The 65,353-nt window shown below is 41.0% G+C and overlaps 3 protein-coding genes and 1 long non-coding RNA gene across 5 annotated transcripts; 1 reads left to right on the top strand and 3 right to left on the bottom strand.

Annotated features, from left to right (window-relative positions):
• Window positions 1-10,334: 10,334 nt before the first annotated feature.
• On the bottom strand, window positions 10,335-11,428 carry LOC147603704 (uncharacterized). Its single transcript, XR_015265503.1, has 2 exons — window positions 11,359-11,428; window positions 10,335-11,067 (listed from the first exon to the last, which is right to left on the bottom strand). It is a non-coding gene; the product is annotated as an uncharacterized LOC147603704 (long non-coding RNA).
• A 17,724-nt stretch (window positions 11,429-29,152) lies between these two features.
• Window positions 29,153-48,859, top strand: LOC147603703 (fatty acid amide hydrolase-like). Of its 2 annotated transcripts, none has more exons than XM_086796493.1 (20): window positions 29,153-29,618; window positions 30,278-30,387; window positions 30,476-30,536; window positions 30,715-30,902; window positions 31,045-31,174; window positions 40,632-40,709; window positions 41,106-41,253; window positions 41,551-41,663; window positions 42,234-42,309; window positions 42,498-42,569; window positions 42,680-42,731; window positions 43,001-43,090; window positions 46,528-46,608; window positions 46,700-46,803; window positions 46,898-46,933; window positions 47,180-47,248; window positions 47,361-47,425; window positions 47,571-47,632; window positions 47,760-47,855; window positions 48,544-48,859. In XM_086796493.1, exons 1-20 carry the CDS (start codon window positions 29,528-29,530, stop codon window positions 48,598-48,600), a joined length of 1,779 nt encoding a protein of 592 aa, XP_086652619.1. In that variant the 5' UTR covers window positions 29,153-29,527; the 3' UTR covers window positions 48,601-48,859. The 2 variants fall into 2 exon arrangements, with proteins under 2 accessions (XP_086652619.1, XP_086652618.1); XM_086796492.1 differs by having other exon boundaries at window positions 46,898-46,990.
• A 12,952-nt stretch (window positions 48,860-61,811) lies between these two features.
• Window positions 61,812-63,711, bottom strand: LOC147603701 (uncharacterized). Its single transcript, XM_086796009.1, has 2 exons — window positions 62,139-63,711; window positions 61,812-62,007 (listed from the first exon to the last, which is right to left on the bottom strand). Exons 1-2 carry the CDS (start codon window positions 62,560-62,562, stop codon window positions 61,928-61,930), a joined length of 504 nt encoding a protein of 167 aa, XP_086652135.1. The 5' UTR covers window positions 62,563-63,711; the 3' UTR covers window positions 61,812-61,927.
• Window positions 62,872-63,603, bottom strand: LOC147603702 (pentatricopeptide repeat-containing protein At4g18520, chloroplastic-like). The gene has a single exon (XM_086796305.1). It carries the CDS (start codon window positions 63,601-63,603, stop codon window positions 62,872-62,874), a length of 732 nt encoding a protein of 243 aa, XP_086652431.1.
• Window positions 63,712-65,353: the final 1,642 nt, after the last annotated feature.

Below are 65,353 nucleotides of genomic sequence, written 5' to 3'. Positions count from 1 at the left end.
CATTCATCTCCTCATCCTTATCTACAATGGAGTGTGTGGAGGGAGGCGGCCAAGAAGAATTGAAGGGAAGAACTCCCTCTCTCTCCCTCTCTCTCTCTCTCTCTCTCTCTCTCTCTCTCTCTCTCTCTCTCTCTCTCCCCGTCACACACAGCAAGCAAAAACGCAGGTAAGCTATTTCGTTTTTTTTCCTTTCGAAATTGATGTGTGCGCCATTTTAATCTCAATGAGAGCAACACTGTGTGTGGGGGTGGGGGGGCGAAGACAGCCCCATGGAAAAGCTAGCTGCTGCTGCCACCAGCCAGGTCAGCCGACTTGCTTAGCAGTGCAAGCATTGTTGAGGTGGGGCGAAGAGCTTAGCAACGCAAGCATTATTGAGGGGGGGCGAAAACCAGCGAAAAGTCTGCGTGAACAAAATGGCTGGAAAAGTCTGCGTTGTGCGGGGGGGCGAAGACCAGCCCCACGGCGGCCAACCCAGGCGGCCAGCCCAGGCGGCGGCCAGGCAGGCGGGCGGCCCAGGCGACCAGCCCAACGGGCGGCCAGCCAGGCAGGGGCGGCCAGAATCGGGCCCGTTGTGGACACTCCCCACGGGCGGGCGGCCACGCCCGAAGCAGCGAGGGCCGGCCCGGCCCGTTATTTTTTTTTTTAAAACACAAAACAACAATACACCCCATGAAACAAACCCAACACGGCCGTCGTGCCGTGTGGCCGTAGTGCCCGTTTTCCACGAAAGAGACCCACCGCACACGGCCGTAGCGCCGCGTGCTAAGAGAGAGACAAATCCCACGGCCGTAGTGCCGAGTCCTTCGAGAGAGAGCCGTTGTATGGCCGTTGTGCCTAGTAAACACTTCTATGGCCGTAGCGCCTCGAGGGTAGCACATGTGGTGATCACACATTTGGTTCAGAGAGACTAAATTTAAGCTGAGCATAGACTTAGTATTAACCATCAAAGTCACGTAGTTTGGCTATAGTGTAAATCTAAAACTACGGTGTGTTTTACTTGGGCTAAGAGGACCGGAAATGGCGTCAGTTGTGCCCAAATTAAACGAAGTACTTATCACGAGAAATCAAGGTAAGCCTAATTGAGCCGTAGTGCTCATAACCCTTCACAATCTTTTAACAATTGCTAGAAGATTGTGATAAACTTTGGCAAATGAGAACCATGTACAAGCGTAGTCTTGATGTGGTTATGCCTTGTGTCCAAACAAGTTGCTTACTGTTTGTAGCAACAAGAGAGCCTTGGCCCGTAGAGGCAAGCTCGCCCTTGTTGTTGGTAGTAACAAAATAGTGTCACTACTTGGGCCTAGAGAGTAGTGACTAGTTTGATTTGGTCACGTAGATTGCCTTGTAAAAGTAATCCCTAAGTTAGTATTACTTGGGATAAAGAGGCTAGCAGTGCTGCTAGCAGTACTCAATTGAATGGTTTATCTAGGAGTACTAATCTGAGGGATTAGCATACGCCTAGATAATAATAGCAGATTTAGGATTGATTTGTAGAAATCAAAGGTAAATCTAAAGGGGTATAGTCTTGAGATGTAATGCTCAATGCCCTTATAGAAGTTGATCGACGAAGAGAACTGTTCTTAAACTTACTAGCATGGTTTTCTCTTCTTTTTATTGCCATGCGTCGACATCCCACTGCTCGAGAGTTTGTGGTGATCTTTCGAGGGGGGAAAGAGCCTTTTTATATGTCACATCAATTGGTTTGGTGGTAATTTGATGGTATGGGACATCAAATTCTCACGGAATCGATTGTAGTCTTGGTGGAATGGGATGCCAAGGCTTGTGCATGTAACTTGACTCTTTGGCAGGTCTGTATGTACACTTGTCTATAGTGATAAAGTGTGCAAGATAAAATTTGAACTTTGAAAATTACCAAATATAGCCATAAGTTGGGATAAAACCCAGTTATAGAGTTCGGAGAAGCTCTAGGTAGCAAGACCATGATGGTGTACTAGTGCTAACAGAGTGATTTAGTTTCGGAGTGATCTAAATCTAGAGGTTAGCAGTAAGACTAGTTTGGTTGGACAATTTCATGCATGGGGGACGCCCTATAGCATTTTGCAAGCGTAGTCTTACCTATGTTCAACATAAGTGTGCGATTGTGAGCACATTTTAGTTGCTACCATATGAATTTGGGAAATATATTACTTTCCTACATAAGCAATTGTAATATTGCATGACAGGGTATTTTGCTTACAAGCAAGATGTTTAAAAGTTTCTTGGAAGGACTCAAGAATATAAAATATGATATTAAACACGGTCTAGATTTGTTCTTGGACCTATGACACTAGCGCGTAGTCCGCTTGAGAGTAGAGTTTTTGAGGACAAAAACCTTTCTTGAGGGAAAGGAGGGATATCCTCAAATATCACATAAACTCGAATAGTTGTGTGAGTCCAGACAATACTTGAAGGGATGTGTCTGGTAATAGCAACAAAGAGTTGTAAGTGATTGGATGTAACTCCAGACACCCGTAGTAGTGGTGCAAGAATCTTTATCAAACATCTCCACATACTATATGGTCTGCCCGCAGATATAGTATGGCATAAGAGATAGGAAGTTTGATTGTTATATTTGAAGGGAAATTTTCAAAAAGTTGGATACTACTCTGAGTATGAGTACGGCAGATCATCCGGAGTCTGATGGTCAAACTGAAAGAGTTAACCAAATTCTAGAGGATATGTTGCGTTCTTATGTAGTAAGAAGCAATCTAATTGGGAAGAGTACTTGCCCTTATTGGAGTTTGCCTATAACAGCGACGACTGGATTTACACCATTCATGTTAATGTATGGATTCCAGCCGAGATCTCCGATGGCTGTAGGCCTAGAAAAGGAGAAGATTCAATCTGTCAAGGATTTCCTTGAAGATATGAATGATATGCTCAGAGCCGCATGAGAGAGCATTCGTAGCGCTCAGGATTGCGCTAAAACTTATGCGGATAAAGGACGAAGAAAGGTGACCTTTGCAGAAGGTGACTTTGTATTCCTCAAGGTTCCTGCGTAGTCAGAAACCATGAAAACGGGAAAGTGTGATAAACTTTCTCCGAGATATTATGGTCCTTTTAAAATCCTTAAGAAGATTGGGGACGTAGCCTACAAACTTGAGTTACCGGAGAGTTCTCAAGTTCATCCTGTCTTCCATGTTAGTAAACTGAAGAAATCAGTTCACGAGTTAGAGAATGCAGTTTCTCTAGATATTTTGGGTGGAATTGATCACTCCACCAAAGATACCACATGAACCAGAAAGGATTCTTGGGTATCGAGACAGACAAACCTGACATAAAGTGTACCAAGAGGTACTTGTTAAATGGACAAATAGGGATGAGGAGGTAGCTACCTGAGAACGCCGTAGTGCAATTTCCAAAAAGTTTCCCCAGTTTGTTTTCGAGGACGAAAACTCTTCTTAAGGGGGGGGTAATGTCACGTAGGCTGTAATGCCTGTGACCGACGGCAGACCGAATGGCCATGTCCGGGGTTCAATGGGAGAGGATGCCCATGCGGAGTCATGGGCGGCCAGGCTAGTGTGGACGGTAGGCCACACACTATATAGCCTGGGGGATGAGGGGCAATCCTCATTCTTCCTCTATGGCTGGGTGGTGAGCCAGAGGCTGTCCCCTCCTGTGGTAACGCCCGTAAATAGCGGCGTTACGGATATCTAACAGGCCCCATTGATGTAACAATTTGCCACACCACCAGCCACCATTAGGCTTATATGTATGAGTAGAGATAGGCTATGGGCACCCACTTAAGTTGGGAGGTTAGGCAAATCCCCTTGTATATATACAAATTTAGATAATGTGAATTGGGAAAACCAAATCATTTCTTTTGTGCAAAGCTTTCTTCCTCTTGTGCTCTTACCAAATCATTATGTATGGCATGGGCCCCATTGATGTAACAATTGGCCACACCACCAGTCATTAGGCTTATATGTATGAGTGGAGATAGGCTATGGGCACCCACCTAAATTCGGCGGTTGGGCAAATCCCCTTGTATATATACAACTTTAGATAATGTGAATTGGGAAAACCAAATCATTTCTTTTGTGCAAATCTTTTTTTCTTCTTGTGCTCTTACCCTCTTTGTTACTTGTAGTATGCATGCTTGTGTGATTGCTTGTAGTGTGTTGTTGAGTGTGGATGCTTGATAGGTTGAGTGAGGGAGTGACTACGCTAGAGTGGAGTAGTAGAGAGCAGTTGAAGATTTGTAGCTTAACCATTACCATTGGAAGGGTTACCTTAGAGGATTAAGACTAGAGGAAGAGTTCAAACAAGAGGGATTAACACTCCTCTTAGCCTCTTTTGCCTCTCCTAATGGGACTTTTATGATCTTAGATAAGTAGTTTGGCGACTATCATATGATTCATGGCATGAGAGCTAGAAGTTCCGTAACATGAACAAATGTCACCACCTATTGGGGAAGAACTAGTCTTGGATGAGGGAAGAAAGTAGGTCCATATTCTTCTAAAAAATCTTCCATTTTTCTCAAACAAGAGGGATTAACACTCCTCTAGCCTCTTTCTCATCTCCTAATGGGACTTCCATGATCCAAGATAAGTGGTTTAGCCATTCTACAATTCATGGCATGAGGGCAAGAAGATTCTTGACATGACCAAATGTCATTCAAATTTTGACCTTTATTTTTTTATTTTTTTATTTTGCTAAGAGGTGAAACACTGAGGCGTGAAAGTCATGACGTGAAAGTGCAAACATGAAAGTAATAACATGAAATAGCAGACGTGAAAGTCGTAATGTAAAATAGCAGATGTGAAAGTCATGACGTGACATTACAGACGTGAAAGTCATGACATGAAATTACAGACGTGAAACTCATGACGTGAAATTGCAGATGTGAAAGTCATGACGTGAAACTGCAGGGACTGACATGGGCCATAACTTTACAACTGTGTTTTTACTTGCTTAGGATGACGGATCATTTATCATTTCCAGAGAGGTGACAAGAGCATTGTTATTTTGTTCTTAATGTGCTCGTAAGTCTCTGTATTTGATCTTGAAGTTGTTGCTAAAATGATGTCGAGGAAGTAGCAAAGACTGCTGATTGTTCTTTTGTGGACGGTGTTGTGGAGTACTTTTGTTCTTCCTTAGCTTTCGAGTGCTACATCGTTGAGGAAGAGGTTTTAATTGTCAAAGCACCCAAATTTGATTGGCACCTTCATAGTAGCCTTCAGCTACAAGTAGTTTTTTCTCCACCCACATTTTGATACTATTAAGATATCGTGATTGTGGTAGTCTTGGTGACGTTTTTTTTAGGGTTGATGTGGAAGGTTTAGGATGAGCATGCTCATCTCTGACCCCGGCTCGAAAAACAAAACAAAACAAAAGTAAGAACTTGTCTCATCCTCACTTAGTGATGTACTAGAACTTGTTTCATTCTCTGACTTTCTTTGGTTTGTCAAATTTTCACTATGTTTACCCATACGACAAGATCGAATTTTCTTTTAGGTTTTTGTATCTTGTGTCGCACATATGGGTATTGAGATCGAATTTTCTTTTGGGTTTTTATATCTTGTGTCGCAGATATGGGTGGATGCATTTGCATCATGCATATAGCTTTTGGCTCTTTTATGTTTATGTCCTCTACAAACTCCTTTCCCTGTCTTTTACTTCGACCTTGGTTTTGATAGTTTTTTGTCCCTTGTCTTTCTTGGGTTTAGAAGGTTTTGCTTTCTCTTTTGGGTTCTGTTTTAAAGCATGTTCTTCTACCCATGTTGAGGTATTGTCTTTTACACTCTTCTTTTTTACTGTTTCTCGTGCCTTAGCTTGTAAGTGTGTAAGCACATTCAAGGGCACCGTGGCCAATTGCCCATTTTGTACACTTAAGATGTTAAGAGTTGTATTTTGTGAGACAAGTTGCATTGAAGCAACTCGTCTTGGGCAATCTTGGAACATGTGATTAATGCCACACTGTTCACACATTAGTCGTAAGGTGTTACTGACTATGGGCATGGAAGTATTCCAAACTATGCAGTCTGCCATCTTGTGAGGTCCACGACAATAGAAACACTGAAGCGTCCGATTAAATGCCTCCTGCGCAGTTTCTACCCTTTGGACTGTTTCTGTTTTGTGCACGAGAGATTTTGAGTCCGTCGGATGAAGCAGGACACTTTTTAGTATCATGGTCAAAGGTTTTACAATAGATATAGTATAGAAAAATAGGTGCCTTGTATGCACAATGAGGATTGGGATGGTCATAGTGATTGCATTCAGCACAAGGCATTTTGCTCGTCTCTTTTATTGGCATTAAGGATGTTTGGTTTTGAAGGTTTTCATCCTCTCTTCGAGATATGGCTGTAAGGTTTTAAGCAAGGCTGCATAAAATTCTGAAAATGTCAATTCCGAGATCGATATTTCTTTTGCCATTGCTTCATCTGCTGGTTTAGATGAGTGACATCTTGTAGCATGATCATCTTCTAGCATGTTGTCATCTAAACATATTGCTTCTTTTGTAACATTGATTGAATGTTTCCGGATTGGATACAATGATTAAGTTATGTAAGCTGTTATTCTTTAAGTCCATCATGAAACATCTCCTCAATTGAACATCGTTTAATTTTTTCCATGACTCACAACGTGAGTCCGGGAGTTTTATCTGAAGGATAAAATCTCTAATGGATTCATTTGGTTGACGTTCAATTGAATAGAGTTCTGTTGTTGCACTCCACCGATCACCTTGTCTGGAAAAGCCATGTATAAAGGCTAATTTCAAGGTTTTGAAGTTGGTCTTGATCGCTGGCATTAATGCAATGAACCATCGACTAGCTTTTCCCTCTAAGCATAAGTTCAACACATGTACCTTAGTGGGGCAGTTGGGATTTCCAAAGGCTTCACATCTCTGTTCAAAATAATTTAAATGAAAAAAACATGATCTATTGTTTCGTCATATTTACCCAAAACCTTAGAAATTTGTATGACCGTATTTCTGTATGAATCATTGAGGTCGTATGTGAGTGCTCTTATTGGAAGAGACTCAGTGAGTCCTTGGGCCACCCCCCTTCCTAGACTAGTCAGTATGTCCAAGGTGTGGGCATCCAGGAGAAGGGTTGGTACTTATAGAATATGCAAGAATGTTCGGTAAAAGGGACCAAAGCTTGGTGGAATCGAAGTGATAGGGGGTGTAAAACCTGATGACACGCTTGTTATAGGCATGGTCAATGGCATGGGGAGGTGAATTGGTGGCATGGTCAATGGCATGGGGAGGTGAATTGGTGGCATGGATCTCAATGGCTCGAAGATGTCAGCCATTGGGTTCAGTCCTTGTGTAATTGCAGAAAATCCCTCTATTGTGGCCATGTCAAAGTGCGTGAATGCTCCTTCATGAGCAATCACATTGGGTTCAGTCCTTGTGTAATTGCAGGAAATTCCTCTATTGTGGCCATGTCAAAGTACGTAAATGCTCCTTCATGAGCAATCACAGTATATAAAAAAAAAAACTTTCCCACAGCCTGTTTACAGCCTCAAGAGGCTTGGCATACTCTTCGTTGGATCAAACGGGTGTCCGTTTGCCCTAATTAGCTTAGGTGTTATATGCACGTGAACGACCTCAGATATTTTTTTGGAAAAAGCGTATGCTAGGAACTTCCAGATGGAAGAGGAGGTCCTAAAATGTATTTTCCATCACTGTCTCAAGACGATTTTTTAAAAGAAATTTTTCCCTGTTTTGCAGCACGTTTTTGAGGGTGTTCCAAAAGGAATTTTGAAAAACTTTGTATGAGGGAGTTGTAGTATTTTTGGAATACTACAATTTTGGTTCCCTTATTCATCTGTGATTTTATCGTTAGGCCCTCAAAAAGTAGCCTGAATATGGCTCATCGTCGTTTTCGTGGTGTTTTTTACGATTTTTCACGGTTTTTGGGCTGTTTTTTACCTTGATTTTCGGGTCGAATTTTAAGGCTGCTGGTCGAAGGCCAAAATGATCGATTTTGAGTTTGGACAATCAAGTCCATAGTCGAAGAGCTTGATGTCAGCTTTCCGATGAGCCCTACAGAGCCTTCAACGGATATATAGTTTAGGAGATACGGGTTTTTTTTGGTACGTGAACTGTTTCACATCGTAAAACTTTTCACGCATGAATCAGACTTCACGTGGAAATTAAATTTCAAAAAAAAATTTGGCCCGTGTCATGAATTGCTATTTCACATCGTGAAACATTCCATTCGTGAGTCGGACTTCACGTGGAAATTAAATTTTGAATTTTTTTTGGCCCGCGTGAACTGCTTTTTCACGCCGTGAAACACTCTTTAGGCGTGAACTGGACTTTACGTGGAAATTAATTTTTGATTTTTTTTTTGCCCACGTGAACTGCTGTTTCACACCGTGAAACACTCTTCACGCGTGAACCGAACTTTACGTGGAAATTAAATTTTAATTTTTTTTTCGCATCGCGGATAACCGTTCACGTGACTTTTTCATTCATGTGATTTTTTCGTTCACGTGAGATTTCTGTTCATGTGATTTTTTCGTTCACGTGAGTTTTTTTTTGGCCGCATGAACCGGACTTCATGTGAAAATTAAATTTCATTTTTTTTGGAATTTAGTGGGAAATACGAATTTTCCTTTTTGGGAGAATATTTTTTGAATTTAGAATGAAAGGGATATGAGCATTTTTCCAAAAAAGGTAAGTGGAATAAAAAAAGTCAACCCTTTAATGACACACCTTACACCCTTCATAAATGACCCCCAAAATGGACAAATTGACAACTCATGGGAGTATCTTCTCATTGAATGCTCATTAGCCTTAATAATGAGTTATGTAAAAAGGTGATCAATGAGGAATTGCCATAAATACTCCGTCACATCATTATTACGGGCGTCCGTCCAAGTTGTAGCTTTGGATACTATTGCTTGATATCTTGAATGTGCACGGATCCGACTGGACTTCTAGAAAGCAAAAAAATAAAAAAAGATAAAAATTCTTACTTACATTGTCTTGCACAATTCTATCCATTTGTTAGTTTGTTTACTATTTTTCTATTAAGAAATCTTGAAAAATATAAAAACACGAAAAACCATAAGAACCCATAAGAAGAGATCACAAAATACTCATAAAAAGAACCTCAACACAACAAGCAATTATGGCACTAGATCAGGTGCTTATGTTAGGCTGAATCATTGCTCACTTCTATTCTAACACGTTGACCTTTAAATATAAGAATTCGCCTCATGCACTAAAGTTAGGGAGTGGATTACATTTGAACATGGACAACAATTGGCCAAACACTCATAGTCATGCACTAGCATGTCTATGATTTTGGATTGTTGTAGGTGACAATTTTCCTTTCAAGGTTTTGTTGTAAGTGACAATTTTCCTTTCAAGGTTTTGATGTAGGTTACAATTTTCCTTTCAAGGTTTTGTTGTAAGTGAAAAATATTAAAGCATGAACTGATAATTTTCTATCTTTTTTTAAATATCACTAAAGTTTTTTGATTTTTGTAAGATTAATGGTTGTAGGAAATTGTAAATTTTATCCTTTGTAGCATTTCTAAGCATTGATAAGACACTAGTCTCTTAATTAAGGTCTTATGATTATACTTATTAATCACAAGACCTTAATTACTAGTCTTTTGATTAAGGTTTGTGATTATACTTATAATTAATTTGGACTCTTATATACAATGCATATGATTTGATTTGAAGGAATAAGTGCTAATATTACTTAGTCATCGCTTATCTTTACAAACATTCCAAGGTGGCAAGCCTACTAGTGTGGTTGAGAAGCTTCCAAAGGAGGTTGTTCCCTAGCTTGCAAGGTGGGAAAAATATGCAAGTACTAGGGAACGGGACATCATGCATAGTGAATCACCATTGGAGTTGAATATTGGGATTGATGCTGAAGGGTTGGGTGGAACATCGAAGCCCACAAGAAGGTTGTCATCACCACTCATGTTTCTTCTTGGGTGCTAGCCACATAGTGCTCACCTTCACAAGAGCCCCACTCTTCATTTAAGTCATGGGAGAGAGACCTTGAGAGCAAATGGACCATGAGAAGAAGCAAATGGCATAAGTGTTAAAACATATCATAAGGCATCCAGCACAAGAGGGAATCACAATAGGTTATGAGTCACCACATGAACAAAGCATTTTCAAATTGAATTCAGCTCGAAGCTTGCAAATCTCAATCATTGGCCCCTGTGATTGAGGGGGTGGTGTACAACAAGGCTCCTTGAGCATAGGATTTAATAATGATTCAATCAAAGTTTAAGATTAATGGTGAATGCTAACAAGGTGGTTAACTTCTTTTACTTAAAACCATAAATAGAGTCTCACTTGAATGTGCTCATGTATGCAGTTATTTTAATCCATAGGCAAATAGACTATCTGATAATAAGTTTATTATAGATACTAGTTGGGAACTCATGGTTCGCACGTCTTTTGAGGCTTCCAAAATCAAATTCTCTTCAAACCTTCTCCTCCCCTTCCCGAACCTCCAAATTCTTGCCACGTAGCAACTTTGTGAAACTCTTCCTTAAGGCCTGCTACACATACCCACCGCCCATGTATGGGCGAGGGAGATTGCCTGCCCATGAATTATGGGCGGTGGATATCCCCACCACATCAGCATGGGCAGGCAAGGGTATACCGAGACGATGAAGCTAATGACAAAAGCATTCCTCTGTTCGAGTCTCATGCTTGTCTCTGACCCCAGCTCGAAAAACAAAAACAAAAAAGCAGGGGTATAGCGATGTGTAATGGGCCTAATATAACATAGGGAAGAAGTTGATTAATCAGCAGGCAATTGGATTAACATGTGTTAACGGAGGTAATTGCAATTCAGAATCCTCTACGGATGTCATGAAGAAGGAGAAGGCCGGCCAACTGAAAGCAGAAGCTGCTGGGGATAGGAAGAATACAAGGGCGGGCTGGCGCTAGAGAGGGCGTCGGAAAGCCTGGAGGAGGTAGAGAGGCGGGAGGAGGCGGAGGACTACGCCTTCTTAGCGCCCTTGAAACACAATGCGCCGCCTCACCTTCTACACAGCTTACGTTGAGCGTCGGCTGCTTTGCTGCAGCATCCGGTCCCCTGGGCTCCTCTTCGCCACGCTGCAACCTAGGGTTCCCTGCACACGTGTAAAAATCAATGGTCTGCATTTGGAGAGAATAACCTCCTCTCATATATATATATATATACATATATACCTACATATACACATATATACATATATATGCTTTTTTTTCTTTGGTTTCATCTCACCCTCGCTCACTATTGCATCAGATCTTGGCATCTTTGTGAAAATGCTTACACCCCATATAATAATTACTAAGAATTTCCAATATTTCCACATCTAGTTATATATATATATATATATATATATATATATAAAGACACAGAGAGAGGGGGGGTGTAGTACGTCTTAATTTCCTGAACTAAACATGGTTATGTACTATAGCCCTTATAGGAGGAGATCTTGAGTTCCTCACCTACATATGGCTATTTATTATGCCCCTTATTGCCTTTATATAATACATGGGATCATTTGCTACACCATCATGATGGTCCACTAGCCTTATCACTTTTAAGCACATGGCTTGTCCCTTAACCACTACTTATCACTATACACTTCATTAGTAGTTACACAACAATGATCGTGCACCCACTAGCCTACTCACTTTTGAGCATATGCCTTGTCCCTTGACAACTATGTATCACTAGGCGAAAAGGAAGGCCACTTCACATTGAGCGAAAAGGAATCTCCCTATTTATTGCTTGATTCTTAAGTGATGAGGTTTGTTTTCTGTCCTCCTTTGAGTGTCAATAGATTCGATTTTCATTTGTCTGAGAATAGGTGATCACTATTACATTGAAGGTGGGAATTGTAACTACAATGATGTGACAATACTTTAACAAAGAGGTGGGAATTGTAAGGATAATAATTGAGAGAGAGAGAGAGAGAGAGAGTACGGATCCTAGATCTTATCAAGATTGATGCTTTATGAACATTAAGATATTTGACCATATCCTTATAAACTTTTATTCAATGCCACAAGCATTGAATAAAAGATTGATGCTTTATGAACATTAAGATATTTGACCATATCCTTATAAACTTTTATTCAATGCCACAAGCATCATATGACTCAAACTTCATACACTAAGCATCATTAGAAGAAGACAGGTGGCAAGACTAGCCTTGGTCACTTTATTCCTCCTTATTCTCAAGAATAGATCTTTAGCTTTGCAATATTGTTTTGGTCTCTATCATCATTTCCCTCGAGTTGGGGAGGGGGAAGGGGGGGCACCTTATGTATATGTAACATAGTACAGTACTTAATGGAGGGGGTTTTCGTAATTGAGGTACGGACTTACATGATGTACATATGTAGGAGGTAATTAAACAAATATTTGTTAAATATAACTCATGTATAGGGGGTTTGAAATGAAAAATCTAAACATGTATACATACAAGAGGGGATAAGCAATTGTATAAAAAAATGTTAAAAATTTAAAAATATGGGTTATTTTAAATATAAGTCTACTCATACATGGTTATATGGGTTTTATAGAGTTGGCACCTTGAGAGGGAGAGAGGGGGGGGGGGGGGGTGGGGGGCACCTTACATATATGTAACATAGCACGCTAGTTAATAGAGGGAGTGTTGTTTAATGTAATTCATGTATATAAATTTACATAAGGGGTTTGAAATTCAAAATTTACATGTGTACATACAAGAGGGAGTTAAGCAATTATGTTTAAAAAATGTAAAAATATAGAAATAGGGGTATTTAAATACAAGTCTACAATTCATACATGGTTCTATACTACCCTGAGAAGGGGTAGGGGGAGGGAACGGGGATGTGGGGAGGGGGGGTGTGGGAGGGCAGGGGGGATGGTGGAGAGGGGGATCATTTCATGAAGTTCTTTGGTAGTAGACCCTCATAGCTATTCTATATTCTACATGTATAGTTACTCTCTCTCTCTCTCTCTCTCTCTCTCTCTCTCTCTCTCTCTCATGTGTCTCTCTTAAACCTTCGTACTTTTTTATTGACATACATTTTCCTTCCCGTCATGGCTCCTAGAAGTCAGTCCTTTCTTAGAGGCTGAAATCATTGTGATTTTGTTAGCGTTCTTATGCATTTGAGATAACCAAGTATCATCAATTCAAGGAGTGTGAAGATAGTTATAGTCTACCAATCATGTTGTTCATGTGGTGAAATTCAATAAAATTTGGGTCCAATGGCTCTCCCTTTATAATCTAAATACCTTTAAGTAGGACCTAATAAGGTGTCTTAATTTGCATATCAATATATGATTGGTGTTCCCCCACTTGTCGAGTGTTCAACCTTCCTACTAGCTCCTTAAAATGGGAAAGTAGAGATAAGTAAAATCCTTTTTGGAAAGTAACCATAGTCAACTTACACTTTTGCATATCATAGATCTCTCTATTAATTAAAATGATGTAGTAGGACTTACAACCTAAGCACTTTTTTAAATTTACATTTGTTCTTAAAAAGACAAAAAACCCTTCTACCCCAAAATGACAACTCGCACTATTTTGCCTCCAAAATATTAACCCACAATTTGCTAAAATTTTCTATTTGTGGCCTCCCTCCACGTAACCTAGTAACAAGAATGGATTTTTTTATTAGCATAGCAATGAAATTGTGGAGATTTTTCATGTGAATATGCTAATAGACATCCATAAACATAATTTCAAGGCAAATACATGATCTATATATCTTCTGATTTGAAGAGTTAGTATCCTTACCCTTTGATCTGAAGAGTTAGTATCCTTACCCTTCTTCTTTGTGTTAGTAGTAAAGAAAGCCTGGTTGTTGCCACCATTGACTCTGTATCCACATCATTGCCGTTGTTGTGTTAGTAGTAAAGAAATCATATTCATTTCTAGGCGAGGCCAAAAGCTTTCTGAGCTCCTTGGCCTCCTTGGCCTTATCCACATAGACTTGCAAATCCCTTTCCAAACTTAGGATTTTTGCATTTAACTCTTCACGTGTCTTTGCAAATGCATCCTTGACACTTGGAAGCTCACTTTCAAACCTCCTTGGGATTTTTTTGGGCATGGGTTTACCTTTAGGCTTTAGATTTGGGCATATATGGATTTGGCATGAGTCTTTTTTTTCATTTGTAGTGCATCTATTGACTCATTGATCTCCCTATTTGCTGCCTATAATTCTTTCTCCAAATCTATTTTGGAATGGCCATGCTCACTTTTCATTGCTTCATTTACATCCAAAGCCTACACATGCCTATTTTGCCACTATTTTATCTTTTTTTAATGTTCATAGAGTTGTTCTTATAAAATTAGTTCCTTGGGCATTTTTATCTTTTGTAATCCTTTCATTTCTTTCATATTGCATCTATAGGGAAGCTTTCTCTTAGGAACATACCTCTCTATTTTCTCCTTGATGATCTTAATTATAGATCCACATCATCTTGCAACTCACTTAGCTATTTTTCTCTGACCAAGGCCTCTTATCACATCCTATCTTCATTCCCTAGATATGCCCTTCTATCTCAGGGCCATCACTTATTTGTGACTTGTGGTTTCAATTTGAGCGAAACGGGGCTGCTATTTATGATGAAGTTGATGAGGTCATTACAAAAAGGGCATTTAAAGAAATAACTTTGTATGAGACCTTGATGAAGATAGCAAGGAGAAACCTCCTTGCCATCTTGGGGCCACAAGAGACCAATTTTAGGGCCGAGCCTCCTCTTTAGCTCATACGCTCACATTTTCAGACACATATACATATGTGGCATTTCATAAGGGAGAAACTTTGGGACGATATTTATAAACTCTTTTAAGACAACAAGAACTATCGCACAAATGACATAATAATCTAGGGAAATATTGTTGAAATACCATTATAAATGCCTCTTAAAATCATTCTCTTCTCCATGTATAATCATGTGGGACCTAATATTTATGTGAATCATCTAAGTAAACAACTTGTGCACTTATGCTATATTCATGTGGGTTAGCTAGGCTTAGAAACTCCTCCTTGGTTTGATTAAAGGTTTGTAAAAAAAGTTAGTTTAAAGTTCTAGAAACTAATTGGAATTAAAAAGGTGCTTCTTCCATATTTGTAAAAGAATAGGAGGCTGCTTAGAGAATAAAAATCTCCAAGGTGAGAAGAAAGAATAAAAATGAGACCTTTATGACACATATATGTAAATTATCTAAATTTTTAGAATATCAACATGTCAAAATAGCAAATGGCTAAATAAAAATAACAATTTAAAATATTTATAAATACAATATTTAGCAAATTTCCATCTACAAAGAAAGAACTCACATTTTAAAATAACAAATTAACTCTTCCTATTGATATTACAAAACATTTTCCAACGCAACTAATTGACCAAGAAATAAATGTCAATGTTGCACTAAGCATAATCTTGAATTTTCTCCATTAGACTTATTCTCATTTGTATACTAGCAACGTTAAGGACTCATCTATAGGTTTTAAGTTAATTTTGAGTTGATGAGCAGCGTCTTAGTATTCCAAGAAACAAATGCCAGAGTCTTACCAAACACTAAGCAACCTTTTTCGAGCTATTTGAAAATTATAGCGAAACTTGGCAACAGACCCTAAAAAATTAGAAGTTACTTGATAAAATTTTACAACAAAAAACAATGTAAAGTGAGCAAAAGACATATTAGAAGATCACATCAATCACCATACAAAATTAAAACACCACTCCAACTATAATTTTTTGATTGCATGGAACAATACCCAACAATATCTGTATTAAAGACAGAATCATTGGTCGCAAGCAAACACAAAAACCATGTGTTGCATTGTCCACTACATACACCAAAACAAATCGAGTTGAGTCACACTCATCATCTATAAAAACATGACGAGCGTGACGTCGATTTGCATGGTCCTTCTCAAAACGTGCCTCTCAAGCCATGGTCCTTGCCATTGCTTCGGCATACTCTGGTAGAACACTTTGGATAGAAAATAAAGAATAAAAATTGTTTAGTTTTTGAGCAAATTCACATGTTTAAGTATATCTATGTATTGTAGATCAAACTTGAATGTTCCTGTCTTTAAACATATGCATGAAGGTAACCAAAAAAACAAACTAGGATCCTCAAGCATTGACCTAATGTAAAACACCACCAAATCCATAACAAAATAGAGTGACAGTAGGCCCAAGCATCAAAAAACAAAGCCAAATAAATAGTCATCAATGTAGCACTGAATAAGGTCTAGATGCTCACTTGTAAGATTCCTCCCTCCAGCTTTTGAGGTGTGCACGTATAAGAACCTCCCCCTGTTTTGGCCTGGAGAGAGAAAATTCTAGAGGGAGGTAATTCAAAATTGAGATATTTTTGGATATAAAAATCCTCCTAGTGCCTAAAATGGTTTTCCCTGAAACAAAAATTCAAAAATAACCTTCCAATGTGCAATTGAAATTAATTGAAAATAGGTAAAAAGGACCTTAGCCGAAGGGTCCAGATTTTCAGAAATTTTTGGATCATGGTCCAATTAAGGTTCCTAATGGACCAATAAGATTAATCCAAATGTAGGGAGGGGAGATAAATTGAAGAATAAAAGAAAAACCCCCAAAAATGAGTAAATGCTCACATAAGATGAAGAGTTGACTGAGTACAAGGTTTATTAGTTAAAAATTAAGAGATATTTAGAGGAAATGATGTATTTTTGACACCTCAGTGTGGGGATCTCCCCTCATGAAGGAGGCACCTATTTCACATGTGTGGAGGAGTTTTAAACTCAAAAATAATGAGATATTTTTATCTCTCCTCTCTCCTGTTTCAACTAGATCCAAAAAGTAAGCTAAACTGACCTAAAAATGGTCAAAAATTGACCAAACTGATCTGAAAAATTCTAGAACCAGTTTGCTTGGTTAGAGGTTCATTTCTCCTATAAATAGAAGCCTCCCCCTTTTGTAAAAGCTTAATGGTGTTTATGCACTGTTACTCTACTCCTACCCAGAGCCATTTATATTGAATTTTTTTGATAATTCAATTGTTTTTGACTTAATCCTCTCCAAAGTAATTGGTGGCCACTCTTGCTTCAAACAAGAGTAGAACCCTCAATCCCTCAAGCCAAAGGAAAGCTTACAACTCTATGTAAGCTAAATTTTTCTTACTTTTTAATTTTAAATCTATGGTTTTCTTGATTTTCCTGTTTTATAGTTGATTGAAGTAAATTCTAATGCTATGCCTTGATGAAAAGACCATCCCCCTTCTCTTCTTTACAATTCAGCCCTTCTTTATCCTAGAGAATGATTAACAAAAAGATAAATTAAAATTTTCTTATTGTTACTCTCTTGGAAATTAAGAATTGTGTAGATTAGAGTCCTTTACGTCTAATTGGGATTAATTTAAGTTGAAAATAGAATGATAAAAATGAGAAATGGTCAGCCATACAAAGGAGGTTATGGCAAAATTTTCTGGCATTGTAAATATGAGTCTTGTATATACAAAATTTTAACTAATGAGAAAGCACATAATCCCATTCTCACAATAGAGTTTGAGTCTTCTGGCTCTTCTAATTGATGCTTGCTTGTGTCTCCCCTTATCCCCCATGCTCTCACTCACCAAGGCATTGAGGTAGAGGTTGAGCTTAGCTCTCACTCTCTTTTCTCCCCATCCATTTGTAAGGCTTCTTTATGGTGACAATGAGGAAGGCAAGGTTGAGGACCCTAGCTTTCCACAAGAGAGGGTTTCTCTACCAAGAGTGGCTAGAGGTGCAAGCCAATAATACCCTTGCATTCTTCATCTTCTTCTCTCCCTCGTGTAAGGCTCAAGTGCTCAGAGTGGAGAGACGACATTTACTTGGACCACAAGCCTTGTCATGTGTCCGTATGGGGTGAGTAAGTACTTGCCATGCTTGCCTTGTCGTGTGCCTTGTGGTAAGTAATTGCCGTGCTTGACCATTGTTTGATGAGCCTTTGTGTATTAAACTAGGTATTAGCCCACTATCGTGTCTACCTTTTTATTCTTCATGTGTTATAAGAAGTCATAAGCCTTGGGCATTGAGGTATATATCATCCCATTATCGTGTTTACCTTTCTATCCTTCATGTCTTATAAGAAGTCGTCATAATCCTCAACCCCTTGTCCCAACTGGAAAGTCATGCCTTCCAATCTTATTGAGAGAGGATTTACGTGTGAGTGGGTTTCTTTTTTCTCTTAGGCAAGGTTTAGTCTCCTTTTTGCTTTAGACCTTTTCCTTTTGTTGGTGACTTCCCTTGTTGAACCACTTTTCTATCACTCCTTGAGCCACTTCTTTCAACAGTTCTCTTCTATATCACACAAGGATTCTCTATTGCAATTACACCTTGATTCTCATGATACTTGAAACATTCCATGTTTTGTAGTCCACCCTCACGTGGTTGGGGTGCCCCTGCTTGCATCAAGTGGAGCCCCCGCTAGAGCTTGAGATCAGAGAATATAGGCAACAATGTGTCCAAGGCCTTTTTTACATGATCACATGCACGATAGAAGAAGAAATAGCAATTGGAGAACTAGGAGTGGTACCATTTCCACCCCCAACTTAATGCATTATTCCTTGTATTATGTCAATTGCAAGAAAGGCCTCTTACATACTTTGTGGCCTATCTTTTTGGACCTTAAGGTAGAGCATTGGATCCAAATACTGCACAAAGGAATTCATCTTGATGAATTCCTTTTGTGAATTTATTGATGGTGCTTATGGTGCCACCCCTTGCTATGTTCTCCTCCCACAACCTAGACTAGTACTCTTGAATGTGCCACCCCTTGCTATGTTTCTTCTCCCACAACTTAGACTAGAATTGTGGAATGTGCCATCACATGGTCCCAGTTCTCCCATATTAGATCGAACCTCTCTATAGTACTCTTTCATTGATTCGTTCTTAGGCTTGGATATCTCCTCAAAGTCTTTCCACACCTCCATGGCTTTCGAGGTGGATTAAATTACAAGGAAAAAGAACTCAACTAGCATGAGAAATTTCCACTCATCTATCAACTCATTCTCAAACGTTGTTTGAGTGCTCATGTAGGGGGTCATACAAAATAGAGCACATATGTCACTGGCAACATGAGGATGGAGCATTGAGCAAATGCTTTTCCAACACATAGCTGATTATTTTAATGTTTATATGAAATGGTATTCACCAACCTATTGACACTATTAAACTACTCTTTGATAAACATTAGCCCTCTTAACTTTTTACCTATATGTATGTATGTATGTATGCATGCATGTATGTATGTAGTGATGGAGAATGGGAAACATCACATGAATGTAGCTAGGGAGATATGAAAAGAAGTTCCTATCATGGTAGCCATACCCTTCACACACTCATGGGTATAATACAAGGACCTTCTTCAAGCACAACCAATTTTCCTTGTATAAGAAAGAACGCTAACTTTGTGGGGTGAGACAAAACTACAAGGAGTCAATGTTGTTGCTAGATGTTGAGTACAATAGCTAAGTGCAAAGATAATGCTAGTTGTTAAGTCCCCAAATTAGGAATGATTTCAAGAGAAAAGAAAATGCCTTAGGTCACAATTAGAGATTGTTTGGTTCTATATTTATTTTGATGAAGAATGAAAAAAATCATTGTCTTTGACTTGATGGAGTAGTTAACGTGTTCATGTAGTTAGTTGATGTGTTCATATAGGTAGTTGATGTGTTCATATAGGTAGTTGAGTGACTTTATATAGGTCGTTGATATTAAAGGCACCTTATTACTTATGGTTGATATGCATCACATTCAAAACTAGAACATGATTACATATGGTAGGGTATGCAAGGTTGAAAGTATAACGGTAGGGTATACAAAGTTGAAAGTATAATGTGACTTTAGTTGTATGCATGCACAATGATGGGCTATATAATTGTCTTTCCTCTTATTTAGTTGCTGTACAGTTTGAATACCTTTATGATAGTGTCAATTTGAAAGTTGTTGAGGAAATTTATATCGAAAACAGTAGCACATCTTGCATGACAAGTATTTGCCCGAGGAATAGCCAAGGCACCTTTTTCTTGTCCTTTATACATGCCATGCTTCTCTCTCTCTCTCTCTCTCTCTCTCTCTCTCTCTCTCTCTCTTTCTACCATATACAATTCTAGAAAGGTTTAAAGTACAATGTGTTGTTAGTTGTATACTACACAATTGTCTTTCCTCTTATTTAGTTGTCTTGAAATTCAAATATCTTTATGATAGTGTCAATTTGAAAGTTGATGTGAGCAAGTCTATGTCAAAAACAATAGCACACCTTTCATGACAAGTGTACTTTTAAATTTGCCCAAGAAGGAATAGCCAAGGTATCTTCTCTCAATGGGACACACACACACATATACACACACACTCATGTTACATTTTGTCTTATAGATTATTAGAAACTTTACGTTGAGTAGTTTCTTGGTGCTTGAGAGAAGCAAGGATTGCTTTTGCAAGCGTGTTTATAAAATTATGCCACTTAAGAGGAATTTCAAGGATGGACAATGGCATTCCCTCTCATGGAAGTTGGGTTTTGATGTGATGTTGGGATTGATTCAAGCTTCTCTCTCTCCATATATATATACGTGTGTGTGTGTGTGTGTGTGTGTACACACACACACACACACACACACACATGTATGTACGTATGTTTATAAGCATATATATATATACATATATATAATTATACACACACACACACATGTATATACATACATATGTATGTATGTATGCATATACATATATATATGTATATATGTGTGTGCGTGTAATATTATATGCACACATACATACAAACATACATATATATACTTGCTTGTGGGATCCTCCTAGGCTTATGCTTGTCAGTTAAAAGGCTCTTCTTACTCTTCTTCTCCATATATACATGTATATATATGTATATGTATGTATGTATGTATGTATACTTGCTTGTGGCATGCTCCTAGGCTTATGCTTGTCAGTCAAAAGGCTCTTCTTACCCTTCTTATGCTTGTCAGTCAAAAGGCTCTTCTTACCCTTCTTCTCCATATATACATGTATATGTAATATGTATGTACGTATATCACACACACACACACACACACACGCATGTGTGTGTGTGTGTGTGTGTGTGTGTGTGAGAGAGAGAGAGAGAGAGAGAGAGAGAGAGAGAGAGAGAGAGAGAGACTTTGCTAAGTTTATGTGTGGGGCATATGGGCTTTACATATCCATAAGCACCTGCCAAAATCCCCCCCCCCCCCCCCCGCCTTTTGAGTGGATCCCCCTCCATTGCATACCCGATGATGGTCTTGGTGTGATGGATCTTCCTTGTCCATGTATGATCTCAAGCCATACAAAGTACAAACCTGTTTGATATGGCCATCATGGATTGTGAACTTAGAAACCCCTTCCTACTTGCGTTCACATTGAACAGCTACTTGAACCTGCTTAAGAATGTACGAAATGGCACGGGCACAAAATTAAGACACTACTAATTTTTGTTTTTGGCCATGCTTTTCCACCCTAAGGTGGAGGAGGGGTGAGTCAAGATTCGAACTCGAGACCTAGAGCTTTATTGTTGGGCTATTGTCCCCACACTCACTATTAAGTACTATAGTACACATCATTAATTTTCAAGCTTTTATTTAAAAAAAACCTCAAAATTAAATTGTATTCTTTTCTAAAAACATATAATCTATATTTGGCGGTGCATTTCGTACTCACCTAGATTCCCTTTTACTGTCAATAGTATACCAAGATTAAGTATTTTGCGAAAAATGGTAACAATAAATTGCGTGGATTTGGATTTTTATTTACAGTATTTTTAATTTTCCAGAAACTGCGCGGATTTGGATTTTAATTTGGTTTTTTTAAACCGTTTTTAGATGGTAAAAAGTTGAACGATCACAACGCAAAAACAAATTATACCAAAAATGCAATAATTTCACATTAACACAAAAAACAATCATTGGTTAAAATATTCCCTTTAATTTCAAGGAACAAAATCATAGATTTTATTTATAATCTTGGTATTTTCTCACATTTTCAGTACTAAATCTTCTTAACTTATTCAAGTATTGCCAAATTTGACATTCATGATTTCTAGTTTGAGGAACAAAATCATAAATTTTAGTTATAATCTTGGTATTTTCTCTAATTTTTAGTACTAAATCTTTCTTTAACTTTCAAGTATTGCCAAATTTGACATCCATGATTCCCTTTAGTTTCAAGGAATAAAATCATAAATTTTTAGTTATAATCTTTGTATTTTCTCTAATTTTTAGTACTAAATCTTTCAAGTATTGCCTTTATTTTGATTGCTTGAATAAAAACATTTTTTTTTCAGCCATTGATGCAAAGCACCACCTTCCAATCTCAAAGAAGAGTTGCAAGCATCACAGGGATGGGTACTAGCCCTTGGAGTAGGCTATAATCAGCAAAACACATGCATGAGAGACACAATAAAGAAAGGAGAGGACTCAGGGAGAGTGAGGCTATTAATTAAATATCTGTGTAATATTACTCATGGGCATCATGGACCTTGATGGCTTATCACTTTAATTCAAGCCTTTACTTTAATACAAGATATGTTTTTTTTTAAATTGGGCAATTTTATTACATGAGGATCCCGCATACCCTTTTACAAACACACACACACCTATAAGTTCAGGAGTTACAAGGTAGCACCATGCAATGTAGGCAGCCATGGATCGAACCTATTACCTCGGGTTACAAACCATCCACTTAAATCAACTGACCTACTCATGGGCATCATGGACCTTGATGGCTTACCGCTTTAATTCAAGCCTTTAATACAAGATACGTTTTTTTTTAATTGGGCAATTTTATTACATGAGGGTCCTACGTACCCTTTTACAAATACATGCACACACACACACATACACACACACACACACACACACACCTATGGGTTCAGGAGTTACAAGGTAGCACCATGCGATGTAGGCAACCATTACGTCGGGTTACAAGCCATAACTTTAATTCAAGCCTTTAATACAAGATATGTTTTGTATATTAATAACCTAAACCTTTCTTAAACATTAATAATACAAGCCTTTAATACAAGATATGTTTTGTATATTAATAACCTAGGGTTGGGGCATTGGGCTTTGATGGCTTACCGCTTTAATTAAAGCCTTTAATACAAGATATGTTTTGTAAATTGTATATTAATAACCCAAGACTTTCTTAGACATTCATAATTTGTATATTAATAACCTAGGGTTGGGGCATCGGGCATTTCGGATAGTGGCGTTCACTCTATCTGAATTGTTGTGAGTTCGATTCTCTCCTCCCCTTGCTCCACCAGATGGAGTGGAAATAAGGGTGCGTTGTGTTCCTTGCCAAAAAAAAGTAAAATAAAAAATAAAAAATGTATATTAATAACCCAAGCCTTTCTTACACGTTCATAGTGTTTAACGACTTAAAAGATTAATAATTGCTTATTTTCACTAAGGTGTAATGCCTTTGTACTATTCACTCAACAAGCTTGGCCTTTCGTTATCTTTGCTTCTGTTTGCAACATATGCTTGTCTAGCATTCATTTGAATCATGCCATGCTTTCTATAAGAACGTGCTAGCGATGGTGTACAAATTGCGCTAACAGTGTACAAATGATGTTTGCCTTCGTGTTGTCCCATTAAAAAGATAGCCTCTATTAGTGGAGGTGATGGCCATGGTTATGCCTATGTGGTTGGTATCGAGCTCCACATGCTAAGGATTATGGTCTCTATTGAGCAACATAGCTCAATCTAAGGTTTGACACCTTTATTTTTATATGTGTATTTTCTTAGTGCTTACTATTTTTCATATCTCTGTTGATGATCAACATGCATTTTTAAGATTAAAGTACAACATATGTGCTAAATTTAACCATTGCTATTTTGCTTAGAAGTGTGTTTTTGTGGGCCTCACATAAGCTCTTATATTTTTGGCCTTATGCAATTAGGGTGAAGAGCCTCTCCTCATTCTATTTACTTTGGTAAATGCTTCTTATCCCCTCACATAAGCTCTCTATCCTCATTTATGTTGACTTTGATCTTTTAATCATTATCCCCTTGTTCCCTTTACAATGTTGTGAAGAACCTATCCTCATTTATGTTGACTTTGGTAAATGCTTTTGGTTATTATCCCCTTGTTCCCTTTACAATGCTGTGCATAGTTGTTGTGACAAATTTGATTTTTTATATACTAAGTTATTGTGATAAAATTGGTTTTTTTCATTCACGCCTCTTCTTTGATGGCTTAAAAGTCTTTGTTCTAAATTTGGTAATGGCCTTTACTTTCAGTGCACTTAACAATGATATGTAAACCTATAAAATTGAACTTTTTCATTCACACCTCTTCCTTGATGGCTTATAAGTCTTTTTTCTAACTTTAGTAATGGCCTTTACTTTCAGCACACTTAACAATGACAAGTAAATCTATATTTGATGTTGTGTGCAATGGTTGTGATAGAATGTACTTCTCTCTCTCTCTCTCTCTCTCTCTCTCTCTCTCTCTCTCTCTCTCTCTCTATATATATATATATATATATATATATATATATATATATATATATTGGGGGGGATGGGGACTAGCCTTGATTTTTACTACCCTCTAAAAATGGGTTATGGTGGTGGTGGGTGATTGAAAAAACATGATCCTTGGTGGACCCATTTTCACATACTCATTATCCATTCACACCACATGTACTAGGCATTATAGACCTTGATGGCTTTTAAGCCCTAAGTAATAGAAGATTTTTTTTTGGATACTAATAACCCAAGCCTTTCTCAAACATTCATAATGTTTTTCAGCTTGAATCAATCAAGATAATCACTCTCTTATCCCTCACTTAAATGTACATTTTTTGTTTTAAAAAAATTACAACCTTAATGCTCCCATTATTTTTGACCTTAATGACCAGCTTGCACTACTAATATTACAACCTTAATGACCAACTTGCACTACTAATATTAATGGCAACCTAAATGCTGTCATTATTTCCAACCTTAATGACCAGCTTGAACTAAGCACTAATATTGATATCCAATGCTCATCAACTCTCATGAAGCTTCCCAACCATTAGTGTCTAGGGTTTCTCCCCTTCCTCGCATGATGCTAAAGTTGAGTTTCCTGCCTGCTGGGTTGCATGTTTCAATGCAACCCTATTCTGCATCCTGCTTAATGGAGTTTGACTCATCCTAGCTTATACATAGGCTTTGCTCTTCACCTTGTGCTCGTCACACAGCTAACCTACTCACTGCCATACTATAGTTAGTGCTCACCACCATTTTATAGTTCTAAGCATGGCTTTGTGATCCTTATATTATAGTCCATGGCACCCATATCCACCCAGTTGCCTTATTTTCGCACTAGTCCATCTTTCCCCTTTATAAGGGTTGGTAAACCTATATACTATGTTGTTGTGATAAAATTGTTTTTTTCCATTCACATCTCTTCCTTAATGGCTTAGAAGTCTTTGTTTTTTTCCATTCACGTCTCTTCCTTAATGGCTTAGAAGTCTTTGTTCTAACTTTTGTAATGGCCTTTACTTTTAATGCACTTAACAATGATAAGTAAACCTATACTTTTTGAGTGGTTGTGATAGAATGTACTTAATGGCTAAGAATACTTTGTTCTAACTTTGGTAATGGCACCTTTACTTTCGGCGCACTTAACAATGATAGGTAAACATATATTCTATGTGGTTGTGCATAGTGTGGCAATGGCCTTTAGTTTTGGTACACTTAACAATAATAGGTAAACATATATTCTACGTGGTTGTGCATATTTTTGGTACATTTAACACAATGATAGGTAAACCTATATTCTACGTTGTGCATACTGGTTGTGTGATAGAATGTACTTATAATTCTATTCGCGCATTCGGAATAATGTGTTATATTGTTTTTGGGTTACCTCCCTTTGGTCCACATACGTTGGTATGGGATAGGATATCACCCCTTGGACTTAGATGTTTTACCATGGTGTTTATTCTATTATATCCTTTGATGCCCTAGTGTGAGGGTATGTTGTTCATCGTTGTCATTTAGTCTATAAAGATGTGACACCCATAACAAGGGAGGTAGATTGACACCTGTCTTCCCATTAAATAATACTAATGTTAAAATACTAATTTTGGTTGTTTACTGGATGGTGGCAGGTAAAATCTCTCTCTCTCTCTCTCTCTCTCTCTCTCTCTCTCTCTCTCTCTCTCACCCACAAACACACACACATGTATGTGAGTTCCTAGGCTATTTGGATTGGATTCTCCTTCAAGCACATCTCCTCCCCCCCAAGCCTCTTTTATCCCTCATGTATCCATCTACGATGTTGTGTGACAAAAGGGTAAATCTAACTTGTCATCCCCTATGATATTCCATTACATACCCAGCATTGACAATGTTCTCCTATAGGGCTTTAGGTCATGAATTTAGACTATGGGCAGTGCCCACATGCGAAAGGGGGATCACCTTCGGGGGACACTTAAAGATCTAGCATACTAACCATGTGTATAATCTTGTTGAAGAGTCTAGATTTTCTGCACGGAAAGCAAGGTGGTGGGAAAAGAATTGGGATATATTTGCTAGATTTTGTTGAGTTCATGGGGCTGGGTGGATTAATAAAGAGAAAATCACTCTCTTTTTTTAAAGAAGTAATTATAGTTTTATATTATGATCATATGTCCCCTAAGCTACAGAATACACAAATATATGTTTCTTAATTGAGTGCCCTTCGGGACCCTATGTATGGTACAAGGACTATACGGATTGGTGAGCCTTTGGTTGGTACCACGTTGTATATTGTGCGCATTCCAAAAAAGCCCTTTTTGTATCAGAGGCAATGAAATATTGGTGAACTAACATGAATCCAACATGCGACCTTCTCATATAAGAGTTAGATACCTTGGTGGAACATCTTTGGTTTCCCATGTGAGCTTATTTCAAAGTGTCTTTCCTTTTAAAGAATCCATTGGGCTTACCCTGGCATTGAATTAAGGGTTTCTCCCTCATTTTAAATTTATTTGAGGTTGTCCATGCCCTTATTTTTTTGGCAAGAAAGGGCCTACACCTCTCAAGTTTTATGCAACTTCCCAAACTTTCTTAAACTCATCCACCACACTTATAGGCACGACTTCCTATTAACAGACTAGCTTATATCACTTGATCCTCTGGCGGGATTCTCCTTAGCCTATTGAGGACTTGCCACGTATTAATAGAAGCCTTGTTTCTAGGTTTTTCTTCACCATAAAATTTTAAAAGTTTCATATTTTTGTATACACCAATGGGTGTCAATACTGGCTATGGAGCTCCTTTACTAAATCTTTGAAAACTCAGGTTGAAGGTTTAGGAGTTTGAGAAGGTTGGGGTTGAGCTACGTGAAGATTCTATCAGTTTGTTGACAACTTCACTCAATGACTTCAAAGAAGTACTAACTTCTTGTAATTGATTCCCAGTGCAATTGTACGAGCTTGCAATTTATGATGCACCACATAACCTTCATCATTTTCTTCTTCTTGCTCTACATGGATTAATTCTTGTGAAATGTCCATTTCTTGATTTGCCTTCCCCATTTCTCCTAATTCATTTTCTTTTGTCATGTTTCATTAATTCTTTACCCTTCCTACTACTTCACTTGGATATATTTTAAGGTTCCATTTTTTTTAGTTTAACAACAATAAAAAGGAATTGTTGAGAATCAATAAAATTATCCCCCAATTATAGCTTTTGAGCAAGATATTTCGGTCAAAATTTTGAGCTTTGAATGACCTCTTCAAAGCTTTCCATCCTCAAAATTGAAATTTGAATAAGGTGTGGCAAAGCATGGACACAATCCACATGTGACCATTAGCTTGGGAGACGTTAATAGATTTTTAGAAGAGACTTTTTAATTCTATTTCTCTGAGCACGTAAACGTTTCTTAGGGAAAGGTACTGTTATATGCCTTGCATCTACATTAGGGACTCTATAAGGCTTTAGGTAGAGAATGTAGATTTGGGCATAATCCACAAGTGAAAGGATCAACTTGTTGAGCCTCGTGGAGATCCAGCTTACTACCATGTGTATAACCTTATTGATTACTACCATGTGTATAACCTTACTGATTGCGGTCGTAAAGAATCGAGATCTTCTACATGTGAAGGCAAGGCGGTGGGAAAATCATGTAGGTAGAGAGGACATGCTAGATCTTGTTGAGTGCATAGTTGGGTGAATTGATGAAGTTTTAAAAGCCCTTTCTATATCATAGGCAATGGATCATCTTTCCTCATAAGACTATAAGCATTGGGGAAGGATACTGCCCATATTTGCTTTACTACCCATATCAAGTAATTAGTGCCCACAACAAGCGGGTACTAATTAATTGATAAGGCTAAGGTTGACGACGCTTCGCTCACTCTCGATTAAATTTTCTTTTTTAAAAAAATTGCACAACTCTTTCTCTCTCTCTCTCTCGTGCAATTGTTCGCACACTCTCTCCCGTCAAGCATGCTTCTCAACGTTCGTAGGCGTACACCTACTTGATCGTACTCAACATTCGCATCTCTCTCTCAACGTTAGCATCTCTCAACGTTAGCATCTCTCAACGTCTTCACGTTCACGTCTCTCTCTCTCTCTCTCTCTCTCTCTTTTTTGCCCAGCGTTGAAATGTAAGGCAAGGGCCAAGTTAACGACTTCTTGGGAGACCTCTAGAACAAGATTCCTCTCGAAACATCCAGACCCAACTCCACCCACTTTAAATTAATTGGCCCTCCTTTCCTAAGGTTAAAAATACTCTATCCCATCCTCGTCTAATCAATTAATGTTAAAAGGAAATTTGGCACCCATATTTGAATCTGGGGAGGACTGTATAAGTGTTATTGTCATTGACCATCAATTACGGTTCAAAACTCTCTCTCTACACATAAGAACTTTCTCTCTCTGTAATTGAAAATTTACCTCTCTCTCTCATTGTGCAAGGCTGCCTGTTTTTCAAAAAACTCTCTCTCTCTCTCTCTCTCTCTCTCTCTCTCTCTCTTTTTAGAATCTTCATTGTTTTGCCATGTAGTCTGTTTTTCAAAACACAGTTATTTGGGTTGAAAAACCTCTCTCTCTCTCTCTCTCTCTGCGCGACAAAAAATGGGCTCTCTCTCTCTCTCTCTCTCTCGTGTTGCATTCTACGACGTTAATACGTCCCCCTCTCTCTGTCTCTCCAATTCAGCCAACCTCTTCTCATTGTCTTTTTTGCCTTCTCCCCCTTCTCTCTCTCTCTGTGTGTGTGTATGTATATATCACACAGAAAGCACTGTTTTTCCTACAAAACCAGGCTATCCACTCCATGCTCTAATTGGGTCATTGAACCTGTGTCATTGAATCGCCCACTCTATTTGGGTTAATTAATCTCTCCCTCTCGCTTAATTGGCATCCTCATTCCATGCTCTAATTGGGTTATTGAACCTGTGTCATTGCTCTATTTGGGTTAATTAATCTCTCTCTCTCTCTCTCTCTCTCTCTCTCTCTCTCTCTCGCTTAATCGCCTCACTTAATCGTCATCCTTTTAATCACCCTATAATCACCTCTTCCCATTGCGCTCTGATTGCCCACTACTCCTCCATTCACACACCACGAGTCTCCAATGGCCGAAAAAGAATTGCCCTTCAAGCCTGTGGAGCTTATTAGCACAGACCCGGACAGTGATGCCGAATACATCTACGTTAACGTCAAAGGTAACTTTAATTCTCCTTTTTTACTGTTTTGATTAATCCCACCACAATCACAGCTTTATGATCCTTAGCCTTTGGATTTAATTTTGTTTTTGTAATTCTTTTTTCTACCTTTCTAGCATAAAAATCCCAATCATGAAATTTATGTTTTCCTGAATTTCAATCTTCCCTACTTCAACTGTATCCAGTGGGAATTTTGTAATTTAGAATTACTTTAAAGTTAGTTTGCTATTAATATGTTCGTTAAACGCAAAAAATGTTTGCGAGAAGAGCCACTGTTACAGTTGCTAATTAATATGAAGAAGGCTTAATTTTTATAAGAAATAAAGAGATGTCAGAAGGCAAGAATTGTAAGGTGAAAAGCCTAATTAATATTAAGAAGGCTTTTATTTTCCAATTTTTTATTTAAAAATGTAAGAAGCCAATAATTTTAAGGTGAAAGGCCATCATTTTTTATTTAAAAATGTAAGCAGGCAAGTATTTCTATCTGAAGAGCAATTATACAGTTGCTAATTAATCTTAAGAAGAAATATAATCCATTCTTAAGTGCAGAATTCATCCTGTTTAGTCATATTTAAGTTGAGTACTACATCATTAGGTCATAAGTTTAAGTTGGCTTTTTACTTGACCATGGTTATGGTTCTGTATGCGTTGAATTACAGCGCCCATCATGTCAGGACTTGTACTCAAATGCTTTGCTTGGATGCTCGAAGCACGCATATTAGGTTCATTGCTTATACAGCATTTGAAGAATGCAAATTTGATAACCCAGGTAAAGTAGTGTATGCCAGCATCTCCATGGATACCTTCACTGTTTTGCGACATCAAAAACTCATGGATGGTTTCATGCATGGTGGCAGGTCTTCATGAAGTCCCGTTATCACGAACCCCCGATGCACATACCACAATATCCCATCAAAGGTGAGTAAGGTAGGGCTCCTGACAGCATGCAGAGCTTGTGTGAGGTTCATTTCTTAGTGTGCCATGCTATGCAAGGCACAAAACATTCCTTATCATTGTGGTCTTTTTCACAAAAGGAGTTAGGTTAAAGGGTCAATGCACTACCAGGGTTTCAATTCACTTATGCATATCTGGACAGCTTATGAGGAGCCTTCAGTGCTCCAGCTAGACCCGGAACTCTCCTCTTGTGAGCGGTTAGCATCTGCACTAGACTGTCTGGCTTTATCATCTCATGATGCCAGCAGAGACATGGTGGAACCGTTTCATCGTTGGACCATCTGGGACTACTCCAAGGCATATACCTCCGGGACAGTCACGCCTATAATGGTATGTTATATGCTTGTCGAAATTCTGAGTGCCATTTTGTGTTATGGAGTTTACACCCAGTGAAGGTGGGAGTGAGCCTGTGATTTGAGGTTACTCCGACCAACATTACACGTGCTGTTGCACATATGCTTTTTTGTCTCAGGTTGTAGAACGGTTTCTGGTTGCTCTCAAAGAGTCCCTTCAGCCTCTGCCTGGGATGGGCTTCTTCATTAATTGCTATGAAGAAGATGTCCTCAAACAGGCAGAGTTGTCTATGGCTCGCTACAAAAAAGGTCTTTCTATTTCTCTCATCTTTTTTTTTTGTCAGGTTGAACACATTGAATTTAGATATTTAGATGCTCAAGTCCTTGAGCTTTACTTAATTTTGACTCAAGACATCCAAACAGAGTGGTCGCCTCTGATCTATTCTCCTCTTACCTCTGCAGATGACAGTCTTTTCTCCCTGTGACATCTCTCTATGGGTCCTTGACTTTTGGGAGGACCTTCCTCCTAGTTCTCTACTCAATAGGACACAAAGACTGCCTAAACATCTCCCCAGATACCACAGAAGAGGACTTCAAAGCCCCCTCCTCATTCTAGAGAAACCGGATAGTTGGCTTCCACCATGGATGCATATGAAGCACCGTTTCTGCTCTGGACGTAGCAATGGATCTGGCTACACCGGTTAGGAGGGGTCCTCGCTCCAAGCAGCATTCGTCAGGGTATGATAGGTCCTAATCTTTTGAATACATGCCAACCCTTTGGAGCAACTTTTACCCCTGCAAGATCTCCAACTTTCTGTAGTCGGGCTACTCATCCTAGCCATCTAGGATCCCATTGTAAGGTAATCGTGTGATGCTAGCAGAAATGGAAACGGCAATGGCAACAGCTGGTGGGGGGAATGGCAATGGCAACAGTTGGCAGGAGAAACAGCAATGCCTCAAAACCAGGAAATGGAAAAAGACAATGCTCAAAACTAGGAAATGGAAACGGCAATTTTTTTTTCCAGAAAAGAGACTCCTATTATGTTAGACAAAATCATACAAAGGGAGATTTCAAACCAATAGGTAGGGAGATCTCAACCAATCAGGGGCACTATGCTGTCATAAAAGCCCGGTAGGAGTGGAGGAGAAGAAACTACCATGGTTCCACTCTCTCATAAATCTGCTGTGCTTGCTTTGTGCAGCTCTAGAAGATCCCTGTGTGCATGCCCATGTGGCCAAAAGAGTGTGGATGATGTCAACTGCAAATACACTGGGTGTCATAAACATGAATACCCTCGAAGGCCTCTGAGCATCTGGTCTTCTAGATATGCCACACTGTGATACTAGCAATAATCTCCAAGGTGGTGTCAATTCTCAGCGGATGTGGTGTGTATCTCCGTGGTGGCCTTCTCAGAGGATAGCATGCAGCTTCATGTCTTTTAGAGAAGACCAAAAGGGGTAGGTCATCTCAAGGCCAATGACCCACAAATGAATGCCGCTTTCGGAGAAAATTTCCAGCCACCATGGTGGGAATTGCGAATCAAGCAGGGCCAGCTGCTACCTAGGATTGGCTTTACGGATGGTGAAGATGTGATCCTGACTACTGTGCAACCTTTCAATGCAGTGCTAGTCTGTTGTGAGCTGAAAGGAGGAGGATCCAGGAGCCGCATGACTATGCTTGCGGGAGTGCATGCCCAGCTGGTGTCCCATGGGAATATGCACCCTACTGTTCTAGTTCAGGGTTTGCTGCAGCGACTTTGGGGAGAGCTCTGAAAAGAGCTGGCTGAAGTTTAGTTTAAGCTTGAAGATAATGGTGAATAGGAAGGGTTGGGGGGGAGGATATGATTGGCAATGCTTTGCGGATGTGAATAGGAAGGGTTGGGGGGGGGATACGATTGACGATGCTTTGCGGATGTGGAAATTCATCTGAAGCCTAGATTCCAAGGTCCAGTTGGCATCTTGCAACGTGGAACCCAGAAAGGTCTTCCAGGAGTAAGTTTGCAGAGCAGGGCCCTGCTCTGAAACCGAGGATCAACATGCCTGATCCCCCCTCATTGCTGACGCAAATTGATGGTGTCTTTAGAGACTATGGCTTGAACCTTGCAGTTTCCATCTCTTGAACTGGGGTAGTTTGGATCAGCAACTGGATCTAGAAAAGCACCTGGTTGGCTACCACAGTGTGGCCTGCCAAGGAAAGATGGGTCGTGATTGAGTACATTAGCTTCTTGCAAATGCTTGCAGAAGGGTTATATGGCTCAGCACTGACGAAAGACCAGGGGAGGATTGGCTACTCTAGATCTGAAGGAAGGCTTCACGATGCCCTGAGGGGACCTGAAGCGTGTCACAAGATTTGCCCATATAGCACTTATGGTCCTGGCTAGGTGGCCACTGCTTCATTGGCTACCTTGCACTATTCAAGGCGTGCCTTGTAAGAGGATACAACATGTAGTGTATACATAAGAACACTCATAAGAAGTAGGATCTTTCACAACACAACTTTAAAACACAAATTGCACAATAACAAAGATAGAGAAGAATGTTATATTACTGAAGTGATACAATAGATGGCAAAGCCCCAAACCCGTGTGCTCCTATGAAGGGAGCTTGATGGCTGATCTACTAAGATGGAGGCTCCCTAGTAGAAGCTATGGGAGTAAACTCACAGTGATGGATGATGCATTATGTGGAGAAGGGGCTAGCCATGTATCTATATAGTCTTGTATACGTGGGGCGGCCATGACATGACCATGTTGGTGGTCCTTGGTCATACTCACCGTACACACGGTAGAATCAGCCCATAAAGATGAACTACATACTGTGAAGCAATGTTCCCACCTCCCACGGCCATCTATGGTCATCTTGGGTCTCACTCGGCTCCACAATGTCATGACGTAGTGTCCAAGAGTAAGGTCTACCTAGTCCATGTGTGGACCATTATGAGGTTACCTTTATTGTAAGTAACATGGGTTAGTGTGTGTAGGCCGTAGTGTGATTCGAAGATTATGAGATCCTGTAGGGGGTTCGGAACCTAGGAGGGGGTTCGAAACCTAGGAGGAGCTCAATTTTGTGGTCCTCCGGTCTAGATGGGGGAAGTTTGGAAGGCAGGTTGTCCCGAAGAAAGATCTTCTGGAGCCGGTCATGCAGGGCCTAGTACTTCTCCGAAGCACTCGTCATTGTTAGGGTGGTCTGAACATAGATCACCACACACTGTGCACCTTTCCGGATCTCTCATTTAGCCTGTATATGGCTAATGATCAGAAAGTCAGGTATCCTTGGTTCACACTTCATGATTATGGGAGCCTTTGACACATTTCTAGTAATCCGGAACATGTGCTGGTCCCAATCAACGTCTGGGGTGAACTTGTGAAACCATTGGATCCCTAAGATTTTGTCCGCACCTACAAGAGGAGCAACCTTGGGTGACTAATTTAGCACGGCGAGCTTCAAACTTGATGATCGTTGTCATGCTCGTGCTAAATCCCTCGACTTTCTTATCTACCAAGGTTAATGAAAAACGGGCTTGCCGAGCGGCCTATTCCGTGACCACGTCCTCTGTAGTACTGCCGCCGTTGTTAGTCAAGACAATGACTCTCTGGACACCTATGTAGCTAAATGTCTTGATTCGTTTCATACTCCTAGTCATGGTTGCCCTTCTGCTTATCTTCGAGCTTCCGATTGATAGTGGCACCAACCAAAGGACTAGGGGGGCTGATGTGGGAGGTTGGCTCACCACGGAAGCTGTCGAGACTAGGGTGGTAGTCTGAGCAAGGGTGTTCTTAGGGCAAACCTTAGAAGTGTGTCCTTTTGTATGACAAAAGAAACACTGCTTCTTGTATTGTCCGTGCTCTTCGAGACTGAGCTTACCACATGTCTTGCCGGCTAGAGCCTTCTGGTTTGGAGTAAGGCGAGTTCCATTGTTCGAGTTCTTGGAGCCAAAGGCTCCGAGAATAGACTCTTACTGGTTTGGGTTTGGACCTTGCGAGAGGCAATGGCTGCCTTGACTACTCCAGGCTGGGAGATCTTTGGTTTTCTGTTGTATTTCACTACCTTGCACAAGCAAAAATGCTCGATCAAAAATGCACTTTCCCAGCCAGAGCCTTCTAGTTTGGAGTAAGACGAGTTCCATTATTCGAGTTCTTGGAACCAAAGGCTCCCAAGGTAGACCCTTACTGGTTTGGTTCTTGACCTTGCTAGAGGCAGTGGCTGCCTTGGCTACTCTAGGCTGGGAAGTCTTTGGTTTTAAATTGTTGTATTTTATCTCGGCACTTTGCACAAGCAAAAACGCCCGATCAAAAATCTATGGTTCAAACATGCGCACATCGCACTGGATTTGCATGTCCAAACCGTAGAGGAATCGACCTCGTTTGTCCGCATTTGATTTTCGCAATTGTAAAGCTAGGTGAGTGACTTTGGAGGAAAGGTAGCACATTCTGGCGCAATCACCGTACTTGTCCTCGAATCGCTCAAGATAATGAGGTGGTAGAAACCACTTCTTGAGGTCAATGACAAATTGATCCCACTTGTAGGCAGCAACTCCATGATTGGAATTGACGTGGGCCCAATGAGTCCACCAAAAGATGGCTTCCCCCTCGATGTAGCAACTAGCTAACACCATCTTCTCTATGTCACTTCAAACTGATGAATCCAGGAATACAGAGTTGTCGGATCGAGTTTCTTGTTATACTTACTAAAATACACCTTGTGAAGATGAGTTGAAGAAGTCGCGGGTATTGTCCTTGCGTCAAGAGCTGCAAGGTATCGCTCATGCCTCACGTGTCGACGTTGGTCCTTGTGTGCGGTAGCGCAAGGTGCCACCTGTGTTCCAAGCTCTACCTCATGTGCTTGCAAATCATGTAACGCACAGGACTGTTGTGTTAACTCCACAAGAGAGATAGCCGAAGCATGGATCTGGGAAGGGATCTCAATGATGACTGGCAGAGGAGAAGGCGGGGTGGGGCGGAGCGGGGGCCGGGGCGGGGATGGGTGTCAAGGTTTTTTGAAGAGGTATCCTTTTCTCCAAGGCTTGTATAGAACCCGTACACGCGCGCATATGTTCCCCTTGTTGCGCTATGATGCGCATAAATTCCTAGAACATGGCATTTGTGTCCCCACTGAGGACTTGCCTTCTGGAAGCAATCATTGCTATCGAAGAAACAGTTTTTGTAGGGGTCTAGTGTTCTCTCTCATCGTCGAAATTCGGCATAGTGGGAGTGGTCAAGTTTTTCCCTGACCCACAACAATACCATCCACTGTGTGTGTGGGAGACGTTTCTGGTTGTTTCTGGAGGCTGAAAACCAACCGTCCGTCGAGGGACAAGAGTCACACCGGAATGGGAGTGCAACTGGCATTCTAAAAACCAACCACACAAGCGAAAAACAAAAATTATCTTGGCTGAATCTCTTTACCAAAAGGCAAAGCTCTGATACCACTGTAGCATGCGGAAGCTTACAGACAAGATTATACTATGATAATGAATATTCAGCACCTTGGTTCCTAACTATTGCACAATGTAGCAGAGATGAGAGAGAGAGATAGAGAGAGAGAGAGAGACAGAGAGATAGAGAGAGACAGAGAGATAGAGAGAGAGAGAGAGAGAGAAGAAGAAGATGTACAATAAAGACAAGGTCACCTGATTGGGTCCCAAATACCCTCTAAAGGACACCCACCAAGGATTGTTGTATTTGCTTTACTGAATGATGAGAAAAAGACTGAAATCTGCAGCCTGAGATACCTTACTCTTGACCTTCAAGTTCACCTTTGCTTAGGAATTCCCTTGGCTGTCCTAGCCATTGAATACCTTCAGCACTTTGTGAATATGAGATGAATTTGACTCTTGGCTGGTCCATGCTTTTATAGGCAAGTAATATGCTGGTCGTCGGTGGGTTGATAGAGGATGTCGGCCTGTTTAACTTTGCTCCACGACCTCCTTTTTCATACCCAAAGAAAGGTGCCTTTTTTCATTATGCTGGCCGCCTGCTGGTCAAGGCCCTATGGGCTGGCCAACTGGGCTACTAGCCCATCTAGGCCTGGCCGATTGCTGCTGAACTGGTCCTTTAAGGGCTGGCCGATTGGCTGTGCAGCCTTGCTGCCCAAGCCCTCGTGGCTATTGGGCTTGGCCATGTGGCCTCTTTGGCCCCTAGTGTGGCCCATAAGGCTACCCTAACAGTAAGCAAGGCCATAGAGCTTGTTTGGGGTAGCCCACAAGGCTCCCTTTGCCTACTGGCCCACATACCCTAAATAGGTATGCCAGCTAACATCTACTCCTATGAACGGTGTCCCAGGCAGAGCCCGATTCACCTCATCATCATCCCAAAGGGTGACTGACAGTACGGACTGGCATTGCTTCATGTGCGGGACTTGCACACCTGACCAAGACCATGTACGGGACTTGTACACCTGACCTTGGACACTTAGAGTGGAACCTTGGTTGACTCGTCCTGGACTGGGGCTCACAAGGGACCAATTTTTGTGAGGGCAAACGGACAAAACGACCAAATGTACGAGAGATCAGAGCAAAACAACACATTATGAAATAGGTGAGTGAGTCTATATATAATGGTGAGTGAACATATGTACAAGAGCCCTTTGATGTAAGGTGACTCAGTAGAAGAAGACCAATGTAGAAGCAAAGACGATGTCGGAACTGAAGCACGGTCGGTGACGAAGGCTCACGTCAATGTGAGGAAAAGGCACTCCGTGAGGTGGTCGGTGTCAAAGGCTCGCGTCGGTGGATGCAAAAGTACTCCAAGGTGGTAGTGAGCAGCAAAAGGGATGTAGACTCTGGTGACAAGGGTGCTGCGGTACCTGAGTGATGATGAAGAGCAGAGAGGGCTGCCGTCCCGAGTGGTGCAAGCTCTTGTGATAAGGGTGCTACAATACCTAAGGGGTGGTGAGGAGCAGAGAGGGTGCCGTCCCGAGTGGTGGTGGTGCAAGCTCTGGTGGCAAGGGCGCTACAAGACCTGAGAAATGGTGAGGAGCAGAGAGGGCTGCTGTCCCGAGTGGTGTCGATGGTGAAGATAAGCAAGAGGGCTGCCGTCCCGATGATGTGAGATGGTGAGCAGAGAGTGGGCTGCTGTCCCAAGGTAAATTGAAGCAGAAAAACGATGATAAACTGTAGTAGAGAGTGGGCTGCTGCCCCAAAGTGTGGCCTGATATAAAACCTTGATGTAGCAGAGAGTGGGCTGCTGTCCCAAGGTGTGGTCTGATGTAAAACGTTGATGTGCTGATGGTACCGAATATGTCTATGAAGTGGTACTAGTGGTGAAGTGATGAGGCAAGGCTATATGTAGTGTGTGGGGTTGCTAGTCGGCCAGTAGCAAAGGCCCACAAACCAAGAAATAAAACCTAAAAATCCAGAAAAATACCCTTTTTAGGGCTAGATAAAATATTGTTTTCACACACCCCCAAGCCAAAAAGGGGACCATGAGAGAAGATGATAGATGCCAGGGTCCCACATTGACACACTGGCAGAAGGAATGTATCCCCCTCTAGAAACAAAATCTAATAAAGTCAGAGAGGGCGATCGTGAAGGTGAGTTGATGTAGATGGGTTGATTGTCTCCCAAAGTGAGATCTTGAACGGGACTCTTCTCTGAGTAAGAAGTTCCATTTCCTGTGTGGTCCAAATCAGACTTTGGAGAAAAATTGGTCCTTCGGGAGTGTGGGTAGACGATCCATGCTGTGCGCTCTCGAGGTCTTCAATCCCTTTGCTCATGATAGCTCTGATACCATGTGAGGGCAAAAGGACGAAAGGACCAGATGTACGAGAGATCAAAGCAAAACAACACAGCATGAACAGGTGAGTGAGTCTATATATAATGGTGAATGAACATATGTACAAGAGCCCTCTGATGTGAGGTGACTCTGAGTAGAAGAAGACTAGTGCAGAAGCAAAGACGATGTCGGAGCTGAAGCACAGTCGGTGATGAAGGCTTGCATCGATGTGAGGCAAAGGCGCTCCCTGAGGTGGTCAGTGTCGAAGGCTCGCGTCGGTGGATGCAAAGGCACTCCAAGGTGATAGTGAGCAGCGGAAGGGATGCAGACTCTGGTGACGAGGGTGCTACGGTACCTGAGTGATGACGAAGAGCAAAGAGGGCTAACGTCCCGAGTGATGCAAGCTCTGGTGACAAGGGTGCTGCAATATCTGAGGGGTGGTGAGGAGCAAAGAGGGCTGCTGTCTCGAGTGGTGGTGGTGCAAGCTCTAGTGACAAGGGTGCTACAATACCTCAGTGATGCTGAGGAGCAGAGAGGGCTGCTGTCCCGAGTGGTGTCGATGGTGAAGATAAGCAGAGAGGGCTGCCATCCCGATGATGTGAGATGGTAAGCAGAGCGTGGGCTGATGTCCCAAGGTAAACTAAAGAAGAAAAACGATGAAAAACTGTAGCAGAGAGTGGGCTGCTGTCCCAACATAGGTACTGATGATAAAACGCTGAAGTGCTATACTGTGTAGCAGAGAGTGGGCTGCTGTCCCATGAGCTGAGGAAAAAGGCTGAAGTCCTCTACTTTAGCAGAGAGTGGGCTGCTGTCCCAAAGTGTGGCCTGATGTACTGACCTGGAGCAGAGAGTGGGCTGCTGTCCCAAGGTGCGGCCTGATGTAAAATGCTGATGAGCTGACCTGAAGAGCCAATGATGATGAAGCAGATGATGTGCAGTCCCCGGCAGCAGCAACAATAGTAGAAGTGGTACCGAATATGTCTATGAAGTGGTACTAGTGGTGAAGCGATAAGGCAAGGCTAGTGTGGGGCTGCTGGTCAGCAGCCCCACACACCAAGAAATAGAACCTAAAAATCCAGAAAAATATCCTTTTTAGGGCTGGATAAAATACTGTTTTCACACAGTTTCTACTCCAGGTCCTGCACTTGCTATACAGATATGTCCATGTGGCAGATAAGTGCAGGATGCATGTGACATGTAGGCATGGGCATGGCATCTATACTTGGCACTGGACTCCTCAAGCAAACTAAGTGCTGTCCAGGAAGCCTGTATTTGGTCTCCTACCCCCGGGCTTTTCAGAGGTACTTCTCTTGAATGGGTTGCCACGACGGGAACTATGCCTCCATTCCTTTACACTGGCTGCTGTGCTTTATTCCAAGTGCAGGATGCAAGTGACATGTAGGCATGGGCATGGCATCTATACTTGGCACTGGACTCCTCAAGCAAACTAAGTGCTGTCCAGGAAGCCTGTATTTGGTCTCCTACCCCAGGGCTTTTCAGAGGTACTTCTCTTGAATGGGTTGCCACGACGGAACTATGCCTCCTTTCCTTTACGCTGGCTGCTGTGCCTCGTTCCAAGCCAATAGGCTGTTGATCATCTACCATTTTAACTCCCAAGGTGTGGCAGGATCCATGGGAACTTGCAGAGCTTTCACTGAATGAGGGCCAGGTGTAGTGCCAGTGCCATTATCCTCGTTGCACTATGCTACTGGGCAGTCCTAAAGGCAGCACACCACATCTCTGGCAAGTCCCCACCATCATGGCCATTCTTAGAGCTTACGACAAGGCCATAGTCCATGGTGACAGTGCTTCAAAAGTGTCTCCAGAACTTAGTGTCAGCCAGTACTGCTGCTTGTGTGGTTTGTGACCTTGCTGGTGAGTTGGAATCCGGCAACCTAGCTGCACTGAAGGGGTAACCAGAGTAAGGGCTCATGCTGCTGGATCTCGCAAGCTCCACTTTTCTCAGTTCATGTTTTCATGTTCTATTGAGTTTAGGGGTTTCATATTTCCTTTTCCTGGTAAATTTTTTAAAAGTTTCTAGCTTTTTGATGCAGGGCAACCATTATCCATTTTAGATGGAGTGCCAATAGCAGTAAAAGATGAGATCGATTGCTTGCCCTATCCCACTACAGGTAAGGGCTCCATGTAAGCAGGATGCACTGTATGTGAAGCATGTAAGGGTTTCATAAAAACCTAATACAATGCATCGTATTTCCATGCACATTGCCACGTTTGGATGCTGACCCCTGACCCCCCTCTTTGGAGGCTGGGAGGCAGGTGTTGACACTCAGAGTAGGCCCCTAGTGTGGCATTCTATCTTTGTATTAGCAATGTAGCCTTCCTCTGAGAGCGGCCAGCCATGGAGGAAGCGCCCCTCTATGTTGTGTTTCTTTTACTGCTGTGTCAGTGTTTGTAGCTGAACTTGTGTTTGAATCCCACCAGCCTACACCTGTTGGTGGAAGTCTATAACTAAATAATTAAAGTTTCTTTTAAAAAAAACCTGTCTGACACACCACCTCTACTGACAGGAGGCTCAAAGTGGCTGCCCAAAGCACGACAAGTGAAAGATGATGCGGCATGCGTGAAACGCCTGCGCGAGTGCGGTGCCATACTTGTTGGAAAGACTAATATGCACGAGCTGGGCATGGGGACAACGGGCATCAATCCACATTACGGGTGCTGTATCTTCTCTTCTTCGTTACAGTATTACTGCGTATGCAGGGGAAAAGCACCTTCTGTGGGAAAGATGTGGGCATTGTGTGGTGGAAGGGTGTAAGGGGATGCTATTGGCTGGGTAGGGGGTGGGGGAGGTGGTGGGGGGGAGCAGAAGGGGGACAGCAGACTGTGGGGGTTGTGGGTTCGGGAGGATTGGGTAGATCATATGGTAAAGCTATCTCAGTAGATTCCTGTGGAGGACCAAGGTGTGAGAGGTATATGTGACTGTTTATACAGATACTGTGATTGATTTTGCAGTGCAACAAGAAACCCCTACAACAAGAGTAGATTTTCAGGAGGCTCTTCTGGGGGCTCAGCTGCTGCTGTTGCTGCAGGGCTCTGTCCGGCTGCACTTGGTGTTGATGGTGGAGGTATTAACACTGCTTTCCAATATCCTTTTTGGTGCACTGGAACATCAATCAGGAATATACTGAAATTTCCTACTAATCTATTTAGAAAAATAAATTTCCAGTGCTCGAAAAGAAATGCAACAAATAAAAATAAAGCTGATGCTCAAAAGTAACTGGGATTGCCGACCGCGAGTTAGTGCAGTGGATAAAAGTGTTGCTTGAGAGTCCCAAGGTCATGGGTTCAATATTTTTTTTATAAAAGTAACTAGGATCTAGCATTAAAAATTAGACAAATGCTGGGATTTTTTCTTTTTTTCCTTTTCTGCGCTTGGCTGGAAATAGAAAGTACACTACTCACACACACTAGATGCCATCACTTGCACAGGGGGAGATTTGAACCCATCACTTCGGGACTTTCTAACTCCTTCCTTACCACTGCACTAACACGTGCTGAGATTATATTAGAATGTGTAATTTTTTACCCTTGAAGGCAATGCTAAATTTTAACCGGGATTTTTAAATTTCAGCCAGGAAAAATACACTACAAACCGAGTTTTCGAGCATTCGAATTAACTTCTTGTTGAACTGCAGGATCTGTACGCATGCCATCAGCTCTTTGTGGGGTGGTTGGCTTCAAGGGCACATTTGGCCGGGTTTCATCTTCTGGGTACCTACATCAAATCCTTTCCTTCCACCCTTTTCTTGTGTCTAGGCTTTCTTTCTTTTTTTTCCATAAAATTTTTATCCATCTTTTTCATATTACACATTTCATATGCATGACTATGGATGACCCTGTTTGGAACTGGTTGGAAACCATTGATTGGTGTACGTAAGAGTAAGTGCTATTTTGTTCAGGGTATTGCCATTCAATTGGACTGTTGGTATGGTTGGAATTCATGCAGCAACAGTGCAGGATGCTCTGATAATGTGAGAACATTATTTATAGCGGGTTTCCTATGCACTACAAAGCAGGCAAATCATGAAATTCAATACATGTCCTTTTTTCTTTCTTATTGTTTGCATGGACAATTATGCAGGTACACTGTCATACATGGGCATCTTCCTAGCGATCGCATTGTTTCAACTCCGGTACATTGTTTATAGGCCCAACCTTTGGCATTTAACTGTGCGTGGGTGTGAGCATGTGTGTTAGCATGTGGCATATGCTGTATGTGGGTGTGGGTTTGCATGTGGGCATGGCGGTGTGCATGCATGCATGTGGGAGGTGTGGGTTGGTGCATGTGGGAGTGGGTGTGTCTGCATGAGTGCATGTGCGCACACGCGTGTGAGGGCACATGGGGGTGGGGTTCTGTGCATGCGTGCGTTTGTGAACCTCACATCATCTGTTGTCATGACAGCCTCCAACCAACCTGCCTTTGCTCAAGGAACTAGGAAGGCCAGAAAGTGACAGCCTAATCAAAAGCATCAGATTTGCAAAATATACCAAGGTGTGATGGTCTGTATATTTTTCAACATGAGGGTTTTTTTAAAACAGATATATATTCTCATGTAAGGGGTATTTTTATGTGATTTTGGGAAAAAAGTTGGTAGTTTGTAAAGAAAAAATGATCACTTTATAGCACCAAGATTTACATGCTAGGGTTGAAGGAGAAAGCACAGGCGGAAGCATAAACAGTAAACATATGAGAGAGTGCAAAGGAGATAGAGAGAGTTGGACAAGATCACCTTTTATAACAGTAGTAAAGCTTTACAATGGCAATGGCCAGCAACTGAGTGTCGAAATATGTGCAAGTGGATTGGATGATGAAGTGAATAAAGGGGAACTCCTTATATAGTGCCTCAGTGAGCTGGCCGACTGCCTCTAGGGCTGACCGACTGCTCATAGGACAAATAAATAGGAGAAATACAATAAGATGTCAGATAAATAGTAGAAGCCCCAGAACACTGAGATGCACAATTCTAACACCCCCTCTGTAGCTCATAGTGCGATAAGTTGATAAAGATGCAACCATGGACCCTCCAGCACCGCGAATACTGGAATCACCTCGTAGAGAGCATCCACCGACTTGTTTCCTCGAAACAAGATGCCACCACGAACAGCAAGGAACTTTGCTTGGCCACGAATTCCTACACAAGTGTGCAATGAACTCCAAGAATAGTTGATGAGCTGTTGGACACACCACACCCATAATCCCCAAGAGTGGACAGAACACATCACGTCCCAAAAGCCTCGAACAATGAACTTGGAACAGATACAGTTCATAATCTCTGTTGTACCAAAGATAACCATGTCCTGCCAGATGTCTAATGCTTGGAACTCTGAATCACGGTCCCCATGCACCAGTAAGTGGAGCTGTAATCAGTCCCCTCTCCCACCCACAAGCCTCTTCTGGCTGGAAGCACATGGAGGGAAACTGCATGTATACTAGAGAAGCACACCATCTCGGGTCTCCTGATCCGAAAGCGCCCTGGGAGCCCTAGAAGTGGTACTGGAATCTGTATCACTATCCTGTGTCATGTCTTTACCTTTTCTTTGAGATGAAGCCTTGCCCTTGGTCTTGTCCTTCTTCTTGGACAAACAATACTTGGACAGATGTCCTCTTTTCTCGCAAGAGAAACAACGACTCCGACCTTTCTTTTGAACTGAGGAAAGTGCCTGGTCAGAACTGTTGACTGACACCTTCAACTTACTCTGTGAGATGAGAACAGACGACTCCTCCAAAAGTAGGGAGCTAAGATCATCAAAATCCATCTGAGTGGATGTGGCTTGGCATTGCAAAGATCGAGAAATCACATCATAGTCCGGAGGAAGCTTGGTGAGGATAAGAGCAGCCAGCTGAGAAGAGGACAAAGCAGTACCCATAGTTAGTAACTAGTCATGGATAAGCTTGGCCTTCATGAGAAAAGACTGCATGGAATTGCCTTCAGGAAATAACAGACCGTATAGCTGCCCCTGCAAGGTAACTGCCCTCATCGATGAATCTCGTGCAAAGTGATCCTCCAATTTAGACCATACCCGATGAGCACTCGTGAGGGTTTGCACTACCGGTGAGACCTCCTCGGTGATGGTCCACACAAGCACAGAATGCACCTTCGAGTCCCGATTCTCCCAGTCTTGTAATTCCAAAGCAAATTCATCCTCCTGATCCTGAGTCCACCTCCTGGAGTTTTGAGGACACTCGGGCTTTCTTTCAGTGCCCTGAACAATGTCCCACAAACCCTTGTGGATGAACCAGACCCGCATCTAAAGCTTCCCATGAGCGTAGTTGGGTCCTTTCAACTTGTCATCTTTGTTCGTACAAGGGGGAGCCATATCCACAGCAACAAAGAACAAATCTCAGCTCTCAAACACTTCTCTCAAGTGCTTTCCAACGAAGCAAGGCACCAGGAACAATCAGCCCCCTCTCAAACTGTAGAGAGAAAGAGGTGGGACAGCAGCAAAACAGTCCAAGATACACCGGGAACCGCCTACTGGAAGGACAGGGACTCGTGGAGGAAGAAGAAAATGTGCAGCCACTTGTCCGGCAACTCCACATGCAAGAGAACTCACCAAATTTGATGCCGGTGCAGAAAACACAGCCAACTCCACCGTTTGCCTTTGTAGAAGAAAACACAGCCACCAAAACTGGCCGGATAACCTCTGTAGGAGAAAACGCAGCCAAAACACTTCAAGGTCTGCCTCTGAGGAGCAAAACACAGCCTGTAGGGCTGGCCGACAGCAACCAAAAGAGGGCTGGACCAGAAACGCAGCAAGGTACTGAAAACGCAGCAACTGTATGGACTGATCTGCAGCCGAAGAAGTGATGGAGGCAAAACGCACAGCAGAATTGGGCAAATTTGCAGGGTTTGGAGCAGCCTGGACCTAAGCGTATGATACCATGAAGGAGAAAGCACAGGCGGAAGCATAAACAATAAACATATGAGACAATGCAGATCACCTTTTATGACAGCAATAAAGCTTTACAATGGCAATGGCCAGCAACTGAGTGTTGAACTATGTGCAAGTGGATTGGATGATGAAGTGAATAAAGGGGAACTCCTTATATAGTGCCTCAATGAGCTGGCCGATTGCTCACAGGACAAATAAATAGGAGAAATACAATAAGATGTCAGATAAATAGTAGAAGCCCCAAAACACTGAGATGCACAATTCTAACAAGGGTTTTATAAATACCCTTCTCTCTCTCTCTCTCTCTCTGGGCTAGAAAGACTTTTGGACAGGCACGAGCCTCCTTACCTCTTTCTACCAGAAATTTGCAAAGCTTCTTTGTCCCTAGCTTCATTCAGTCTATATAAGAGCTCGCTCTCTCTCTCTCTCTCTCTCTAGGCTAGAAAAACTTTTGGACAGGCACAGAGCCTCCTTACCTCTTTCTACCAGACCAAAGTGTTTGGGAACCTTCTAGCCATGAAAGATAGACCAGTCCTAGAATGCCCCAAGATATTGTATAGCTGTAGCCTGTGCCCCATGGAGATGTTTCTCACTTGGTCTCCATGTCCACTCCAACTGGAGTCAGGGAGGATGTTTCCACCATCAGAGTCAAAGAGACCACACACGTGAGGTCCCGTACTGAAAGACCTCAGATAGACCCTTGAAGATTGGTTGCCGCTAGTATACAGACGTATTGAGATGCGCCCCGGCCCCTTTATAACCTACAGACTCTTATTCCAGAGGCCAAGGAGCAGATCCCACATGGGTGTTCATTGGTCTTTCAATGCCATGTTGATGTGCATTTGTAGCATGTCACCCTTCTATACAGCTTCCAGGTTTTTATATCAATTGATTAGTTAGATGTTTCCACGCCCAATGTGTATGGTAGATGCTCTCTTGATGTATGACCATGGTCTCATAGACCCTTATGATCTTTTGTAAGATGTTAATCTCTGTCCTGTCTCTCTCTCTCATTACATATAAACATTGATGCAGTGGTTTGAAGACTGTGATGGTCCAATACACGTGACTTGCCACAAGGCATTAAATTCCTTGGTGAAACACTATGGGTGCAAGGTGTGGCTCCTCACTGTGTGTCATACTTTCAAAATGCTGATTCTGAATAAAGTAGTTTTCATCATAATCTCGGATTTCTGACTGGTGAAAGGTTGTGGAAGTGACGTTGCCTGAGATAGAGGAGATGCGGCTTGGGCATTTCATCACAATTGGTTGTGAATTCTATACCTCGCTTGGTCTCGACTACACCAAATGGTATGGTCAGGACCCTTTCCACTGTGCAATTACACGAAATACAACGATAGGGAACCTTGGCTTCACACTCATGCAATGGAATTGTATCTTGTAGGGGATGTGCAGAGTCGGGTCTGGATACTCGTGCCGGGTTTGCCATCTACTCTAGTTTTAACAATTGTGAATTTCTTGCAGCACAGAGGTTGAGGTGAGGAACTAGTACCTCAAATGCAGGCCACATCATTGTTGCAGATATCTTTCAGCTTGGCAAACAGACCCACATACATGCATGCATACTTACATACTTGCATACATACATACATAAACGTCTTACACATCTATGGGTGATTGTAGGTGGGTTTCTGGCCTTACTAAGCTGTGGTCCTTTTTTGTACAGGTATCGGCAAATGCACTACCACATGGAGATCTTCAAAAAAGCAGATATTATTGTGACTCCGACAACAGGGTAAGGGAGATTTCTGGGTCACTTCTCTTCCCTTTTTATGTTTTGCTTATCTGGATATGTGGTCTTTCATGAAAACTGACCTAAATATGGCATCAAACACGCATGTCAACAGGTGTACTGCACAGCCGATACACCAAAGTGCTCTCAAATCTGGAGAGCTCAACTATGTCGATGGAGGTAATAAATTCCTTTTATTCTTCTGGAAGCATAAAGGATGTAAACCCAAACCAGAATGAACAAAATGATTATGTTTGTGGATACTTGTCTCCCTGGCTTATGCTGCTACCCGTTTTGTGTCGTGTTGTGGTGTATGTTGGCGCAGCAAAGCTGATGCGATATCAAATTGCGGCCAACTTTCTTGGGTTGCCTGCAATTACAGTGCCTGTAACAAACCACTTCTATTCATTTTTCCTTTATAGTGATTTGCTGTCTGACTGAGATTGCCTTTTTCTTTTCTAGCACTGCTATTCAATAGGGTTCGGTTTTGTTTTCGTTGGTGATATTTGTGCAGGTTGGCTATGATAATGAAGGTATGCCGACCGGACTCCAGTTGCTGGGCCGTCCGTGGTCAGAGGCTACGTTGTTGCGAGTCGCTTTTGCTATTGAGGTGCAAATACTCTCACCCTTCTCCCATGTAAAAGAGGTGGTGGTTAACAGACTAAGTGTAGTGTTGAGATGGTTCTCGAGAGTCCCGAGGTCATGGGTTCGAGCCCCCCCTCTGCAAGCGGTGGCATGTAGGGTGTGTGTGTTGTTCTATCTAATTCCAGCAAACTTATTTTTTAAAAAAAGATTAAGGCAAGTGGAGGGCTAGGATTAAACACACGAGGGTACAGCTTTCAAATACATCGAGGATGGAGATTCCTCTTAAGTAGATGGTTGGTAGTAAGACCTCTTTGTGACTATCCCACCAGGCTGCCCAGATGAGAGTGTCAGTTCAAACCTTGACACCTAAGTACTTATATATGATATAAAACTCACAACAATAAAAATAAGTAAGTGGATGGTTGGGATCAAATACAAGTGGAGGGCTAAGGTTAAAAACAACTGGATGGTGGATATGACAAGTGGAAGGTGGAAATTTTTGACACATGTATGACATGAATTAAATCTTCAGGCTTGATCTCAGCCCTCCATCTTGTGAGGGCTAATCCCCCCCTAAATCCATTTCCAGATTTTCTTAGATTAAGGGGATAAGTGACTCAATAGAAAAACCCTCTCATCACGTGTTGAAAACAGAAAAGCATTCTATCCTTTAATCTCCTAACATGGAGAACTCGTTGATTGTTTGTTCACAGAAATTGTGCATGCCTAACATGAGGCGGCCGGAGGTCTGCTACGATTTGCTATCGTGAAATGTTTCGTGTGGCAAGAAAATCTCTCTTACGACAAGTAAAATTCAGATTCCAATAAAATCAAATTTGTAACATTCATCTCTACAAGATGAATGTTGTAATGTAGAAAGAGGAAGCTTCTCTTTTCTTCAATTTTCCCATTGTAGCATACATTCTTTATAGTATAAGATCTTGGGGTAGAGTAATAAACACATATTGAAGCATTGACTTCATGAATTTATTGACCTCATGAATTTATTGACTTACATGGATATTGGATGTGTTATTAGCATCTTGATAATGCTGTCTCTAGCATGCCTGCCTTTATAATACTTTGATGTGGTGCCATTAAGTACTTGATTGAATGCCTTATGAAGGCTTGACTTAGTGGCTTTATGAAGCATGGTTGAGACAGCCCAATGATGCTTGATTTAGGCAGAAAATTAAAAATAGGCAGACATTTTTTGGAATGCTATTTGCAATTTGTTATGTGTGTGAAACTCATGCTTTTTTTTTCCTAAGGTCTTATTCCATTCCTAGTCGCACATGGGAATTTCACCCGGCTACACACCATACTACTCAGCACACACACACACACACCTGAGTACCACAAGAGGGTGCTGTGTTACGACCCTGTGAAAAAAAGTGCAGCATAAGTGTGTTTGGGCCAGACAAGTGTGGACGGACAAAAGTTTTTAAACTGAGCCAGACAGGAGTTATTAAATTGGCCAGACAAGAGTTTATAAACTTTATTGATCACTCCTGTTTTTTGTGAAGCGTGGGCCTCCATAATTAGAAGAAAAGCTGGCGCCAACTCTCTCTCTCTCTCTCTCTCTCTCGCTTTTTGGAAAAGGACGGCTGAGGGGCAGTGTGGAAAAGAAGGCGTGGGTGATTCTCTAAAAACAGGGCGTTTGTTCTCTGGAGGAGTCACCTGAAGGGATACGCACAGGCTGCAGGGCTGCGCCTCTCCTATGCATGTTTTTTGGAAAAAGAAGGCGCATACATACTGGCTGACTGCAGGCGGGGAGTTTCTTGGAGAGTTTTCTGAAAACAAAACGCATACAGTCAGGTTACAGGGCTGTTCTTCGTTTACTCTTGCCTTTGGATGGACTGTAGGTGGGCAGCGCTGTTCTAAAGACTGGAAAAACAGCTATAGGGTTTCACTCGTGGAGTTTCTTTCCTCTTTCTGTCTGTTGACTGCATGCATACACAGAGGTGCTTTTCATCTTGGAGAGACTGGCGGGTAGGGGCTGAATGGTGTTTGGACCTTCCCCTCTCTGTGGTGAACACCTGCGCAGAACTGCAGGAGGACAGGAGGTGGGCTGGACTGAGTGAAGAAGGGCTGCGCTACAGCCCTCATATACGCTTTTGCAATAGAAGTCGGACTGCAGAGGAGCTGCCTTTTTCGTGGAAAAAGAAGTGAGCAGTCTCCAAGTGGCGCCCAGGGGCAGAACAGTGGATTGCTCTCCTTCTTGCAACAGGCCAGCGTATAGAGGTTGGATTGTCACTTTCTCTCTTGTGCAAACAGACGGCTGAGTATCTCTCTCTCTCTCTTTCTACTGGCTTACAACTGTTTCAGAGTTGTTTCATCTGGCCCTTTGTGAGAGGAGGGGTTTGGCAGTTTGAAGGGTGGAAACAGAGTAAGATTGTGGATTTGTTCTGTAAAGCTTTTATAGCTTTATTAACATGATTAAGACTTAATTAATGAACATAAGACAAATACTGCAAGAAAAGACTCGGTTGTTTGCATTGAGACAGGGGCCTTTCTTAAATAGAGGCTGAAAGGGTACAAGTGAAGAGACACATCCCTGGGAAGGGGTGGCTCTTGAATCAATGGTTGTCCTTTGGAATTAGGGATGTGTCTTTTAATGAATAGACATATCCTTTGATAGTGACCCATGTGTAAGGGTGTGACCCTTCACAGGTGTCCTTTCAGTTAATAAGAGATTAAGGAGTAATTAAGGAGAGATTAAGAGAGTTAGTCACAATCGTGACATTCCCTCCCACTTAAAATAAGACTCCAGCTAAGAAGAGATGGTTGTCTTTGAAAGAATTCCCAAAGAAGTTTTGGATATTCCTATAGGTCTTCGTCACTTTGCCAAGTAGAGTCAGAATCATCAAGATCTCTCCATTTAACCAGAAATTCTGTAGTGAGCTTATGTCGTGTTTCTTTCTGTCTGACATCAAGAATTGTCTCTGGAATTAAGAGTATGTGTTCATCTTCGATTTCCCAAGAAGGCGGTAACTCCAACTTATAACTGAGAGATGAGTTCTTCTTAATAATACGAAAGGGTCCATAATATCTTGGGCGAAGCTTTGGAAAGACTAATTTCACTGTCTTGTATCAATGAGGGGCAATATATAATAATACCAAGTCTCCTTCTTGAAATTCAATGTGACGACGACGCTTATTAGCTGTGCGCTGATATTGCTCTTGGACACTGACCATCTTATCCTTAATCTGTAATAGAATATCTTGCATTTCCTGAATGAGTTGGTCTACTAAAGCCACTTTATGTTGAAAAACAAAGTTGGCAGGAACAAAGGGAGTATGGCCTTAAGCTGCTTGAAAAGGTGTCATTCCAATAGCTGAATGATAAGAATTATTATAAGCAAATTCCACCAAAGATAAATATTCTTCCCATGAAGCTAATCGAGACTGAACATAATGACGTAGCATTTCTTCCAGAATCTGATTAACTCGTTCCATTTATCCATCTGTCTGTGGATGATAAGCAGAGCTAAAGAGTAAATTTGTACCAACATTGAGAACCAACAAAAGCCATCTACATAAAAGAGAATTTTTGTCCACACAAATTCTTGAATAGAACATGACTTTGACCATTAAGAACCAAAAAAATAAGTTTTCTTGTACGGAATGAAATGTGCCATTTTAGAATATCTATCAACCACCACAAGAATCTGTGTATTGCCTTTAGAAGAATGTGGCAATGAAGTGATAAAATCCAAACTAATACTTTCCCAACGTTCATTGGTAACTGGAAGTGATTGAAGAAGACTAGCTGGAGCTGGACCTTGTCTGCTAGCTTTCATACGTTGGCACGAGAGACATGCTGTAACAAACTTAATAACATCTTGCTTCATTTGAGGCCAATAGTATGTAGCTGTCAAAAGACGATATGTCTTGTTGATGCCTCGGTGTACAGCATAAGTGACCTCGTGGTGTTCTTTCACCAATACTCTTCGAACAACATGAGTATCATGAGGTACACAAATACGGTCCTGATAATATAATAAACCATCCACTATTGTATATGCTCCATAAATCTTCAAGTCGGAAGGAGTTGCATTCAAAGAATTGAGAATTCGAAATACATTTCCAAAATCACGATCCTTTGAATAACGGTCCTTGAAACTTTAAGGTATATCCATTTCATCTGTAGAAATAGCCAAGACCGAAGCTAGCGGCATACGACTGAGGGCATCCGCAACCACATTGGTAAGACCAAGAACATACTCAATTGTCATATGAAAATTGGCTAAGAATTCGACCCAACGCGCTTGCCTAGCATTCATAACTGGTTGAATTGCAGAGTGCTTATGTCTGTCAAACGTAATAGCACGTCCTTGTTACATCAAGACGGCACCAGTGGCAATATCAGAAGCATCCGTGTAAACATCAAAGAGGAGAGTAGGGTCAGGAATAGCCATGACAGGAGTTATTGTCAAAGCTGTCTTTAAATTTTCAAAAGCTTGTGTTGCGGCTTCAGTCCACTTGAATGCAGGAGCGGACTTTAGAAGTTCTGTGAGAGCAACAGCTATTTCAGAAAATCAATGAACCTTTGTGTGATAGAAGTTGGCAAGTCCCAAGAAAGAACGAACATCATGGATGTTTGTGGGAGTTGGCCAATAGACAATAACCTGTATTTTCTTTGGATCCACGGAAATACCGTCTACTAAAACAACATGTCCAAGGTACTCCAAGGATGTCTTGAAGAATTCACTTTTGCCTGGATTAATATAAAGAGCATTGTCACGAAGCACCTGGAAAACGATCTTAAGATGTGCCTTGTGTTCTTCCATATTACAACTGAACACCAGGATGTCGTCAAGATAGATAGTGACGAACTTGTCCAAAAAAGGACGAAAAAGATCATTCATCAGACTCATAAATGTTGCAAGGGCATTGGTTAACCCGAATGGCATGACCAGGTACTCGTAATGACCATATTTTGTGCGAAAAGCTGTCTTATATTCATCACCTTCGCGAATGCGAATCTAATGATATCCAGACTTAAGATCAATTTTGGAGAAGACCTTTGCATGGAGCAATTGATCAAATAATTCATCAATGCGCAGAAGAGGATACTTATTCTTGATAGTCAACTTATTAAGGGCACGATAGTCGATGCAAAGGCGCATAGACTTATCCTTCTTTTTCACCAAAAGTACTGGAGCTCCAAAAGGGCTTTTGCTTGGTCGAATATGTTCTTTCTCCAAAAGTTTAGTAAGTTGTCACTGTATCTCCTGAGATTCCGTAAAAGAAACTCGATATGGAGCACGAGTAGGTGGAGCACTGCCAGGTAGGATATCAATAGCATGGTCGACTGGTTATCGAGGTGAGAGAACCGCAGGAAGCTCCTGAGGTAAAAGATCCAAGTATGGAGCAAAGAAAGGTTGCCTGATGTACATCACCTTTGTATCTGTCCTCGAGAGGATCGTTAGCTGAATAGACCATTAAAAGTGCTCAGGAACAACCACTCTTGCGGACCCACTGTTTCACTTGAAGAGCTGAAAGGGTTGGTGTAGAAGGTTGGTCTCTAATTCCTTCGAGTGCCACAAGCATATCATTTTGAGCAAATTGTATGGAATGGTTCTAGAAACTGATCAGGGGATCATATTGATACAACCATTCTTGACCAAGAATCATATCATAATGTGCCAAATTCATGACTTGGAAATCCAATTTGTCACGATAGTGCTAAATTCGAAAGGAGAGGTGTTTGGCAACGGTGTTACACAAGGATGTGGAACCATCGGCAATCTCTACTTCATAAATAACAGCACTTTGAGAAGTCCGAATCTTCAATCTCTGAGTCAAGGTGGTTCCCACAAAGTTATCAGAACTGAATAGGGTGACTGGAAATAGAACCTTGAAGAACCAAAACCTGAGTAGACCGCTAGGGCAACGGTGAAGAGGCAGCTTGTGCTGTGGCAGTAGCGGTGATCACTGGAGCATGTGCAATAGCATGGTGATTAACTGCACGCTTTTCTTTGTCAGTAACTAGGGGTTTCTTCTCGGAAGTGGAGGGTTCAGCATTAGAATTCTATCGATGGGTTGGTCTTTTGGGGCACTCAAACCAACGATGAGGTCCATTACAAATTGTGCACAATCCTGTCTTTTGTTGATCCCGTCTAGAAGGAACAGTGGAAGGACGAGGATTGCGAGATTGGTCACGTCCTTGGTCCCGTCCACGATCCGAACTGCGTGGTTGGAAGGATTGAGAACGTCGGAACCGAAAAGAGGACGATCCTTCTGATCAGCGAGGGTGTTGAGAATTATTCCATTGGGGATTAGGCCGGGAGGTAGAAGTGCCAGAAGATTCTCTGCGACTATCTCGGTTCATACGAGATCCATTGGCTTTCTGAAAGGCATTAGCTCGACCGGAAGAGGCCGAATTTCGAGAATTAATGTCTGCAACACGCTCGGCGTATCGTATGGCATCGGCAAGATCGACAGGGTTATATTTTTGAACATCGACACGCAGTGTGGGTTTAAGACCTTCAACGAAGGCATGAAGTTCGTCCGCTCTGTGAACAAAGAGTCAATCTCCAGTATCAAGTTGGTCAACTGGAAGATATAAGAGGCCAAGGAACTAGTTTGGTCTAAATGGTGTAAGCGAGTACGGGCTTGGAAATCCGCATTGGCAGGTATGAACTGCTTACGGAGGATCCGGTCGAATTTATCCCACGTTGTAACCGATTTTCCAGCATGCTGTCGTCGTTGCCACCACAATAAAGCAGTGTCTTTGAGGAGGGATACCGCAAAAATCACCTTTTTGGAATCAGAAAGGGTCATGGTTTCAAAGTATAACCGCAGTTTGTAGAGCCATTGGTCTAAGATGCACTTATTGCGCTGACCACCATAAGATTCAGGGGGTTTAATTTCCAATTTCTTTGTTTTACTGGCTTGTAAAAGACGATATAGAGTTTTAAGGTTGTCGCCTTCTACCTCGGAAGGAATGACGTCTGCGTCCACTGATACTATTGCTGAAACATCTACTGCTAGTACAGAACTTGTGTAGGAGTGGCGATCCGTGTGGAGCTGTTGGATCTGCGAAGCCAAGGATGCCATAGACTCCTGGAGTTGTTGTTGGAACTGCTGCTGCAAAGCTGGCTGCCATTCCGGAGGGACTGGTATGTCAACAAGTTCTGCCATGAGAGAAGATGTTGATGTAGAGGCTTCAGGGTGACGAGGCTCTGGGGGTTTTTGCTGTTGATGACGTCGCTGGGCTCTAGTAAGAACCATCGGCTTGAGGGTGCGGCATCTGGAAATCCCGAGAGGAGAGACTACGTACTGGTGAAGTGGCTATATACCATCCAGTATAGTAAGGGCAATCCTCTGGGACTGGGCTCGCACGAGAATCTGCTACTGGAGAAGAAGGTACAGGGGTAGGGGCAACTACTGGTGTCAAGGGTGTATACTCTAGTGTAGAGGGGCGCACCGTGAATGAAGATGGATAAACGTCCTCAGAATAGGTGCAATATTCATGAAAAATGATGCTACACTCGGGGAGGATAGCGCCCAGATAAGGATGACGCCCGAGTATAAAACAGTAATGATCCAGATCCTATGCAAAAGTATGAACACGGATCACCCACACGTCGAATTCTTGGAGGTGAGAAATTGGCGTGGCTATCTGAATACGGTAATGAGTGGGCTGGAAAAAGGGGGGCACACTCACTGGAACAAGGGTTGAGACCGGTGGAGAAACACGGTGGAGAAACATGGGTAGGAGAGGGCACTATGGACTGAGAGGGTGTATCCTGTAAATAACTGAAATCATAGGTTTCCTCTACCATATGCCGTCGGAGAAGAGGGTAATGTGTGTCCACGTGTTCTGAGAGATTTTTATGCCCAAGAAACTGGAAAAATCACACCTGAAGGAGGTTGCCATAATAAATATTGTTGCTGGAGAAGAAGCACCAAGGATAGAAGCCGTCAATTCAACAGAAAGCACAACTACAAGTGGTTGGTCCAAAAGCAGGCATAGACAGAAGGATGCCAACGATGAGGAGGGGTACGGGTACTGAATCCGTGGAGGAGAGGGACGGCTGCACGCTGGCGCACGTAGAACCTTGTGCAGGATGGTGGTGGGTGCAGGCCGAAACTGCTCAGGTAGGTGGCGCCGTTTCGTAGGGGCCCGTAAGATGAGTTTGTGGTTTTTTTTTTTTTTTTTTTGTAGACGTGGCATTAAAGCCTAAGGGTCATAACCCTTGGGTAATTAATAATGTAGAATTGCCCCGTTTTTATATATATATATATATATATAAAAATCAACAACCAAACGGCGCTTCTCAACGGCAGCCGTCTAGGAAAACTTCCACGAAGGGATGCGACTGCTCTTGGGAGGGGTGCGTGTTCATGAAGGGGTGCCGCCTCAAGAGGTAAGCCTCCTGATTGAAGGCTTTTTTTGTTTTTATCTCCTTTATTAAAGAGTGTCCTGCATATGGCTGGCCCAAACTTAATCAAGAAAAATTGGGAGGTTGGGACTGAATTTGAAAGGGCATTCTCTCCTCCTCTTCCATTCAACACTTGCTACACCCAATTTTAGGGTTTGGGCGGCTGAGTTTGGGTTTGGGCATGTCACAGGGCGGAAAAAGTTTGCTCTGATACCACTGTAAAGCTTTTATAGCTTTATTAATATGATTAAGACTTAATTAATGAACATAAGACAAATACTACAGGAAAAGACTGAGTTGTTTGCATTGAGACAGGGGCCTTTCTTAAATAGAGGCCGAAAGGATACAAGTGAAGAGACACATCCTTGGGAAGGGGTGTGGCTCTTAAATCAATGGTTATGTCCTTTGGATTTAGGGATGTGTCTTTTAATGAATAGACATGTCCTTTGATAGTGACCCATGTGTAAGGGTGTGAGCCTTCACAGTGGTCCTTTCAGTTAATAAGAGATTAAGGAGTAATTAAGGAGAGATTAAGAGAGTTAGTCACAATCATGACATGTTCTTTGGCTGAGTTTGAGGCTACAATCATGGAACAGCTAGATGTGTGCTCAAGGCTTCCCTGTTGCATTGTCTTGGTTGATTAGAGGAGACAGTAGTGTGTTGCTTTTGTGGGACACATATCTGTGTGTGTAAATCATGCTTTTAGAAAGCTATCTATTGCAATGGGCTTTATGGCGGTGCATCAGATGAGATGGGTCTTACAACGTCACCGCCAAGATGCTGGACCATATATGATCCACATGATGGCAGGGAATGGAACTTGAATCCGGGATCTTTCAATGAGAATCCTTGTGCGCAAAACCACTATGTGCCTAGTGCCAGTACCACTTAAGTTAGGAAGCCCACCAAGAGCACTCCTACACAGTTAAAGAAACTTTTTCCCTTGTTTGAAACTTTTAGCATGCACATACATACATATATATATATATATATATATACCATATATGATCCACATGATGGCAAGGAATGGAACTTGAATCCGGGATCTTTCAATGAGAATCCTTGTGCGCAAAACCACTATGTGCCTAGTGCCAGTACCACTTAAGTTAGGAAGCCCACCAAGAGCACTCCTACTCAATTAAAGAAACTTTTTCCCTTGTTTGAAACTTTTAGCATGCACATACATACATATATATATATATATACATATATATATATATACATGTACATATACATATATATATATATATATATACATGTACATGTACATATATATACATGTATATATACATATATATATACATACATATATACATATACATATATATATATATATATATATAGTACATGTACATGTGCATGTACATGTACTACATGTATATATATATACATATATATATATATAGTACATATAGTACATGTACATGTACATGTACTACATGCATACATACATACATACATACATACATACATACATATATATATATATATATATATATATATATATATATATATATATATGTATATGTACATATATATGTGTATGTATATGTACATTTATATGTGTATACATACATACATACATATATATATATATATATATATTGTTAAAATTGTGCATCTCAGTGTTTTGGGGCTTTACTATTTATCTGGGATTTTACTGGATTTTCTCTTGATTATTTGTCCAGGACCAGTCAGCCAGCCCTAGAGGCAATCGGCCAGGTCTCTACTCCACTATATAAGGAGTTCTCCATTATTCACTCCTTCATCCACTTCCCTTGCACATAGTTCAACATTCAGTTACTGGCCATTGCCATTGTAAAGCTTTATTGCTGTTATAAAAGGTGATCTTGTCCAACTCTCTCAATCTCCTTTGCACTCTCTCATATGTTTACTGTTTATGCTTCCACCTGTGCTATCTCCGTCATGGTATCATACGCTTAGGTCTAGGCTGCTCCAAACTCTGCAAATCTGCCCACTTTGTTGTGTGTTTTGCTTCCATCACTTCTCTAGCTACAGATCAGTCCCATACAGTAGCTGCGTTTCAGTACCTTGCTGCGTTTCTGGTCCAGCCCTCTTCTAGTTGCTGTCGGCCAGCCCTACAAGCTATGTTTTGCTCTTCAGAGGTAGGTTTTGAAGTGTTTTGGCTGCGTTTTCTTCTTCAGCATCTGTTGGTGGTGCGTTTCTTGCTCGTGGTGCTGCAGTGGCTCTACATTGTCTTCTTCCTCCATGAGTCCCTACCCTTCCGCTAGGAGATTCCTGGTGGATCTTGGACTGTTTTGCTACTGTCCTGCCTCTTTCTCTCTACGGTTTGAGAGGGGGCTGATTGTTCCTGGTGACTCACTTCGTTGGAAAGCACTTGAGAGAAGTGTTTGAGAGCTGAGCTTTGTTCTTTGTTGCTGTGGATATGGCTCCTCCCTTTACGAACAAGGATGACAAGTTGAAAGGACCCAACTACGCTCATTGGAAGCTTCAGATGCAGATCTGGTTAATCCACAAGGGTTTGTGGAACATTGTTCAGGGCATTGAAAGGAAGCCGGAGCATCCTCAAAACTCTAGGAGGTGGACTCAGGATCAGGAGGATGAATTTGTTGTGGAATTACAAGATTGGGAGAATCGGGACTCAAAGGTGCATTCTATGCTTGTGCGGACCATCACCGAGGAGCTCTCACCGGTAGTGCAAACTCTCACCAAGGACATCAAGTATGGTCAAAATTGGAGGATCTCTTTGCTCGAGATTCATAGATGAGGGCAGATACCTTGCAGGGGCAGCTCTATGGCTTGTTATTTTCTGAAAACAATTCCATGCAGTCTTTTCTCATGAAGACCAAGGTTATCCATGACCAGTTACTCCCTATGGGTGCTGCTTTGTCCTTTTCTCAGCTGGCTGCTCTTATCCTCACCAAGCTTCCTCTAGACTATGATGTTATTTCTCGATCTTTGCGGTGCCAAGTCACATCGACTCAGTTGGATTTTGATGATCTTAGTTCCCTACTTTTGGAGGAGGAGTTCGTTCTCATCTCACAGGGTAAGTTGAAGGTGTCAGTCAACAGTTCTGACCAGGCACTTTCCTCAGTTCAGAAGAAAGGTCGGAGTCGCTGCTTTTCTTGTGGAAAAAGAGACTATCTCTCCAAAGATTGTTTGTCCAAGAAGAAGGACAAGACCAAGGGCAAGGCTTCATCTCATAGAAAAGACAAAGATACGACACAGGATAGTGATACAAATTCCAGTACCACTTCTAGGGCTCCCAGGGCGCTTCCGGCTCAGGAGACCCCAGATGGTGTTCTTCTTTAGTACACATGCAGTTTTCCCCCACGTGCTTCCAGCCAGAAGAGGCTTGTGGGCGGAGAGGAGGCTAATTACAGCTCCACCAATTGGTGCATTGGGATCGTGATTCGGAGTTCCAAGCATTAGACATTTGGTAGGACATGGTTATCTTTGGTACAGCAGAGATTATGAACTGGATCTGTTCCAAGTTCATTGTTCGAGGCTTTTGGGACGTGATGTGTTTCGTCCACTGTTGGGATTATGGGCGCGGTGTGCCCAGCAGCTCATCATCTATTCTTGGAGTTCACTACACACGTGTGTAGGAATTCGTGTGGCCAAGTTCCTTGATGTTCGTGGTGGCATCTTGTTTCGAGGAAACAGGTTGGCGGATGCTCTCTCCGAGGTGATTCCAGTATTTGCGATGTTGGAAGGTCCATGGTTGTATCTTCATCAACTTATCTTCTTCCGACTCTTGCACACTATGAGCTGCAGAGGGGGTGTTAGAATTGTGCATCTTAGTGTTTTGGGGATTTACACACACACACACACATATATATATACATATACATATACATATACATATATATACATATACGTACATATATATACATACATATATATATGTATGTATATATATGTACGTATATGTATATATATATGTATATGTACGTATATATACATATATACATATATGTATATATATATGTATATGTACGTACATATACATACATATATATATATACATATATATATATATATATATATATATATGTATGTACATGTACGTACATATACATATATACATATATATATATATATATGTATGTACATGTACGTACATATACATATATACATATGTATATATGTATATGTACGTACATGTACATACATATATATATATATATATATATATATATGTATATATATATATATGTATATATATATATGTATGTATATGTACGTATATATACATATATATACATATATATATATGTATGTACATGTACGTATACATACATATATATATATACATATATATATATATATATATATATATATATATATATATATATGTATGTACATGTACGTACATATACATACATACATATGTATATATGTATATATACGTACATATACATACATACATACATATATATATGTATGTATGTATGTATATGTACGTATATATACATATATACATATGTATGTATGTATGTATATGTACGTATATATACATACATACATATGTATGTATGTATATATACGTACATATACATACATACATACATATGTATATATGTATGTATGTATATATACGTACATATACATACATACATACATATGTATATATGTATATATACGTACATATACATACATACATACATACATATATATATAATATATATATTATATATATATGTATGTATGTATGTATGTATATGTACGTATATATACATATATACATATGTATGTATGTATATGTACGTACATGTACATACATATATATATATATATATATATATATATATATATGTATGTATGTATGTATGTATATGTACGTACATGTACATACATACATACATACATATATATATATATGTATATGTACGTACATGTATATGTATATATACATACATATATATTTGTATATATATATATATATATATTTCTCTTCTCCTCCACCCACCATCTCTCTCTCTCTCTCTCTCTCTCTCTCTCTCTCTCTCTCTCTAGCTAATGGCACACACGACTTGTGAGCATGGTTGCATGGAGGACATGTCGAGTAGACAATTAAGATCATGGTAGTAGCCATGGACTCGTGGTATGAGTGCCCCAAACTGTGAATGGTTTTTGGTTAATGCATAATTAACATTAACTATGTGATTAGTGTTAGGAGCGTTGACGCTTGAGAGTCGCGCTCCTATGTTGTAAATCATGCAAATCCCAATAACTAGGATGCTTGGGTAGCCTTATCCGCTTGTACATAAGTGATCGAACGATCATGAATCTGTAAACATACTTGGAAAGGGTGCTAGAGGTACGTTTGCTAACCGTATGCCTACGCTTTTGATCGATGGAGATCTTGAAACACCTCGCAAAAAGGATAATTACAAATTGGCTAGCACATCTGAAGCTCAGCTACATGTCGTTATTTAAGTCATACGAATTTTGTGCAAGTTTTTTTTTAAAAAAAACCATACATAAAGTATAACGGAGAGTTGGCACAGTCCTCCCCAAAATTTTATAAACACAAGGGAACGTGCCCTTCCCCCATTTCCCAAATAACACTCTCCGTATCAAAAGTGGATCAAAGATACATCTTCAGTGTTGAAAGTGGCCATTAGTTTATTCGAATATAAAAGAGAGAAAATAGAAATACATTTGTCAGTATGTGATACTGAAGTCGATAATGCGAGGAGTCTTGTGTGATATTGTTTCATGACCGTTGATTAATGTAGAAGTATAACCATTGTCGTGTGCATGAGTTATCTTCGACCTCGTAACCAAAGTCACAATCTGCCCAAAAACAAAAAAAAAACAAAAAAACAAAAAAACAAATCAAGAACAAAATTAAGATGCAAGTAAAGCTTCTACTCCAAGCGGCTATCATTCTTTAATTAAGTCTTTCTTTAAAAAAGTGCCCCCACCTGCTCCTGCATTCTCCCTGCCCTGCCTTTTCCTTCTCTCGCCAGCCATGCTAGAGCCAAACAACCCTTCTTCGTGTTCGTGCCTCGTGCCTGCAACTTTTACGTGACTCCTCTCCCACAAGCTTTTAGGCAACAAACATAGATCATGGCATTTGCAGGGACACCACAATTGTTCATAACAATAAAGTAGTTGCCCACCCTGCCCTTGTCCAGCATATCTTGCAATCAAGGCAACCCATGAGACAATGTTTTGACTTGGTAGCCTATCAAACGCTTGATGTGCATTACCACAAAGCTTGTATTCTACCTCGAAGGCTTTGTAGTCCGTGTGAATTTTGGAGAGGGGGATGACCTTGGCTATGGAGAGGCCCTTTTTTGCAAGCTTCTGCTTGGTTTCTTTCTGCTTGAGGTCCTTGGCGATCATCTATGAAGAGGCAGATATATTGTGAGGTGCAAGGATTTGTTTTGTTATGCTCGGGGACAGCTTTGATTTGCTTTATTTTTACCTTGAGTAGTTGAGGGCATTTTGATTTGCTTTAATTCTGTGCGTGCTTGAGGGCTCTATACTGCTGCCACATGGGTAGCTCTACTTGCATGCTTTTGTGAAAGGGTCTTAGGCCACCCAAGGTAATATGCTTCTATGAATCTTCTCGAGCAAGAAAGGAGTTGGCTGAGCCTTTGCATGATAAGAAACTAGCATGATGGATAGACTATGCCTTCCCAAAGTTGAAAACTAGGATTTCCAGCCGACGCTCCAAGAAGCTTGCATCCCATAAGAAGACCAATGCTGAAGCATACATCGTAACCATGCCTCTTGCTTAGAAATATGGCAAGGGTTCTTCTCATTGAGGGTTAGAAGCATGGGCAAAGTAAAACCCTCCCCACCAACAACCATTTGTTTGAAACAGTTAAGATCTTGCTCACCACACCCATGTTCTGCATATCCTGCAATTAGTACATTCCAGGAGACCGCAGTTCGAACTGGAAGCTTGTCAAACACATCTTGGGCTTCTACAAGCGAGCCACATCTTGCATTCATATCAACCAAGGTGTTGGCAACAAAGTGGTCTCTTTCCAATCTTTTCTTGGTGATTTCAACATGTATTTCGTGTCCTCTGTGTGTCGATCCTATGCTGCCATAGGCTTTCAAGCTGCAAACAAATGTGATGTCATCTGGAAAGATGCCTACATGTTTCATATGTTTGAAATAGTAAAGTGCCTCCTCACCATGCCCGTGTTCCGCACATCCTGCAATTAGCGCAGTCCATGACACTACATTTCGAACCGGGAGTTTGTCAAACGTTTCCAATGCTTTTACAAGGGAGCCACATATGACAAAAACCAAGGAGCTGCCAATGAAAACGTCTGTTTCTAGCAGCAACCGCCTTCTCTCAATCTCAGCATGTATTTTGCAGCCTCTTTCCAGATCCTCCAGCCTAGCACAAGCTTGCAGAAGTAAGGCCATGAAAGTTATGGATTAGGGTATAGAGAATCATCCTTCTCCAATTTCTGGTACAAGACGAGAGCATGCTGTGACTCCCCTTGTTTAACATATCCTACGAGAGAATCTTTTCTCGATGCTTGTTTTATCTTAGGCTACCCAAAGTAATAATGTAATAATGGAGACTGAGGAGAGGTCTTCTGTTTTGTTATTCGGAATTAGTTTCATTAACAAAACCTTAATCTTATTATTCCTAAGGTCTTTCACACAAAGACCTTAGAAATATTAATAAGATTTCTTAAAATGCAAAGAAAGAAAGAAATATGTAGGAGTTTTTTTTTAAGTTTTTTTTTTGGCAAAAGATGATTGGGTTCAAATCCAGGCTCTCTGCTTGAGAGCCAACAGGTTACACACCAACTCATGTACCCAAAAGACTTAAGTGCTCAATAGCGATTTGGGAAGAGGAGCATACTTGTGCATGCATCCCTAGGAACATAATTTTGTATCAACATAAAGTCACCATTATATAGCATTCAAACTCAAGGTCTCCATTAAGCATGTTGAGTGTAGATGTATTTATCAGTGTTACTTTTTGGCTTGCGTTCACTTTAATTTAGTCTTAACCACCAACTTTTAAGGGAGAATTTTTATTACATGTAGGTTGCAAGGTTTTTTACACCTACATGAAAGACTTTTCTAGAGTAGCTTGGGCCCCTCATGTCATCCTCTAGCATAATGCCTACATTAAAAATTCCTTCATGTAATAAAGGAAATGTGATTATAAAAGGGGTGAAAGAGTGTGTGTGTGTGTGTGTGTGTGCGCGCGCGCACTCCTCCTTTGCCAAAAAAAGATTCATTCATGTAATAAAGAATATATGATAATAAAAAAGAAACCTTAGGCTTTAATATTATATTTTTCTTATCAAAGCATGCATATCTTTCAATTTTGTTATGCATCTTATTTCAAATGTTTCAAGTGTTTTAGTATAAAGATATAAAGAGTAGAGGCGTCTTTCTTTGTGGAACCTACATATAAAGCTCATAGCCCATGGATGAGTCTGAATTGAGGAAACCCTTAAGAGATAATTTAGGAGGTTTTCAAAAATTAGGTGCCATTGGGGGTAATGCCAAGTTAAAGCAAAGTGCTTAGCAAGTTAATGCCAAGTTATAAAAAAGTGCTTAGTTTGAATTTTAAGGTTGTTATAGCAAAGTGCTTAGCTTGAATTTTAAGGGTTGAAAAGTTCTGAATGCTACCCTTAATAAAGCATATCACATGTCAAGAGTGTAAGTCACATATACAGTGTACATACATTTTTTTGGGAAGTCGCTTGGAAACTATGTGTGGAGTGGATCATGAGGGATCCAATGCTATAAATTGATAGAGTTTGGAAACTATGTGTGGAGTGGATCATGAGGGATCCAATGCTATAAATTGATAGAGTTTGGGCTCTCCTTTAGAAACATTTGTTAATAGATTGATGGGTTTCTTATGCTCATTATCTTGTCAATTTCTTTGTTAATTTAATTATTTAAATTTTAAATTATGGATTTAATAATTTTCCTTGATCCTCCCTAGACTCCTCAAATTTGCACATGAGGTGCTATGAAAGTATATGAGGTGGTTAGAGTAATAGAGCACATATGAGGTGGTTAGAGTAATAGAGCACCTAGGAGATACATTTGCTACTAGGTGAACCTTGGGACTTACATATTTATTTTATTGAATCCTTAAGAAGAGTTTATAACAATGATTAATACAATTTTGTTCAACAAT

Source organism: Cibotium barometz, chromosome 63 (assembly GCF_041138505.1).
Source record: "Cibotium barometz isolate CiBa-2024 chromosome 63, ASM4113850v1, whole genome shotgun sequence".
Lineage (NCBI taxonomy): Eukaryota > Viridiplantae > Streptophyta > Polypodiopsida > Cyatheales > Cibotiaceae > Cibotium > Cibotium barometz.
This window is presented reverse-complemented; position numbering and strand designations above follow the sequence as displayed.

Excerpts from the sequence above, each read along its gene's own strand:
- LOC147603701 (XM_086796009.1), bottom strand. The coding sequence starts at position 62,562 with ATGATCGCCAAGGACCTCAAGCAGAAAGAAACCAAGCAGAAGCTTGCA. Across the intron at positions 62,008-62,138 it reads CAGGGAGAATGCAGGAGCAG|ATTGTGACTTTGGTTACGAG; the intron begins GTGGGGGCACTT and ends GTTTTTGGGCAG.
- LOC147603702 (XM_086796305.1), bottom strand. The coding sequence starts at position 63,603 with ATGGCCTTACTTCTGCAAGCTTGTGCTAGGCTGGAGGATCTGGAAAGA.
- LOC147603703 (XM_086796492.1), top strand. The coding sequence starts at position 29,528 with ATGGCCGAAAAAGAATTGCCCTTCAAGCCTGTGGAGCTTATTAGCACA. Across the intron at positions 46,991-47,179 it reads CTTGCAGCACAGAGGTTGAG|GTATCGGCAAATGCACTACC; the intron begins GTGAGGAACTAG and ends TTTTTTGTACAG. Across the intron at positions 47,633-47,759 it reads TGCCTGCAATTACAGTGCCT|GTTGGCTATGATAATGAAGG; the intron begins GTAACAAACCAC and ends ATATTTGTGCAG.